Below are 60948 nucleotides of genomic sequence, written 5' to 3'. Positions count from 1 at the left end.
ATGTAGGGTTCATAGTATCAATCTTCACTTTACAAATGAAGTAACAGGCACAGAGAAGTGAAGTCACTTGCCCAAGGTCACACAGCAGACAAGTGGTGGAGTAAGGATTAGAACCCATTACCTTCTCACTCCCAGGCCTGTGCTTTATCCACTATGCCATGCTGCTGCCTTTCTACTTCTTGCATTGAGTCCCATAGAGACAGAGACTTTGACCTTTCTGAATATTTTTAAGTCAGACAGTGCAAGCCCTTGATATCTTACTTCAATAAGATAACTCAAGGAATCATTAGATACACTTTTTATTTATTTATTTTTTTAAACAAGGCAAATTGGAGGATGACCAAGTATTTCAGGCAGGGTAAGGGAAAGTATCTGATTTAAACAAGGTGTCCACACCAGTAAAATTAGGGTTCAAATACAGCAGCAGATCTTCAGAGATCTGAAACAAGACATGGTTTTAATAAGTGACATCATTCCCAAATGCAATCTTCACCACCCATGCATAATACTGAATACATACATAGATTTAAATGACAATCTACCTATGCTACTTTGCCTAGTTCATTATTCCACATACTCCTTCTTTCTCCCACTACTAGTAAATGGTTTGACTGCCTGTCTCAGTCTTATTTGAGCACTTACTGTATATAGAGCACTGTACTAATAACTTGAGAGAACAACAGTTGGTAGACAATCTCCATGCCCACAAGGAGCTTTCAGTCTAGAGAGGGAGAGACCAACATTAAAATAAATTATAGATATGTACATAAGTGCTTTGGGGTGAGGATGGGGCAAGGTAAATAAAGAGTACATAGCTAAGTTCAGAGTGACAGAAGGAAGAGGGAGTAGCAGAAATGAGGGCTTAGTTGGGGAAAAGCCTCTTGGAGATGTGATTTTAATTAATAATAATAATAATGATGATGGCATTTATTAAGAGCTTACTGTGTGCAAAGCACTGTTCTAAGCACTGGGGAGGTTACAAGGTAATCAGGTTGTCCCACGGGGGGCTCACAGTCTTCATCCCCATTTTACAGATGAGGTCACTGAGGCACAGAGAAGTTAAGTGACTTGCCCAAAGTCACACAGGTGACAACTGGTGGAGCTGGGATTTGAACCCATGACCTCTGACTCCAAAGCCCACGCTCTTTCCACTGAGCCACGCTGCTTCTTCATTTAGGTTTTAAAGGTGGTGAGTATGAAGGGTGGGTGGGAGGGAGGGACTTCCAGGCCAGAGGTCCACAGTGAGGTAGACAAGATCAAAACAAAGTGAGTAAGTTGGTGTTAGAAAAGCAAAGTGAGAGTGTGCTGGGTACTAGTTGGAATTTAGTGAGGTTAAAATAATAATAATAATAATAATAATAATAATAATAATAATAATAATAATAATAATAATAATAATAATAAAAGATGCAGAGAGGTGGGAAGGGTGATTGAGGGCTGTAAGGTCATCCTCTATACTGTAAGCTTACTGTGGACAGGGAATGTGTCTGTTATATTGTGTTCTGCACACAGTAAGCATTCAATACAGTTAAAGCCATTTCTGTCTCATGTGGAGGTGAGTGGGCAGCTGCTGGAGGGTCTTGAAGAGTGAGAAAACTAGGTAGATGTGTTTGAGGTACAGTGAGTAGGTTGGCATTAGAGGAGTGAAGTATGCAGGCTGGATTGTAGTAGGAAGTCAGGCAGAGGTAAGGTGATTGAGTGCTTTAGAGCCTATGGGAAGGGCACAAAGGTGGATGGACAATCACTGGAGGTTCTTGAGAGGTGGGAAAATGGACGGAGTTTTTTGGTTTTTTTTTTTTTTTTTCTTAGAAAAAATGATCTGGGTAACCAGAGTGAAGTACAGACTGGAGAAGGGAGAGACAGGAGAAAGGGCAGTCAGCAAGGAGGCTGATCCAGTAATCCAGGTGGGAATAGGATAGGTGTTTGCACCACCATGGGGAGAGTTTGGATGGAGAGGAAAGGGCAGATTTTAGTGAAGTCATGAAGGTCAGTCAATCATTTGAGCACTACTGGATGCAGAGCTCTGTACTAAGAATGTGGGAGAGTACAATATAACAGACACATTCGCTGCCCACAACAGTCTAGAGGGCCTGACAAGATTTGATGACAGATGGAATTTGTGCATTGAATGAGAGAGTTCAGTTGAGGATAATGCCAAGATTATGACCGTGAGAGACATGAAGGATAGTGGTGTTGTCCACCGTGACAGAAAAGTCAGGAGAGGACAGGGTTTGGAAGGGGAGATTAATTCTGTCTCCCCTATTACATTTTAATGTCTTATGATTTACAATCTTCAGGAATTAAGTACAGGACTCTGCATAGAAACACCACTGAATGGTTTGGGAAATTTTTCTTAACAAGAAATTAACACTTACTTTTAGATGTAGTCAGAATAATCATCCCAGAAGAGATATGACTTTGCATAAGGAATGAGTCAATGCTGCGAACTGCATACAAGGAGACAAAGTTTCTTTGGAGGGGTGTGTATAGGGAAATGAGCGGAAAGGTCAACAGAAGTCAAACACATTGCAATGTGGCATCCACTGTTAAGTTTTAAAGCATTTAAAGTAAGAATTTCAGGGTGAGCAATGCAACATGGAGGTGTTGTGCTAGTTCATTCACTGATTCAGTCGTATTTATTGAGCGCTTGCTGTGTGCAGATCACTGTACTAAGCGCTTGGGAAGTACAGGTTGACAACATATAGAGACGGTCCCTACCCAATAATGGGCTTACAGTCTAGAGGGGGAGACAGGCAACAAAACAAAACAAAACATGTGGGCAGGTTAACTTTAGAGTTGATGGTGAAATAGTTTGAGATAAAATATGGTAGTGGTAGGGTGGAGGGGGGTTCATTTCTGGGAGGATAATGAAGTTATATCACATTTTTTTCTCATTACTTATGTCCACTTGCATTTAGGAGAACATTCATTTGTAAATTACAGCTGTTCAACCCCGATATTTGTACTGCTTTTAGCTAGATCTTTATTCTAGCTTATCCTACTTCCACAATTTGTAAGTTTTTGTCTGCCCTGCCCCCCACCCCCACCCCAATTAGATTGTAAGTTAGCACACACTCATTGAATAGATTGATTCATTTTGGGATGTATGATCCAGATATATTTTATCACTCTGCTCAGAGACAATAAGAGTCATCTTTAAATGAGTAAGTGAAGAATTTAAAGCATAGTAAAGTAGTATTAACACTCTAAGAAGCATGGAAATGTGAGGGTAAGCCAGTAAACAAATGGCAAAACAAACAAAAACAAAAACCCACCACATCAGTGGGTGATATTCTGGTCTAGGCACTTTTTAGGCTGATCCAAGTCCTAATTTTCAAGTTGGTAAAGATTAACATGCTCAGAACTTCTATTTTTGACATCTAGAGTATTTAACCCAAGGACTTGGGTCAATCAGTGATATTTGAGCACTTTACAGAGCAGTATACTGAGTACTTGGGAGAGTATCAAAAAGTTGGTAGACATGTTCCCTTCCCAAAGCAAGCTTACAGCCTAGAGGGGACTTAGGACATTGAAGGAGATTATGGTAAAAAAAACAAAAACAAAAACAAAAAAAAACACTTACCAGATCGTTGTTTTCCAGGAATACATCTCCTTGCACAGAGAAAGTCTGAACTGGGGTGCTTAGTTTCACATATTATCACACTGCAGTGAAAATACATCTGCAAAAAAGTTGAAAGTATTTCAATTAGCCAACAGAAGCAGGATATACAGTCCAAATGGTAATTACAGCTTCAATCCACTATGGTCCCCTATCTTAATATTTCAGTCTGCAATTTGAGCAGTGAGTAAATGCAGAACTAGAGCCATTATTCACCAAGGACAAGGCAAAAGCAGGACTGCCATCTACTCACGTTTTGTAACAGTGCATTTCCCTCCTTCATGAATGTGAACATTTTCACCTCAAATCTCTTCAAATGAGAAGGAAACATTACTCTTGAGTCCTCAGCCACCGAGTGGAAAATAGTCTGATGAGAGTCTTCATTATTTGGACAGCTTTGAAAAGAAGTGTGCGTTAGGTCTTAGAATAGTAGCCTGAGAGGACAAGTTCTTGCATGATTGACTAAGCAAGTCAGAGGATGCTCAAGTGTATCAGAGGAAGGGAAAACATCTGCTTAAGCAAGTTAGACACCTCCCATAATCCAGAAAGCCATCATTTTGGGTCTTTTCAGCTGTGATTAGAAACTCAGGTCTCAATGACAATGTAAATGAGGTAGGAATTAGGGTAAATTTGTCAAGCCAGAGAGATTTCTAAGTTAGAAATATAGCATTAAATAACAGTTAGCCAGCATAAACACCCACGTAACTACCTGTTAGTAATTACATCCCACTGTGGGCTGCTGTCTTTATTTGGAAAGATGGTACACCAGCAGTCTTCTAGGAAGAGTTCAAGTTGTGGATCTGCGTTGTAAAGTAGCTCAGTTTCAAAGTAGAGGGCTTCTTTTAAATATTTCACCACGGGATATTCTGTATCCTCATATAATTCAGAGTAAGATTTGTCTAAGGGTATAAATAATCTTAATTTTAATAAGGTGATAGAGGTGCTCATCGCATATGCATTTTTCTCCCACTATGATGTGATGTTAAGCCAACACATATAAGCCAATTAATGTAGAACTATGTGAGTTCTATTACCTTTCATTAGTCTTGGGACACTTCCACAGATCACGTGACCAAGAAGACTTACTAAGCTGAGGGGGCAGGAAACATGTCTACCAGATCTGTTATATTGTATGCTCAAGGGTTTAGTAGAGTGCTCTGCACAGAGTAAGCACTCAAATACGGTGGATCAGTTGGAAAAAAAATAGAAAAGTATACCTTTGGACAGCCTCATGATCAGAGCAAGATTCCCCTTTCCGGCCTTTACAATGGGGGCTGGGTTCTCCTTTGGATGGTAGTGAGACGTAACCATCTCATCGATCAAATACTGGCAGGCACACTTCAGTCTGAGGAAGAAAGAGAGGTATTTTGAAATGAATGACTGGTCTTTAGAGACATTTATCACTTTTAATACTTATGATTGTTTTCAGCTCTTACCGATATACTGGATCAACCCGCCCAGGCTTGAAGTAAAGGACATCATTTTCATAGGTCAGAGTGTTGTTTCCAAACTAAAATAGAAAGAGTCATTCTGTTAGCCGCAGAAACAAGAGCTAATACGGTCTGGAACATCACTTTGTCAACTCAAAATGGCTTTTGTAAAGGAATCATTCCATTAAGAGATTCCTTACCTTTCTACTTGTCCCGCAAGTGCTCGCTTTAAATATAAATTTTGCACTTGTTTTCGTTACAACTGCGGGTTTACAACGTCGGTCTCGTAGCACCAGTTCTGAGGGATCCAGGTCCGGAATTCCTGCCAGCTTCATTGCAGTCACCACCATAGAGCCATTTGATTGGCAATCTAGCAGATAATTTAGGACTTTAGCTTAAAAGTCTATCATATTGAGTGCTGTGTGCAGACCATTGAACTTGGGAAGAGTACAATATAACAGAGTTGGTAGACATATTCCCAGCTCACGAGTTCAAAGTCTAGAGGCAGCATGGCTCAGTGGAAAGAGCAGGGTCGTGGGTTCAAATCCCGGCTCTGCCAATTGTCAGGTGTGTGACTTTGGGCAAGTCACTTAACTTCTCTGTGCCTCAGTTACCTCATCTGTAAAATGGGGATGAAGACTGAGCCCCCGTTGGACAACCTGATCACCTTGTAACTTCCCCAGTGCTTAGAACAGTGCTTTGCACATAGTAAGCACTTAATAAATGCTATTATTATTATTATTATTATTATCATCATTATTAGAGGGGGAAGGCAGACATTCAAATAGGTTACAGATATGTACAGAAGTGCTGAGGGCAGGGGGAATAACGGGTACAAATCCAAATGCAAGGGCAACAGTAGGGTAAGTGAAGCCTTAATCGGGGATGGCCACTTGGTTAATAATAATAATAATAATAATAATAATAATAATAATAATAATGGAATTTGTTAAGCACTTACTATGTGCAAAGCACTGTTCTAAGCACTGGGAAAGATAGAAGGTGATCAGATTGTTCCACATGGGGCTCACAGTCTTCACCCCCCCAATTTTATAGATGAGGTAACTGAGGCCCAGAGAAGTGACTTGCCCAAAGTCACACAGCTGACAATTGGCAGAGCCAGCATTTGAACCCATGACCTCTGACTCCCAAGCCCTTGCTCTTTCTATTGAGCCATACTGCTTCTCTGTTTTTGCTTCTCTGCTTCTATAGTTCTTGAAGGAGGGGATAGTGATCTTTCACCATGCATGAATGGGGGAAGGAATTCCAGATTAGAGGCCAGACATGAGAGAGGAGTTGGGGTGAGATTGAGGTACAGTGAATAGATTGGTGTTAGATGAGGGAAGTATGTTGGGTTATAGTAGGAAGTCAGCAAAGTAAGGTAGGAGAGGATAAGGTGATTAGGCCAAGGATAAGGAGATCTGGTTTGTGCAGGAGGTGAATGGGCAACCACTGGAGGTTCTTGAGGAATGAGGAACCATGGACTAAATGTCTTTTGTTTTGTTTTTTTAAGAAGAGCAATCTGGGCAGCAGAGTGAAGTATGAACTGGAGTGGGGAGAGACAGGAGGCAGGGAGGTCATTAAGGAAGCTGCTGCCTTCAAGACAACACAGGATAAGTCCTTGAATCAGTGTGGTAGCAGTGTGGCTGGAGAGGAAAGAGCAGATTCTAGCGATGTTGTGAAGATAGGACTTCAGTTAGGATGGTAGATTGATCACGTGGGCTCAATGAGAGAGAGGATTCAAGGAAAATGCCAAGATTATAGGCTTGAGAGGCAAGGAGAATGATCAAGCTGTCTCTCTGATGGAGAAGTCAGGGGAAGGACAGGGCTTGGGTGGTACAAAGAGGAATTCTGTTTTGGGCATGTTAAGTTTTAGGTGTTAGCAGAAAATCCAAGTAGAAATGGGCTGAAGGCAATAGGAAATGTGAAACTGCAGAGAAGTAGAGAGATCAGAGTTGGAGATGTAGATTAGGGAATCAACCACCTAGAAGTGGTAGTTGAAGCCATGGGAGTGAAAGTGGGTGTAGATGGAGAATAGAAGGGGACCCAAAACCAAGCCTTGAGGCTCTCATGGTTAGGAAGATGGAAGGCAGAGGAGGAGCCTGTAAAACAGACTGATAGTGTGCAGCCAGAGAGGTAAACCAGGAGAGGACAGTGTCAGTGAAGCCGAGGTTGGATAATGTTTCCAGGAGAAACATTGTCCACAGTGACAAAGTCAAGGAAGATTAGGATAGGATAGAAGCCTTTGAATTTGGCAAGAAGGAAATTACTGGTGACCTCTGAGAAGGCAGTTTCCATGGAGTGAAGGAGATAGAAGCCAGAACAGAGAAAGCCAAGATGAAAATTGGAGGAGAGGAAGTAGAGGCAGCAGGTATAGACATACAATTTCTTCCCCACAAAAGCACTGACTCACATGATGGCTATTGACAATTTCCTCTTTGGAATATGCTACAAAAGTGATCGATGATTCAGGAGACAAAAAAAGTTACCTATTAGATCTTTAGAAGGAAATATGCAAGTAATCGAGTAGTCTCGCATAACTTTAAGAGTGCTGTTGTCTTTCATCGTCAACTGAAGCTTCACTGTAATTCCAGAAGAACGTATATCCTAGGAGACAGATTATATTTAACAAAATGCGTCTACTTTAGCCACAAACTTCACTCTAGGTTTAAATTATTCTTGCATTTAGGAGTTAGTGGGTGATGCTGGGTGCCTGAGAATAAGATCTGGTATTAAGGGTTTTTGACAACAACATGCCCTTTGGGTTAACCATCATGTATTTAAAGCCTTGAGGAGAGAGAGAGAGACACAAATCAATTCAGGGATAATTTGGTCTCAAATGTTATATTTTAATCTTCAATAAGGGAATGCAACAAGCTTTTCTATTACTAGATATAACCATCCAAATTTAGCTACAAAGTAAAATACTGAGTATCACTAAAGACAGACTGGTGTTGCTGTATTTGTCTGAATTAAAAAAACCCTGAATATTAAAGTAGCTTAGTCTGAACTGTAAGCAACTCAAAATGGCTCCCAAAACTTTATGTAAGTTTCTTGTGGTTAGGAAATGTATCTTCCAACTCTGTTCTAGACTGTAAACCCAGATTGGGCAGGGATTGTCTCTCTTTATTACTGAATTGTACTTTCCAAATGCTTATTACAAATCAATCGTATTTATTGAGCACTTACTGGGTGCAGAGCACTGTACTAAGTACAGTGTTCTGCACACAGTAAATACTCAATAAATACTATTGAATGAATGTTTTGTTCTCTCCCAGTCACTTAGTACAGTGCTCTGCACACAGTAAATGCTCAATACAATTGATTGATGTTCCACATACTAATGGACTGGAGGATAAAGTTGCATGATGCTAAAGTTAACCAACATCAGTGTGAAATTGCTATGGTTGCAGCTCTTCTCCAAACAAGCATTGCACATTTCCAGCCACCCTAAACCACATATGCTGTATTCAGAGACTTTCCTGTGCATAGAGGGATAGGGGGTATGTACTCTTTGAAGGGTACAGAAAAACATATTGAGCAACAGCCAACAAAACTCAGGCAATGCCATCTTGTACAATAATGTTAAGAATAAAGGATATTGATTTAAGTTTGATGTTGGTAGACAGGGCTCAAAATTCAAGTGACCTTTTTGCTAAAAATTCAATTTTCGTTTGGATAGCCAGAAAAATATCTACCACTGTTGTGGAAGCAGGTTATTTAATAGAAGTGGCATGACCTAGTGGAGAGAGCATGGATTGGAAGTCGGAAGGACCTGATTTCTAATCATTGCTCCATCACTTGTCTGTTGTGTGACTTTAGGCAAGTCACTTAATTTCTCTGTGCCTCAGTTACCTCCTCTATAAAATGGAGATTAAGACTGAACACCATTTGGGTGTGTGTCCAACCTGATTATATCTACCCCAGCACTTAGTACAGTACCTGGTATGTAGTAAGCACTTAAATACTGCAGTGATTATCATCACTCCCCTCTGTAGTAAATGTAAATTTAGTTCTGCTTCCACTTGGGTATTCTGCTGTTCTTTCTATTCCCCTCTTATTTGCAGCACAGCTAGGGAAAGGCATAGGTGAGCAGCAGCGTGGCTCAGTAGAAAGAGGTCATGGGTTCTAATCCCAGCTCCACCACTTGTCAGCTGTGTGACTATAGCAAATCACTCAACTTCTCTGTGTCTGTTACCTCATCTGTAAAATGGGAATTAAAACTGTGAGCCCCACGTGGGACAACCTGATTACCTCGTATCCCCCCCGCCCCCACGTGCTTAGAGCAGTGCTTGGCAAACAGTAAGTGCTTAAATGCTATTATTATTATTATTATGCAGGCTTTAACCTCATTTGCAATGCACACAGCTTTGATGAATACTTGCCTAATGATGCAATGCACTCTAACAAGCCAGCTTTCAAATGCCATGTAACATCGGTGGCTTATACTTTCTCCAGGAATTTCAGAGATACCACTATAATCTCCAGCATCAGAAGTACAGCAACTTCTGCTATTTCAGAGATACCACTATAATCTCCAGCATCAGAAGTACAGCAACTTCTGCTACTTCATGGCTGGCAGAGTCCTAGCCAGGGTTCTCTGGACCCTGAACAACAGGATCACTGACACTAGCTAGAATGAAGTGTTGCTTTTGATCAGAATAGAGCACAGCGATTGTGACCTTTCCAACTTCAAGAAGGGTTGATAGAGCAATATCAAGTCTTCCACACCCCATCTACAGACAGGAGCATGAGACCATCAATAAGTCTGGGCTCTCACAACATAAGACTGCTTGCTTCAAAAATCAACAAGAGCTGTAGGGCTCTCCCATGGCAGATGACTGACTGGTTGAACAAAAGTTGAAGATGCTCTCTCCTTCCTTCCATGATCAGTAGTAGGATTTAACGATCACACACTTGGTGAGGAGGGTGCCCCCCTATAGACATTTGGGAAGTGTCTTATCACGAGTGAAGCAGTTCTGGGAGGTAAATCCAGAACTGTCCCCATCTATTGTATACTGCCATGATCGAGGATGACAATAGATATGGCCCGGGTTGTTGATCGTGAGGCCAAACTCACTTCACAACAGAATATGAGCATCAGCATGAGGTTCAGAAAACTGATTGGATAACTGCTGTACGGCAATTGTTACTTGAAGCACATACACAAGACCGCATGCTGTTGATTACGATTCACTTTTCATCATCATCATCATCAATCGTATTTGAGCGCTTACTGTGTGCAGAGCACTGTACTAAGCGCTTGGGAAGTACAAATTGGCAACATATAGAGACAGTCCCTACCCAACAGTGGGCTCACAGTCTTTTCCAATCAGGACAGTGAAATACCTGGACAGTTTTTCCTGCAGAAATGCTGAGGTTGTTTACCAGTCTAACTGAAGAAGTCCCTCCACTCTGCCAAAGATTTTCATCACCATACAGAGTTAAATGCCATCACTGATTTTAGCTACCTCATCACTGCATAGGCAAAGAGATAGAAAACAGAATGAAGGTATCCAGAATTTCATTTGGGAAATTTCCAGGAGGGGTTCAGTGACAAAGAGGAGCATCAGGTGCTATATCACAATGAAAGTCTGTAAAGATATAGAGGTGTTTGACTTTCTAGAATGAGATATGATCTTATTTTTAAAGAAATCCAGCTGTAGATGGAATAGGCAGATCATTTTCACACAATGATCTTTCACACAATGATTTTTTCAGTCACAGATAGGATTTCTCTTTCATTAGTGTCATCTTAGCCAAAGTGAGAGAAGTCTACTTCCAAACTAACTTGTGACACGGGAAAAAAAAAAGTGTGAACAGATGGTTGAGCAAAAGGGCATTAGTGGATTAAGAAAGGAGGAGGTAGAAAGATTTGGGAAACTATGCAAGTTAGCAAGTGAAAGAAGGTGACTAAAGAGTAGGTAGGTACAGTCAAAGATGGGGTGGGAATAAACGGGTTGAGTTTAGAAAATTGTTAGATATTGTTCCACCCTGGAGAGTGACTTAATAAATAAATAATAGTGGTATTTAAGCCCTTAGTATGTGCCAGGCTCTGTTCAAAGAGCTGGAGTAGATACAGGATAATCAGGTTGGACACAGTTCCTGTCCCACATGGGGCTCACAGTCAATCACTGACACCTTAGAGCATCTGAATTCTTTCCCTTCCATAGTTCAGTAGAAAGCCAGTTTTGAGTTCCTTCCAAGCAACAAGCCATTTGGCTCTCTATTGGAAGACTGCTTTTTAGAAGCAAGATTTTTTTGAATGGAGTTGGAACAATTCATGAGCTGAGCCACCACCATTCAGTGCTCACCTCATAGATCACATGAGCGGCAAAGCAGGGAACTCGGAGAGCAAGATGTGTGGCGTTGTCATGGAAGCCATATTTATGACTTTGGGCAGCCTTAGGTGTCAGCTGCAGGTTGGAGAGGAAGGGGATCCAGTCCTGGTCTACATTGCCACGGGTGATGGTCAGGTAGAGATTTTCGGCATCACAGAATCCTTCGGCTTGGGGCATCACTAGTCAAAATCATATTGATACTCGTTACATGAAGGCTGAACTGTCGGTGCCTCACCGAGGAGGGATTTTCCGAGGACTGTGTTCAGGTTTTCTGAAGGTCTCACTTACCCACATCTCGAACAGGAGATTCGATTGATACAGGAATAACAAAGGCGTCACGCGTTGGATCGACGATAAAGCCAAGTGTGATATTCAGAGTGTATGTTCTAGTATCATCATCTGTGAGCTAAAAAGAGGATGACATGAGAATTCGAGAGTTCCGGAACTTATGTTTTTTGGAAGTTTGGAGATACATACCACTACAGTAACTCCTGGTGCGTCAAAACCAGCTTCAATTACATAGCCTTTGGTTCCATTAGGGTACATGGTTTCGAAGACTTGAAAGCCATACTGATTAGCTTCAGACATGGTTATAAGCTTGCCATCTATAGTCAAGTGCACTAGTTTCACATCGGGGAGAAATGGTCCTATGGATACATTGAAGTACCTAGTGCTGGTGTTGGTATCTAGGGAAAGAAACAAAAGCGACTTAACACTACAAGTACGTTAAATTATCAGTTAAAGCCCAAGTGGCATTGTCTTACTGTTGGTTATAATAGGTTCTTGAAGCTTCAAAGGGGTTGTTATGGCCTTTATTATGGTATGTTTGGTTACACCCCATTTGTCATCTTCCCACTGATGCTCTAAGAACAAGTTAATGCTGTAGGTTCTCCCATAGCGTCCGTGCCTCACATGGGTCTGAAAGGGAGAGGAATATGAGCAGGACAGATAAGTTAAGGATTTCAGTCCCCCTTTTCCTCTGCTCCTCCTCCCCATCTCCCTCCTCCTGCTCTACCCCCCTCCCCACCCCGCAGCACTTGGGTGTATATGTACATATTATTCTACTCATGTTATTAATGTGTATATAATAATAATAATAATAATAATGGCATTTATTAAGTGCTTACTATGTGCAAAGCACTGTTCTAAGCACCGGGGAGGTTACAAGGTGATCAGGTTGTCCCTCTTGGGGCTCACAGATTTAATCCCCATTTTCCAGATGAGGTAACTGAGGCACAGAGAAGTGAAGTGACTTTCCCAAAGGCACACAGCTGACAATTGGCGGAGCTGGGATTTGAACCCATGACCTCTGACTCCAAAGCCCGGGCTTTTTCCTACTGAGCCACGCTGCTTCTCCAATATCCAATATCCATAATTCTATTTATTGATGCTATTGATGCCTACTTGTTTTGTTTTCTATTTCCCTCCTTCTAGACTTTGAGCGCATTGTTGGGTAGGGATTGTCTATCTGTTGCCCAGTTGTACTTTCCAAGGGCTTAGTACAGTGCTCTGCACACAGTAAGTGCTCAATAAATATGACTGAATTAATGAGTGCATTAAAAAGACAAAGACAACAGGTCTGGAGATATTCAAGGACTCTGAGCAAGACTCTATTAGGGAGAGAGGCTTTCTTCTTTAGAGTCTCACTAACTCCATTCATTCAATCATATTGAGTGCTTACTGTGTGCAGAGCACTGTACTAAGTGCTTGGGAAGTACAAGTTGGCAACATATAGAGACAGTCCCTACCCATCAGTAGGCTCACAGTCTAGAAGGGGGATTTGCATTTACTCCAGATTTACAAGCTGGGTAAAAAAAAAAGACAGATTTTACTATGTGCAGAGCAATACATTAGAATGGAGTGCAATACAGAGTTTGTTGATATGATCTTTCCTCAAGGAACTTAAAGATATTAGGAAGAACTAGTGTATTAAATGGTACTTCCAGAAGGACAACTGCTAGAATAAGCAACTACCCCACTCCTTCTCCAAGTATCTTTTGATTCACCCTTGAAGACAGATTACAACCCAAATGGACAATTGGCCTTATTCTGGCTCTGCCACTTGCTTGCTGTATGACCTTAGGCAAGTCATTTCAACTTCTCTGTGCCTCAGTTACCTCATCTGTAAAATGGAGACTAAGACTGTGAGCCCCATGTGGGACAGGTACTGTCTCCCACCTGATTTGCTTGTATCCACACCAGTGCTTAGAACAGTGCCTCACACAGAGTAAGCACTTAAATACCATAATTATTATTAGTAGTTATAGTAATAATAGTATCCAGGAGCAATATTCTGTACTGACCCTGGATATACTTTTTGTGGACATACATATATCTGCAGCAGAAATGTGCTTGGCCTATATCCCAGATGTCAATGGATAAAAACCCTCCTCTGTTAATTAAATTTTTTCTCCAGACTGTCAACTCATTGTGGGCAGGGAATGTGTTTGCTAATTCTGTTGTACTCTCCCAAGCTCTTAGTACAGTGCTCTCTCCATAGTAAGTGCTCAATAAATGTCACCGAGTCATAAAAATAATTTGTGACTAGTGGTGGTTCTACTTTAGAAGTTTTTTTTTTTAAGATGGTATTTGTTAATCACTTAAGTTATGGGGTAGATACCATTTTATTCATTCAATCATATTTATTGAGCGCTTACTGTGTGCAGAGCACTGTACTAAGTGCTTGGGAAGTACAAGGAAGGACAGTCCCAGTCCTGCATTGGGCTCACAGTCCAAGGGAGGATAATTTAATCCCCATTTTACAGATGAGGTAACAGGCAGAGAACTTAAGTGAGTTGCCCGACATCATCCAGCAAGCAATTGGTAGAGCAGGGATTGGGACCCAGGTGAAAGCTCTTTCTACTCGGCCAACAGTGGAGGATTTTGCATTCTTTTTCTATTTTTATTATCTGAACAGAGTTAAAAAGACTTCTATCCTTCAACAAGCCAATTGTCAGCATGGATGGAAATAAAATCTGAACCAATAGCCAGTTTGCAAAGATCTTTAGGGAGTCCTCTTGAAGTTGTATTGTTCCTGGTTTAACTTGATAGGTGATATGCTCCCATCTTCTGAGCAGTTAATTTCATGCCAGAGACAGCATGGTCTAGTGGATAGAGCACAGGCCTAGGAGTCAGAATGTCACGGGTGCTAAGTCTAGCTCCACCACTTATCTGCTGTGTGACCTTGGACAAGTCACTTCACTGGGCCTCAGTTATCTCATCTGTAAAATGGGGATTGAAACTGTGAGCCCCACGTGGGACAGGGACTGTGTCCAACCTGATTTGTTTGTACCCATCCCAGCACTTAGTACAGTGGCTGGCACATAGTAAGTGCTTAAAACCAAAATAATAATTATCATTACCTAGGTTCTAATCCCAGATCCACCACTTGTCTGCTGTGTTACCTTGGGCAAGTCACTTAAATTCCCTGGGCCTGTTACCTCAAATGAGGATTAGGATGGAGCCCCATGTGGGACAGGGACTGTGTCTAACTGGATTAGCTTGTATCTATTCCAGTGCACAGAACAGGACTTAACGCATAACAAGTGCATAACAAATATGCACTTATTTGCCAACTTATACTTCCCAAGGGCTTAGTACAGTGCTCTGCACACAGTAAGCGCTCAATACGATTGATGATGAAATATTATAATTATTAGCTGGGGGCTGATTTCCTCCCCAACCCCACTTTGCAGAGGAGATCCAGAAACCAAAATCTATAGAGTCAGAAAAGGTTCTGTCCACTAAAAGTTATTTTCTTTTGATTAGTTTGTCCATTAAATTACTTGGTAGGTTTAGAGGATTACTCCCAACCTATGTGTTTCAGTGGAAGACTGGGTTTGCCACAAAGCTATTATGACAAGTGCCAATGGGTGAACAAACCTTGTAGTAGCCTCCTTCCGCTCCAATAGGGACCTTGATGGTAACTGCACTCATGTCACTCTTCATTGTGATTTTTCTAGAAGTAAGATCAGCTGGTAACAGCTTATGGAGATTTATACCAAATTCCACAGTGATATCTTTGAAATTTCTGGCTCCAGCCAGGAGTGGGCTGATGTTCTTAGGAATGGTCCAAGTGATGGAGTCTTCGTCATACTCCATGTCACCTAAGAGACAAGACCAAAAATTATCGTCATGCTATATCCCTCAGCAGGAAGACAACCTCAGACTTTTGGTCAAAGATAGTTTAATAACGGAAGTGTAGCCGCTCTTATTCACAACAGGACAGAGAAGTAATGCTGCCTAGCAGAAAGAGCACAAGCCTGGAAGTCAAAGGACCTGGGTTCTAATTCCAGTTACACCACTTGTCTGCTGTGTGACCTTGGACAAGTCATTTCTCTGGGCCCCGTTCCCTCATCTGCAAAACGGATTCAATCCCTGTTCTCCTTTGTTCTTAAGACTGTAAGCTCCATGAAGCACCTAATTATCTTTTATCTATACCAGTGCTTAGCACATAGTAAGTTCTTAAACGCCACATTCTTTATTATTCTAAGAGTACAACTTCAGGAAGGATATTTCAATGGGATAATTTTTAACACACCTACCTAGAGGGCAAGCCACGGCAGTGTCTACCATCAAGATCATCCAACGCTGCTTATAGAAGGTACTAGATCTCACAGCAGAAAAGGTGATGCCTTGAATCTGGTGGAAGTTTTAGAAGACATTATCAAAAATGTAGACTTTGATTGCCAGGACTTGAACTCTAAGGACTCAACAAACCTCTACTTGCTGAGCTTCTGTGGTATTGAATGCAGCTCTCAGCAAGATCCTGGTGTCTGTAGTATTGATTCCATATCCTGCTCTGTGGGCATCGCTTACCAGCATCACTCTTCTCCCAGTCAGAGTGTGAAAAACAATCTGCCAGATAGAGGCTACTCCAGAGGTTGCCTAAAAATCGAGGCAGCATTAAGTTTTGAGACATGAAAGCATGCTAATTTATTCTCCAATCTACCATATCCATTCATTCAAACATTTATTGAGCACTTACTGTGTGCAGAACACTGTACTAAGTGCTTGGGAAGTACAAGTTGGCAACATATAGAGACGGTCCCTACCCAACAACGGGCTCACAGTCTAGAAGGGGGAGACAGACAATGAAACAAAACATGTGGACAGGTGTCAAGTCATCAGAATAAATAGAAATAAAGCTAGATGCACATCATTAACAAAATAGAATAGTAAATATGTACAAGTAAAGGAGTAATAAAACTGAACATATATACAGGTGCTTTGGGGAGGGGAAGGAGGTAGGGCGGGGTGGGGGGGGTGTCTATTGAGCATTTACTGTATGCAGAGTACTATACTAAGCACTTGGGAAAGGATACTCTAACAATATAAACACATTTCCTGCCCCAAATGAGCTTACAACTCTAGAGTGGGGAGACAGGCACTAATGTTACAGATAAGTATATAAGTGCTGTGGGGCTGAATAAAGGGAGTGAGTCAGGGTGATGCAGAAGGGAGTGAAAGAAAGGAAATGAGGGCTTAGTCAGGGAAGGCCATGTGCCTTCAATAACACTTTGAAAGTCAGGGAGAGTAGTTGTCTCCAAATACAAGCTTCCTCTCTCCAAGCTCCCCTTTGAGTTTTTTGTTGTTGTGATATAAGGGAGGGAGGTTAAGTTATCACAGCAGAAGAACAATAGTTACCTCTGGGAATGCTACAGCCCAATCTTCAGGCTCATCTTGGAGTAAGTCAGCTGGAATCAATGGAACTTCCCGCCGAACAGAGACCTTAGGAGATGGAAAGGAAGGGAAAAGTTTTTTTTTTTTTTTTTGCAGACACAAAAAGTACTCTCTATCCCTTTACAAAGAACTAGTTCCCCAGAGGCTGACAGTCCCCAAAAAGTGTAAATCCAGCCTAAAAGTGATAGCAGCAACGAAGCCCAAATTTTAATAGCATTTATGAAACAGTCATTCAGGTGATCAGTGGTATTTTAGCACTATGTGCAGAGCACTGTACTGTTTGGGAGAATATCACAGAATTAAACATATTCCCTGCTCATAAAGAGCTTATAGTCTAGAGGGGGAGGCAGACCTTTATATGAATAATTTATAATATAATTTAAAGATATAGGTTTTATAAAGATGACAACTGATGTAGAATGGGACCTGAGAAAGTAAAGGTGGTTAAAATAAGGAACTGAGGATCATAGGTTGCACTAGTAATGAGGCAGATTGAGAAAACATGAAATGCTGAGGGAAATCTTTGGGGAGTCACTGCAGAATGAGAAGATACCAAATATAATCTGGCTAATCAATGTATTAGCTTACCTCCATGTAGTTATTTTCACATATTATTTCTCTCGAACACCATGGTGTGTAAGAACAACTCACACTTCTTTGGTAAATGGCAACATCTGTCTTCTCAGGATTGGTAGCTATGTTAATTTGGACATTTACTGTGAAGTTGATGTCACTCTGAGGGAGAAAACACTTCAAAATGGAGGTGTAGCTCTCTTGCCAAATAAACTACAACTTACTCAAACCATTGTTCAAAGTCTTAGAGGAAGGGGATCTGAAAGCTGTTAAATTATCTGGTCCCCATATGCCAGTGAAGTGTCCCAAAAGTTACACCCAGCCAATTTTACAAGTTCATGTGATACCTTTGAGGACTTGAAAGACTTATGGCCATCTAAGCCAGGTGATAAGAACTTAAGAGTCTGAGTGACCTTAGTCAAATGCTAGCAAGTTGAAAGTTAAAACTTGACAGCCACGGTGAAGATTCATTTACATTGTATATAGTGAGGGTAGTTGACCAACTTTCCATTTTGAGGGCAGGGACTGGTAGAGCCCAAGAGAGACAGAGAGAGAAAGAGAAGAGGCTAGAAAGCCATCTTTAGAGCTCTTCAGTCCTACCTGAAAAGACTCAAGCATTGTCAGCTCAAAAAGGGGGCATCTATGTGATCAGTGATCCTAGAAATACTTTATATAGCATGATTACTATAATATTTAATCCCTTATTTACCTTAAAGATTCTTCCCCAAACCATTGATGGTTCAGTCTTCAGGCAGCACATTAAAAATAGACAGCCTACAATACATTATATGCTTAAAGTGAAACTTGGACTTACTTCAATATAAGCATAGCAGCTAAGAAGAGAGGCCCGGAATTCAATGTTGCCCCAGTGGTCATAAGATATTGTGTAACCACACTGTATAGCCAAATCGTGGTCTATTTTCCTTACTGTTCCAAAATGATCTGGAAAAAAAAAAAAGTAGCGACAGGAGATCTGCGAAGCACTAGCTGTTATTACATCACTAAACTGCATGAGGGAGAAAGTTTGCCAAGTAATAAATACACCTATCATATTTAGGACAGGAAGGAGTATGACACCTCAAATTTTGTTTGTACAATGTTTACCAGGTTGGGGTTGGGACAGTCCAAATGACCATCTCCAGAAGTGGTCAATGGTTTCTGTAGAGTATTTACTGTGTGGAGAGTACAACCAAAAAAAAAAAAAAAAAGAGCTTACAGCCTAGAAATGAAAATAGTTTTTCATTTTAAAGTGTTCCTTAATGGTTATGCCATTTGTTAAGCACTTACTATGTGCCAAGTATTGTACTACGTGCCGGGGCAGACAAGCAAATCAAGTTGGCCACAGTCCCTGTCCCACGTGGGGCTCACAGTCTCCAGACATATCTATTAATTCTTTATTTTGTACTCTCCCAAGCACTCAATACAGTGTTCTGCACACAGTAAGCCCTCAGATCCTAAAAAGCACTTAATATCCAGTCCTTATGAAATGGGTCAGAGAAAGTAGAGTAGGGCATGTATGCATTATATGCTAAATGACAATGCTTTTATTTCTCTTAGAGGCAAGGCACCTGAAATTACTAATGTTCAGCTGATTTTCATGGAGTATTTTCTTTTATTTATAAAGAGACTGGTGATTTAGTTGAACAAATTCATACAATATTTGATATGGTGCTGCAACTGCTCTGTGACTTTCTGTTTTAGGGCCCTTGGGAAAATTTAAGGAACGTTTGAGAATGCGGAGCTTGTTTCTCATGTTTTTAAACGTGGTCCAGAGTATACAAGATTCTGGCTGACTGCCACACTTAACAAGGCATCTATTACACCAGGAAGAGAGAGCCAAAATGGTGGACTTGCAATCTTGCCCCCGCCCCCACCCAATCTGGAAAACTATGAAGCCACAGTGGTTTACCTGGTCACCTGTTAAAAACCAACCCGTTGTTGGGTAGGGACGGTCTCTATATGTTGCTGACTTGTACTTCCCAAGCTGTTAATACAGTGCTCTGCACACAGTAAGTGCTCAATAAATACGAGTGAATGAATGAACCACATCTCATAATACCAGCTCCAGTATTTCAGCCATTGCAATTTAAGCCCTTAAGCAGAATCCTACAATCCGATCACAACTGAACAAGACAGCCTCTTTGTAATAGAACTATTGGTGGTAAAGAAAGTCAAGTAGAGAAGCAGTGTAGCTCAGTGGAAAGAGCATGGGCTTTGGGGTCAGGGGTTCAAATCCAGTCTTCATCAATTGTCAGCTGTGTGTCTTTGGGCAAGTCACTTAACTTCTCTGTGCCTCAGTTCCCTCATCTGTAAAATGGGGATTAAGACTGTGAGCCCCCCGTGGGACAACCTGATCTCCTTGTAACCTCCCCAGTGCTTAAAACATTGCTTTGCACAAAGTAAGTGCTTAATAAATGCCCTCATTGTTATTATTAAGTTACTGGGAGACTCACCACTGAGAAAATAAGAGGTTGGAGAAGGAAGTTGTAGGCTCTAGCCATATACATCACTGTAAGATGCTGGTGTTGGAAATATAATAAGAGTTTTGGTAGTATTTGTCCTTAAACCCATACTACTTTTCTCATACAAAGATAGCCAGAAGAAATACTCAGTTACTTTCTCTCTCCCTACCCCACCCCCATACACACACATTGGCTACTTTTTTTTACAGGGTGCTTACTGTATGTCAGGCACTGTACGAAGTGCTGGGGTAAATGCTGAACACGGTCCACATCCCACATGGGATTTGTAGTATTAATCCCCATTTCACAGATGAATTAACTGAGGCACAGAGAAGTTAAGGTCCAAGGTCACACATTAGAGTCAGAATTAGAACCTAGTTCTGACTCAAGTTCTATCCAGTAGGCCAAACTGCTTCTTACCAATGGCGTAGAAATCAACAAACTTGTGTCTTATATAGGTTGCATTCAGGGTCATCCTGGAGAGACTTCCAAGGCACTCCACAGCTATGAAATCTAGATAATTAAAAAGAGAACAAGGTGAAATTTAACAAGTTAAGTTTTACCAACCCTTCCTCCCAACCAACACATTTTGGGAGGGATAAGTAGCTTTATTACCTGTGGCTGGTTTATCTTTCATCTGTATTTCAGAAGCTAGGGCTCCTATAAAGAGCAATCTGTGTGGAAATAAAAGTTAAGTCAGGTTGGTAAGTCTCAGCCATCAGATGCACTTTAAGTATTCCTGAAGAGATTGGGTACTATATAGTTTGTTAAAACTTTTGGTTCAGCCCCACATAGAAGATCAAGGATTGAGCTGATTTATACATGTAAAGTAATAATAATCTAGCACTCTCACCTTGCCACAAAGACCCAAATCATCATTTGATCCACCATCTACTGCATCAAAGTCCCTGGTGGTGTTCTCAAAAGCACTATTGCTCTTTACTGGCAAAGCCAAAGTAGTAACACCTTCATTAAACTCTTCAAGGCTTGAACTGATAGAAGAAAAAACAGCCATCTCTTCCCTCTTATAATAACGAAAGGAGCTACATACAGGTGTTATTTCCTAGCCTCTTCTTGCTACCCAATCCCCTCATCTCTTCACTTTACCAATTAAGCCTACTCCTCTCCACAAATTACCCTCAGAATGTGATTAGTAACAATTGCCAAAGGGCATCATTTGTTTTGCTCAGAAGTAAAGGAAAACTGGGGGAAGGCAGAGTTATCTTGGGTTCTTTGCAGGTGGATGTTTTTCTAGTTATGATTTCCAATCTTCATTTATCTAATTTATTTTCCAGTTCTAATTGCTCTTGTCATTTTCACCTAGACTCAATCAGCCATGCAAATGAGCATGGACCCACAGGCCAAGACAAAGGGAAATTAGACTACACCTAGGAAGGTAATCTGCAACCTAAAACATAATCTTTAATGCAACTATTTTTTATTGCTTTGAGATGCAGATGGGGTAAGTTTGTCAATGATGAAGATTTTAATGGTCGGTTGAGTTAATGAAAAAGTTGGGTTAAACGTTATAGGCTCAAAATATGTCCTAAAAGCAGTTTAAAGAAGAAGATTTTTAGCAAGAATGATTTTAAATTAGGAATGGAAAAAAAACCTTCATTTTTCCTGGAACTAGATTCTCCTTCCCTGGAGACTTTCATTTTATAAGCTTTCATAAAGTTGTTCCTTTTCTGTCTCTATTACTAATGGATTGTTGCATATAGCTTAAAGTGATTTGCAGGAAGGATTCTCCAGCTAACTGTGATTTTTCAATCAGGGAATGCTTTTGTCCATTACAAAATGCTGTTCTAAGTTTAATGCCAGAGTATTGTGAAGTGAATTTAAATATATCCAGTGACTTTAGAATAATTGTAGTAGTGCCCTGGACAACATATTTATCTACATTTATGTCCACTGAAGAATTTTGACTTCTATCCAATACTGACACAGCAGAATGTTGGTTTTCCTTGCATTCTCTTGTCAATTATTCTCTATTACTTATTGGAGGAACTCTGGATGTGAGCTATGCTCTGAATAGAAGAGGCAAGTGACTTGGGGACTGACAAGTTTTTTTTTTTTATGCTGCCTGTTTAGTGCTTACTATGCCCAAGGCACTTTACTAAGTTCGTTCATTCATTCAATCATATTTATTGAGCACTTACTGTGGGCAGAGCACTGTACTAAGCGCTTGGGAAGTACAAGTTGGCAACATATAGAGGCGGTCCCTACCCAACAGCAGGCTCACAATCTAGAAGGAATAATGTTGGTATTTGTTAAACGCTTACTAAGTGCCACGGCACTGTTCTAAGCACTGGGGTGGATACAAGGTAATTAGGTTGTCCCACGTGGGGCTCACAGTCTTCATCCCCATTTTACAGATGAGGGAACTGAGGCCCAGAGAAGTTAAGTGACTTGCCCAAAGTCACACGGCTGACAAGTGGCAGAGTAGGAATTTGAACCCATGACCTCTGACTCCAAAGCCTGGGCTCTTTATGTCCGGGCTAGTCAATCAATCAATCAATCAATCAATCAATCGTATTTATTGAGCGCTTACTGTGTGCAGAGCACTGTACTAAGCGCTTGGGAAGTACAAGTTGGCAACATATAGAAACGGTCCCTACCCAACAGCAGGCTCACAATCTAGAAGGAATAATGTTGGTATTTGTTAAGCGCTTACTAAGTGCCACGGCACTGTTCTAAGCGCTGGGGTGGATACAAGGTAATCAGGCTGTCCCACGTGGGGCTCACAGTCTTCATCCCCATTTTACAGATGAGGGAACTGAGGCCCAGAGAAGTTAAGTGACTTGCCCAAAGTCACACAGCTGACAAGTGGCAGAGTCGGGATTTGAACCCATGACCTCTGACTCCAAAGCCTGGGCTCTTTATGTCCGGGCTAGTCAGGTGGACATAGTCCACGTCCCACATGGGGTTCACAGTCTTAATCCCCCTTTTACAGATGAGGTACCTGAGTCCCAGAGAAGTGAATAATTTGTCCAAGATCACACAGTAGACAAGTGGCAGAGCTGGGATTAGAACCCAGGACCTTCTGACTGCCAGGTTCATGCTCTACCCACTAGGCCACACTACTTCAAGGTAGTGTAATCTGAGAGAAGGAACTCAGGTAAATTCAACATTGTAGGCAGAAATGAGAAGCAGCATGGCCAAGTGAATAGAGCATGGGCTTGGGATTCAGAAGGTCATGGGTTCTAATTCCAGTTCCGCCACTTGAAGGCTGTGTGACCTTGGACAAATCACTTTTACTACTCTGTGCCTTGGTCACCTCCTCTGTAAAATGGTGATTAAGACTGTGAGCCCTTTGTGGGACAGGGGCTGGGTCCAACCTGATTTGCTTGTATCCATTCCAGTGGTAGTACAGTGCCTAGTACATAGTAAGCACTAACAACTATTATTATTATTATTATCATTATTAATTTTGTTATTATTAAATGATGGCCAAGACACTGCCCATGCTTCAGTAGATTCTGATAAAGGACAAACAGTTGATTCTTGCCCAATATCCCCTTTTCCCAACAAAAAGATCTAATTTTTTAGATACTGTGAATTCCTGCTGAGGTAACAGTGGTTCCATCATTTCCCTGTACAAGTTCTTATATTACTTTATAAAGTAGATTGGGATCTCTTCAGTATGAAAAACCCTGTTTTAACTATATTCTATTTTATTTGATTGCACTTGTAAGCATAAGATTTTGATATATAGATATGCTGTCAAACTGTGAGAGTTTCTTATTAAAAAAATCTATATGCAAGGGTTTATAACAGCCATAAAGCTACATATCAAGATAAAATCTAGTATAACTTTGAATTACACTTGAAGAAAATCCTCAAGACTCCGTGAAAAAAGTCCAGTGCCGAAACATTTAGGGTCAAGATTTGACATAATATTATAAAAAGTGAAGTATATAATAATTATAAAGTGAAGGTTAACATATCGATTCAAAACACTTATACTGTGAAAAATTCCACCCCGTGCCAGCCTGATGAAGCATAAAATGCATTTTCCAACTATCTCAGAAGCCTAGGGCACTTCATGAACAGTGCAGGAAGCATCGTGGCCTAGTTGAAAGAGCACAGGCCTGCGAATCGGAGGACCTGGGTTTGAATTTTGTTCCACTACTTGTCTTTTTTGTGACTTTGGGCCAATCTCTTCCTTATGTTTTGCTTTCCTCATCTGTAAAATAGGTATTAAATCCTACTCCCTCCTACTTAGATTGTTAGCCCCATGTGGGACGGTGACTGCGTCCAACCTGATTAACTTGTATCCACCCCGGTTCTTAGAAGAGTGCTTGACTGATATTAAGTGCTTAACTTAACAAGTACCACAGTAATAAGTTTATTTAGTTATTTATTATTTAATAATTTATTATTATTGTCTATCTTATTATTATTATAAACAAGTAGGCAAGGTGAGATTGGATTCATTTCAGATGCAATAGAGAAGGGAAAAATCAGTGTTGGCCAGCGTGAAAAAAACTAGAAAATTTGGAAAGTTCTGTCTTTTGTAACCAGCAAGAGTAAAAATAAGGGCCCAGAGGCTTTTAGGTAATAATACAAATGGTATTTTTTAAGCCATTACTATGTGCCAAGCCCTGTACTAAGCATTTGGGTAGATACCACCCAATCAGATAGACTCAGTTCCTAACCCCCATGGGGCATCGCAGACTAAGAGAAGCAGCGTGGCTCAGTGGAAAGAGCCCGGGCTGTGGAGTCAGAGGTCATGGGTTCGAATCCCTGCTCTGCCACATGTCTGCTGTGTGACCTTGGGCAAGTCATTTAACTTCTCTGAGCCTCAGTTACCTCATCTGTAAAATGGGGATTGACTAAGAGCCCCCCGTGGGACAAACTGATCACGTTGTAACCTCCCCAGCGCTTAGAACAGTGCTTTGGCTCATAGTAAGTGCTTAACAAATGCCATTATTATTATTATTATTAAGAGAGAGGGAGTACAGGAATATTCATCCCCATTTTACAGATGAGAAACTGATGCACAAAGAAATTCAGTGACTTGCCCAAAGTCACACATCAGGCAAGTGGCAGAGCTGGAATTAGAATTGAGGCCCTCTGACTCCAGGTCCATTCTCTTTACATTAGATCGTGTTGTTTTACGTACTAAAAACAAGAGTCCCTTATTTGTCTCCTTCTTACATGGGGATGTCAGTGGCTGAATCATGCTCCACTGCAGCTCCCTTGGGCTCAACAACAAAGAAGTGGGCACAGGAAAAAGTATACATAGATTTGGTTCAGCAAATAGATTCTGTGAGGCTAATTTTTAATGGTATTTATTAATAATAATAATAATAATAATGATGGCATTTATTAAGCGCTTACTATGTGCAAAGCACTGTTCTAAGCGCTGGGGAGGTTACAAGGTGATCAGGTTGTCCCACGGGGGGCTCACAGTTTTAATCCCCATTTTTACATATGAGGTAACTGAGGCCCAGAGAAGTTAAGTGACTTACCCAAAGTCACACAGCTGACAAGTGGAGGAGCTGGGATTTGAACCCATGACCTTTGACTCCAAAGCCCGGGCTCTATCCACAGAGCCACCCTGCTTCTCTTAAGGGCTTACTGTGTGTCAGGCACTGTTCTAAGTGCTGGGGTAGACACAAGATAATCAGGTCAGACACAGTCCCTAATCCACATAGAGCTCACAGTCTTAAGTTGGTGGTCAGAGAATTGAATCCCCACTTTACAGATAAGGTAAGTGAGGCACAGAGAAGCTAAGTGACTTGCTCCAGGTTAAACAGCAAAGAACATTATGGATAGAAATCCTTGTGTTTGGCCTTTCATTGTCAGGGAGTACTAGATTAGGTAGACTGCACCCTTCTATTGTACCCATATATACTTGCACACATATGGAAAAATACAATTTCTTAGGCATTTTCTCGGTGTCTATTCAATAACACTGTCTTAAAGAGGGAAGGAAGTGTCCAAGGACGTGTTCTTAGCCTGCTATTTCAAAGGATTTTCTTGCTCATGGATGTAGGTTGAATATGGAGAATCTAAGGAACTTGGCAAAGACGAATGGACCTAACTTGATCACCTTGTAACCTCCCCAGCACTTAGAACAATGCTTTGCACATAGCAAGTGCTTAATAAATGCCATAAAAAAGTCTGAGAAGAAATAATTGAAAGAAAAAGAAACATTTGCATTTTAGAGTTCTGACTGTGGCATTATTGCGTTGGCATTTTTTTGCTTAAAAATAACCCGTAATTAAAGAAAATCAACTTATCTGAATGACGACTGTGAACGTCATTCCTCTCATAATTGGATCTCTTCTCCTATAAGACCGTTGGATACAGTACTCACAAGTCTAATTAGTAAAAAAAAGGCATTTGAGGCATCAGAGAAGCAGCGTGACTCAGTGGAAAAAGCACAGGCTTTGGAGTCAGAGGTTGTGGGTTCAAATCCCGGCTCCACCAAGTGACAGCTGTGTGACTTTAGGCAAGTCACTTAACTTCTCTGGGCCTCAGTTCCCTCATCTGTAAAATGGGGATTAAGACTGTGAGCCCCCCGTGGGACAATCTGATCACCTTGTAAACCTCCCCGGCGCTTAGAACAGTGCTTTACACATAGTAAGCGCTTGATAAATGCCATTATTATTATTATTATTATTATTATTTGAGGATATATTGTATGTAGTGATTAGATTCGTCCTCAAGAGGGAGCCTATTGCATTCTGATCAATGTCGTATATAATGTAACAGCACCGTCCGCTGAAAAACAGTCTGAAAGACTTTATTTAAATTGTTATTAGTGCCATTTGTAATGTTCCTATCTAGCATTTTCCCAATGAATAGATCCACTTTCAGGTAAAGAAAAGGGCAACATTTTCTCATTTGCTGAAAAGTAAAAGTGCCCAATTAATGTTTTGGAGAATGATCTCAGAAACCACCCTAAAACCTCTCTTTTGCAGGCAAAGCATATAATAATAATAATGGCATTTATTAAGCTCTGGGAAGGTTACAAGTCGATCAGGTTGTCCCACGGGGGGCTCACAGTCTTAATCCCCATTTTACAGAAGAGGGAACTGAGGCACAGTGACTTGCCCAAAGTCACACAACTGACAGCTGGCAGAGCAGGGATTTGAACCCATGACCTCTGACTCCAAAGCCCGTGCTCTTTTCCACTGAGCCACGCTGCTTCTCACAATGAAAATCATGTTCCATTGACAATTACGTTACACTTAATTAAATTGTAATTCAGGTTAAATTAACTCCTTATGGACTCTCTTGCTTATTGCCCTTACCAGTTGTTTTAGATGTTTAACTCTTTCCTCAAACCCTCATGCTGCCTGCAAGCTCCTTCTCGTGCCCCTAATGACCTGGCCATGCATTTCACTGAGAAAATTGAAACCATCTGGTGTGATCTCCCTAAAATTTCCCCTGCTCCTCTCCAGTCCCTCTTTCTTCCTACCCCTTCTTCAACTCACCCATCTTTCCTAGCAGTACCTCATAAGAAGATGCCCAGCTGCCTCTCAAAATCTACCCCTTCCACCTGCACTTCCAACTCCATTCCTTCACACCCTCTCCCTTTTCCCCTCCCTGACCACCATCTTCAATTATTCACTCTTCAGTGGCTTCTTCTCCACTGCCTAAAAACATGCTCGCCTGTTCCCCCGTCGACCCCCGGCCCACATTCTTCCCCTGGCCTGGAATGCCCACCCTCCACACATCCACCAAACTAGCTCTCTTCCTCCCTTCAAAGCCCTACTGAGAGCTCACCTCCTCCAGTAGGCCTTCCCAGACTGAGCCCCATTTTTCCTCTCTTCCCTTCCCCCCCCACCTCCTTCCCCTCCTTACAGCACCTGTATATATGTTTGTACAGATTTATTACTCTATTTTACTTGTACATATTTACTATTCTATTTATTTTGTCAATGATGTACATCAAGCTTTAATTCTATTTATTCTGATGACTTGACACCTGACCACAAGTTTTGTTTTGTTGTCTGTCTCCCTCTTCTAGACTGTGAGCCCATTGTTGGGTAGGGACCGTCTCTATATGTTGCCAACTTGTACTTCCCAAGCGCTTAGTACAGTGTTCTGCACACAGTAAGCACTCAGTAAATACAACTGAATGAATGAATGAATGAATGCTCAGGTAGCCATTATCCTAAAAAAAAACAAAAACACTTCCATGACTCCATGACTCCTCCTGTTATTGCCCCATGTCCCTCTTATCATTCAAGTGCTTAGTACAGTGGTTTGCACACAGTAAGCACTCAATGAATACGATTGAATGAATGAATGAATTCCTTTCCAAACTCCTTGAGCAGGTTGTCTGTACCTGCTGCCTCCAATTCCTCTCCTCCAGTTCTCTCCTTGACCTTCTTCAATCTGGCTTCCGCACCCCTTGCTCCACAGAAACAGCCCTCTCAAAGGTCACAAATGATTCCCTTCTTTCTAAATCTAATAGCCTCTCCTCCATCCCAATCCTCCTAGATCTCTCAGCTGCCTTCGGTTCTGTCAACCACCTCATTATCCTGGAGATAATATCCAACATAATCTTCACTGACACTGTCCTCTCCGTGTTCTCCTCCTATCCCTCTGGCCACTCATTCTCAGTTTCTTTCTCAGGCTCCCCTTATGCCTCCCATCCCCTAATTCATTCCTTCAATCATATTTATTGAGCGCTTACTGTGTGCAGAGCACTGCACTAAGCACTTGGGAACTACAAATCGGCAACATATAGAGATGGTCCCTACCCAACAAAGGGCTCACAGTCTAGAAGGGGGAGATTATAGGAGATTCCCAACGCTGACTTCTGTGTCCCTTTCTATTCTCCATCTATACCCAATCAGAGGTCATGGGTTCAAATCCTGGATCCCGGATCCACCAATTGTCAGCTGTGTGATTTTGGGCAAGTCACTTAACTTCTCTGTGCCTCAGTTACCTCATCTGTAAAATGGGGATTAAAGACTGGGAGCCCCCTGTGGGACAACCTGATCACCTTATAACCTCCCTAGTGCTTAGAACAGTGCTTTGCACATAGTAAGCGCTTACTAAATTCCATCATTATTATTATTCTTTCCTGTAGCTTCAAATACTATCTCTATGCAGATGATTCCCAAATCTGTATCTCCAGCCCTGATCTTTCTCCTTCTCTGCAGTCTTCTATTTCCTCCTGTCTTCAGTATGTCTACTTGGACGCCCTGCATAACCTCAAACTTAACTCTCCAAAACTGAACTCCTCGTCTTCCTACCCCTGACTTTCCCATCACTGTAGACAGTACCACCAGCCCCCCTGTCTCACAAGCTTGTAACTATAGCATTTCCTCGACTCATCCCTCCCATTCGGAGAAGCGGCGTGGCTCAGTGGAAAGAGCTTGGGCTTTGGAGTCAGAGGTCATGGGTTCAAATCCCAGCTCCGCCAATTGTCAGCTGTGTGACTTTGGGCAAGTCACTTCACTTCCCTGTGCCTCAGTTACCTCCTCTGTAAAATGTGGATGAAGACTGTGAACCCCCCGTGGGACAACCTGATCACCTTGTAACCTCCCCAGCGCTTAGAACAGTGCTTTGCACATAGTAAGCACTTAATAAACGCAATTATTATTATTATTATTCAAACCACATATTCAATCCTTCAACAAATCCTGTCAGCTCAATCTTCAAAACAGTGCTAAGATACACACTTTCCTTTCCATTCGAACTGCTATTTGTACTTCCCAAGCGCTTAGTACAGTGCTCTGCACACAGTAAGCGCTCAATAAATACGATTGATTGATTGATTGATCCAAGCACTTATCCTGTCCTGCATGATTACTGCACCAGCCTTCTTGCTGACCTCCCTACTTCCTATCTCTCCCCACTCCAGCCCATACTTCATTCTGCTGCCCAGATCATTTCTCTACAAAACCATTTAGTCCAATTTTCCCCACTCCCAAGAGCCTCCAGTGGTTGCCCATCCACCTCTGCATCAAAAAGGAATTCTTTATCATTGATTTTAAAGCACTCACAATCACCTTGTCCCCTCTTTCCTTAGTTTTCAGATTTCCTACTTCAACACAGCTCCTCTAACACTAGCATATGCACTGTACCTCAGTCTTACCTTTCACCCCACTGACCCCCCACCCAAATCCTGCCTCTAGCTTGGAGCTCCCTCTCCATTAATATTCAATAGACCATTATTTTCCTACCTTCAAAGCCTTATGGAAACCTCACCTCCTTCAAGAGGTCTTTCCCAACTGAGCCCTCATTTTCTCTTCTCCCACTCTCTTCTATGATTTGCACCCTTTTTTATCTCACCCTCAGCCCCCCAGCACTTTTGTACCTATCCCTTCACAAGCAGCAGCATGGCCTGATGATTAAAGCATGGACTTGGGAGACAGAGGACCTCGGTTCTAATCCCAACTCTGCCTCATACCTGCTGTGTGACCTTGGACAAGTCACTTAACTTTAGAGAAGCAGTGTGGCTTAGTGGAAAGAGCACAGGCTTGGGAGTCAGAGGATGTGGGTTCTAATCCTAGCTCCTCCTCTTGTCTGCTGTGTGACCTTAGGCAAGTCACTTAACTCTGTGCCTCAGTTCCCTCATCTATAAAATGGGGATTTAAAGTGTGAGCCACACTTGGGACAACCCGATTACCCTGTATCCACCCCAGTGCTTAGAACAGTGCTTGGCACATAGTAACTGCTTAACAAATACCATTATTGCTATTATTATTATTATGATTCTCCATGCCTCAGTCCCCTCATCTGGAAAATGGGAATTCAATACCTGTTCTCCCTCCTACCTGGACTGCAATCCCCATGTGGGACCTGATTATCTTTTAACTACCTCAGCATTCAGTATGGTGCTTGACACACAGTAAGCACTTAACAAATACCACATAATAATTATTATTTTGAACCCATAAAATCTATTTGTATTAATATCTTTCTCCCCCTTTAGACTGTAAAGTCTTGGAGGTAGGGAACGTGTCTACCAATTGTGTTATATTGGACTCTCCCAAGCGCTTAGTCCAGTGCTCTGCACACAGTAAACATTCAAGAAATACTACTGATTAACTAATTAAATTAGAACAGCCTCAAGCCTTCATTGTCAAGATGAATCCATAGTGGATATAATCAGTGGACCTCTGCCTATCTTGACTCCATTATGGGACAGAGCCCTGAAATATTAAGAACGTGACTGTTCCAGTTTTCCCAGATCAGGTTAAGACAGAAAGCCTTTGAGGTTGAACAGACAAACTCAGGTTAAATCTTTGGAGGCAGAATGAAATGAAGATTGAAGAGGAGCAACTGCCTGTAATAACCTGGGTAATTTGGGTGAAATGTCATTTTTTCTTCCAACAAAGAGTTTTATACTTTGGTAGGGAGGAGGGAAAGTCAAATTATCTTAATTGCCTCATCTCTCTACTTTGCTTATTTAAGTACCCAAAATGTAACCTGCCCCCTTACTCTCGCAGTCTCAATAAATAAGATATTGGAGGTGATTTTCTAGATCAGAGCCTAACATTTTGGATAATGTGATGATAATAATACTTGAATTTGGTTGTCCTTTTTGTTTTCCCGAAGCACTTTCCTATCAATTTCCATCTATTTTCCTATCGATTTTTGTGCCCTGAATATCCCTTTGAGGCAGGTAATCGAATCATTTTGTCCTTCAATGTTTTAATATTATAAATATTTTCTTATGATGATGATTCCGCTGACCCTGCTAGAATAGTGCAAAGGACAAGCTGTGATATTCATCAAGCACTTAGTACAGTGCTCTGCACGCAGTAAGCACTCAATAAATATGTTTGAATGAATGAATTAAGCACTTACTCTATGCCAAGGACTGGAGTAGATACAAGAGAATTTGAGCAGATGCAGTTCCTGCCCTCCACTGGGATCACAATCTAAGAATGAGGGAAAATGGACATACTACTCCCACTTTAAAGATGTGAAAACAACCACAGAGTTGTTAAGAAGGAAACTGAGGCACAAGGGCTTCCCCAAGTTTACAGGGCAAGCCCATAGCGGAGTGGGACTAAAATCCAAGTCACATGCTCTTTATACTTGTCTATGAGCAATCAATCAATCAATGATATTAATTGTGTTCAGGACACTGTACTAAGTGCTTGGAAGAGTACTATACTTCCCCCACTTCCAAGCTTTATTGAAGGTACATCTCCTCCAAGGGGCCTTCCCAGACTAAGCCCCACCTTTCCTCATCTCCTACCCCCTTCTGCATCACCCTGACTTGTTCCCTTTGCTCTTCCCCACTCCCAGCCCCACAGCATTTATGGACATAAACTGTAATTTATTTATTTGTGTTCACATCTGCTTCCCCCCTCTCTAGACTGTAAGCTCCTTGTGGGCAGGGAATGTGTCTGTTGATTCCAGTATTGTAATAATAATAATAATAGTAATAATAGCATTTGTTAAGTGCTTACTATGTGCAAAGCACTGTTCTAAGTGCTGGGGAGGTTACAAGGTGATCAGGTTGTCCTACAGGAGGCTCACAGTCTTAATCCCCATTTTACAGATGAGGTAACAGGCACAGAGAAGTTAAGTGACTTGCCCAAAGGCACACAGCTGACAATTGGTGAAGATGGGATTAGAACCCATGACCTCTGACTCTAAAGCCCATGCTCTTTCCACTGAGCCATGCTGCTTCTCTACTCTTTGTACTCTCCCAAGAGCTCAATACAGTGCTCTACACACAGTAAGCACTCAATAAATATGATTAAATGAATGAATACAATCGAATTAATAGAGCAATATGGCTTAGTGGAAAGAGCACAGACTTGGGAGTCAGAGGTCATGGGTTCTAATCCCAGCTACGCCATTTATCAGCTGTGTGAATTTGGGTAAGTCACTTAACTTCTTTGTGACTCAGTTACCTCGTCTGTAAAATGGGGATTAAGACTGTGAGCCCACATGGGGCAACCTGATTACCTTGTATCTACCTCTTTGCTTAGAACAGTGCTTTGCACATAGTAAGCACTTAATAAATGCCATCATTATTATTATTATTAACAGTGCATGGCACATAGTAAGTTCTTAACAAATACCATTATTATTATTATCATTATTATTATTATTATCCCTGCCCTTAAGGAGATTACAATCTAGATGGGGAGACAGAAAGAAAAATAAATTACAGGTTGGGGGAAGCGAAAGAATTGGAAGATAAGGGTGGAGGTTGGAGGGCATGGAGAGGGGCTGAATATCTAAGAGATTAAACACTTGCTGCCTTTCTCCCCCATTTTATAGAGGTTAAGCCAATTGTCCCAAATCCCATAGCAGGCCAACCAATTGGATATCCAGGGCTAGAATCTGGATTTGTGGATTTTAAGTCCTTGCTATATGTCAAGCACTGTATTATGATGTACTAAGGAGTAGATACAATATAATCAGGTCTCACATGGGGCATGAGAAGCAGCGTGGCTAAGTGGAAAGAGCCCGGGCTTTGGAGTCAGAGGTCATGGGTTCAAATCCCAGCTCTGCCAATTGTCAGCTGTGTTACTTTGGGCAAGTCGCGTAACTTCTCTGGGCCTCAGTTCTCTCATCTGTAAAATGGGGATGAAGACTGTGAGCCCCCCATGGGACAACCTGATCACCTTGTAACCTCCCCAGTGCTTAGAACAGTGCTTTGCACATAGTAAGTGCTTAATAAATGTCGTTATTATTATTATTAAGTAGAGGGGCGAATAGATATTCATTCATTCATTCAATCGTATTTATTGAGCACTTACTGTGTGCAAAGCACTATACTAGGCGCTTGGGAGAGTACAATACAACAACAAACAGACACATTCCTTGCCCACAATGAGCTCACAATCCAGAGTGGGAGACATAAATAAATAAACAAGTAAATAAATGACAGATATAGAGTTATGTGATGTGGGGATGGGAGGGAGAATGAATGAAGGGAGCAAGTCAGAACAACACAGAAAGGAGTGGGAGAAGAGGAGAGGAGGGTTTAGGCAGGGAAGGCTTCTTGGAAGAGATGTGCCTTCATTAAGACTCCTACTGTTGGGTAGGGACTGTCTCTATATGTTGCCAACTTGTACTTCCCAAGCGCTTAGTACAGTGCTCTGCACACAGTAAGCGCTCAATAAATACGATTGATGATGAAGTGGGAGAGCAATTATCTGTCAATGAGGAGGAAGGGTGTTACAGGCCAGAGGTAGGATGTGGACAAGAGGTCATTGGTGAGATAGATGAGATTGAGTCATAGTGAGAAGGTTAATATTAGAGGAATGAAGTGTGCAGGCTGAATTGTAGTAGGAGGATAATGAGGTGAGGTAGGAGGAGTCAAGATGATTGAGTGCTTTAAAGCCAATGGTGAGGAGTTTTTGTTTGATGTGGAGGTGGATGGGCAACCACTGGAGTTTCCTAGGGAGTGGGGTAACATGGTCTGAACGTTTGTGAAGGAAAATTATTAGGGCAGCGGAGTGGAGTATGGACCAGAGTGGGGAGAGATAGAAGGTAGAGTGGTCAGCAAGGAGGCTGATACAATAATCAAGGCGGGATAGGATAAGTGCTTGTATTAATGTGGTAGCAGTTTGGTTGGAGAGGAAGGGGCAGATTTTAGCAATGCTGTGAAGGCTGAACCTACAGGATTCAGTGATGGCTTGAATATGTGGGTTGAATGAGAGGGAAGAGTCAAGGATAATGCCAAGGTTATGGGCTTGTGAGACAGGAAGGATGGTGGTGCTGTCAACAGTGAGGGGAAAGTGTCTTCTGCCTCCCAGAGTCCTTCTCTTTCCTCTGGACCTCACTGGCCTGAGTTCCCACAAAAAGAAAAATAAATTATTTGTCCCTCTTGACAGTGGATAGTTCTCAATCCTTGGAGAACTGTTAAATAAGAATAGACTGTTACATATGTTGCATGATTGAGGCACTTTCTTTTAACAAAGCAACGGTTTGGGTCAGATGGCCTTGAGTATTTTCCAGTACTGCAAATCTACAATCTCTGATAGGAACTCAGAGCATTTTCTATGAATTGGGCCAGTGCACTGTGCCAGAATACATGGCAAGTCAGCTAGTCATTAACAGTCACATGCCTCATTAAATACACAACCAAGAGGTTGGACAGAGGAATTAATCTATTACTCTTCAGAGATGCTTTGAAAAAATAGATTCACAATTTTCCTAATTGAGTTAATGTTTTAGCCAGTCCATTGTATTTATTGAGAATGTACTTTGTGCGGAGCACTGTAATAAATGCTTGGGAGAGTACAATAAAACAGTAAAACAGTATCCTTTATTCATCCCACCTTTAGTCCCACAACACATATACACGTCTGTAATTTATTTATTTATATTTTGTTTGTCTCGTCCTGTAGGGAAGTGAGCTCATTCACTCAATCATACTTATTGAGTGCTTACTGTGTGCAGAGCACTGTACTAAGCACTTGGGAAATACAAATCGGCAGCATATAGAGATGGTCCCTACCCTACAACGGGCTCACAGTCTAGATGTGTCTACCAACTCTGCTATATTGTACTCTTCCAAGCACTCAGTACAGTTCTCTGACCACAGCAAGTGCTTAATAAATATGATTTATAGATTGTTTGGTTACCCAAATAAAGCATTTATTCTTCATCCATGACTAGCCTGCTTCTTGAATTGCAACTTTTATCTGGCTTTATCTGTCCCTTTCTTCCATGGATAGGACAAGGGTATTTAAAAGGTAAAATTTCTATTCCCATTTAATGGTTCAGTGACTTTCCTAAGAAACATATTTCTATAGCATTTTGACTTTTATTAACATGTAGAGGGAATTCTTAAGAAATGGTAGCACCGATTTACTAACATCTATTTTCAAAAATATCAAACCTGGTTTAAAAGGGCCAGGGAACATATATGTGTACGTGTGTGTGTGTGTGTGTGTGTGTGTGTGTGTGTGTGTGCACACAAACATATATACATCTATACCTATATCTATTTAGCCGTATATATATAATACATATATGTGTACTATATGCCATATATCATACATACATATTCATAAATATCCATCCATACGTGTGTGCATGCTTGCATGTGTGCATATGCGCACACACACACATATACAGCTATACCTATATCTATATAGATGTGTATATTCATTCAATCATATTTACTGAGCGCTTACTGTGTGCAGAGCACTGTACTAAGTGCTTGGGAAGTACAAGCTGGCAAAATATAGAGACGGCCCCTACCCAACAATGGGCTCACAGTCTAGAAGGGGGAGACAGATAACAAAACAAAACATGTGGAGAGGTGTCATCAGAATAAATAGAAGTAAAGCTAGATGCACATCATTAACAAAATAAATAGAATAGTAAATATGTACAAGTAAAATATATAGAGTAATAAATCTGTACAAATGTATATACAGGTGCAGTGCGGGGGAAGGAGGTAGGGTGGGGGGATGGGGAGGAGGAGAGGAAAAAGGGATGTGTGTGTGTGTGTGTGTGTGTGTGTGTTTGTGTATATGGCTTAGTGGAAAGAGCACGGGCTTGGGAGTCAGAGGCTGTGGGTTCTAAATCCGGCTCCACCACTTTTCAGCTGTGTGACTTTGGCCAAGTCACTTAACTTCTCTGGGCTTCAGTTACCTCATCTGTAAAATGGGGATTAAGACTGTAAGCTCTGCGTGGGACAACCTGATAACTTGTATCTATCCCAGCGCTTAGAATGGTACTTTGCACATAGTAAGTGCTTAACAAATACCATCATTATTATATGCATATAATATAAATATAATATATATATATGTATATATTAGCTCAATGTCTTGTTGAGTCATCATTGCAGGAAGTGTCAAGAAAAATATCCAGCTCCTGGGTCTGATGGCATAGTTTCAAAATATGGAGGTGAGCCGCACATTAAACATCTGCACTTTCTTAATGTGCAGACTATTGCAGTTCATTGTACACAAAGGAAGTAAACCAAAGGATTAAAGCAATTAGCTGGGTAATTCAGACAGAAAAAGATGCGTTCTTGTGGATAAAGAGGAGGCTTTTGGCCTAAATCTGATTGGTGGTCTATATGGATAGAATTGCCTAGTAAATAGGTAACTCAGCTATTTATCCTGCCCATTTAGTCTTAGCCTCCACAAACACAGCTTTCCTTGAAAAACAAACAGAGTGGATAGAAAACAAAAGCAGAGTTATTACTTTCCTCATTAGACTCACTCCCCTTCTTAAAATGAGTTGATTTTCTATGAGGTTTTATGTTAAACATTTGCCTGCCAATTACATTTCCTTCTTAATAAAATGGCAGTGCGATTTCAACAATTGGTACTTAACCTTATGTCCTGTACTCTCCCAAGGATCCATTTAAATTTTATCTGTCACATTCACCTGAATTAGTCTTTGGGTCACTGTTGGTCTTGGACTTTCCAGAAACTTCTAAATAGAAAAAGCTCCTCTGCATTTATTCACTATTGTAGGTTGCCAGCTTATCTCTTAGGAGGCCTTTAGGAGGCCTTCCCAGACTGAGCCCCTTCCTTCCTCTCCCCCTCGCCCCCTCTTCATCCCCCTCATTTTACCTCCTTCCCTTCCCCACAGCACCTGTTTATATGTAATATGTTTGTACATATTTATTACTCTAGTTATTTATTTATTTATTTTACTTGTACATATCTATTCTATTTATTTTATTTTGTTAGTATGTTTGGTTTTGTTCTCCGTCTCCCCCTTTTAGACTGTGAGCCCACTGTTGGGTAGGGACTGTCTCTATATGTTGCCAACTTGTACTTCCCAAGTGCTTAGTACAGTGCTCTGCACATAGTAAGCGCTCAATAAATACAATTGATTGATTGATTGATTGATTGATTGATCTCTTATGTGGCCAGTTAAGTAATCAATGGCATTTACTGTGCATTCACTTTGAACAGATCACTGTAATAAGTGCTTGGGAGAGTATGATACAGTTGGTAGTCATGATCCCTGCCCTCAAAGATCTTACAGTCAGCCCTTAGGGACAGGAGATGCCAGTGTGGTACAGCACTGTGTGGACTTGGGAAGCTGAGCAAATAGTAATAATACTGAAAAGTTTTTATACAATGCAGTATTACTGTTAGGGTCAACATTAAAGGTTACATTTTAAAGAAAACTCAGACACAATTGCCATTAGTCCACAGTCTATTTTCAAGCCAATTCCTTGAAAAGACGGTTTGGATGCCCCCATGTCTCTTGCACAGTTTCAAACTTTCTTAAAAATACATAATGAAGTGTTCTGTTGTTTTATTTAATTTAGAAGTGATGCAGATTTTGTGGGGGGTTTTTGTATTTTTTTTGAAGGAGAAAGAAGGCTATACCACACAGTGCTACAGTAAGAGTGGGTTTCCCATTTTTTTCTTAGTGTGAAAATTACATGAGTCTTGTGGGCTACACCTTGGGCCCATGACTTTGAAAATTCCAAATAAAATTTATTCAAGGGCAGGATAATTATTTAAATAAATGATACATTGGGAGATTGGTTCTGTTCTCTAATTCCTAGTTACTGCTAACCATTTTTCATTGGGATGGTTTATTTCTTATTTATTTATTTTTTTATTTGTGTATATCAGTGTCTGTCTCCCCCTCTAGACTGTGAGCTCATTATTGGCAGGGATTGTGTCCATTCGTTGTCATATTGTACTCTCCCAAGTGTTTAGTACAGTGCTTTGCACACGGTAAGTGCTCAATAAATAGGATTGAATGAATGCATGAATATTGGCCTAGTGGATAGACCCCAGGCCTGGGAGTCAGAAGGCCTTGGGTTCTAATACCAGCTCTGCCACATGTCTGCTGTGTGACCTTGGATAAGTCACTTCACTTCTCTGGGCCCCTCTTACCTCATCTTTAAAATGAGGATTGAGACTGTGACGGTGAGCCCCACGAGGTGGGGCTGGGACTCTGTCCACCCTGATTAGCTTGTATCTGCCCCAGTACTTAGTACAGTGTCTGGCACATAGTAAGTGCTTAACAAATACCATAATTATTATTATCATTATATTATTTGAGAGATTAATTTGATTTCTTTCGAACACTTGCCAAATACCGTTTACATATTTTTCTGTAGGAACACATGTGAATGGAATTCCAGTTGTTCCACTAATGGGCGAGGTAATACTTACTCAGGGATGATGAAAGTTTCCTACTAAGAATAATCGGCAAGTTTCAATACCAAGACTTCAGGACCAAAAACCTGCATTAAGGAATTGATTGCTGTCAAAGTGGTTTGTATGGTGACATTTGCATTCTTTTGTTTCTGCCAGGTGGGTTCACACTGGGACCAAAGGTGCAATGAGTGAGAAAGAGTTCAGGGATGAAGTGCATACCAAGTGTCTTAACGTTCTGATTATAGTCAAGTAATTGCAGCAAAAGGCCATATAATAAATCAATAGATCAGTCGATCAGTGGTGTTTATCGAGTACATAACGTGTGCACAGCACTGCATTAAGCACTTGGGAAAGTGCAATAAACCGGGGAGAAAGATATTAAAATAGATTACAGATAAGAGAAATAAAAATATTTTACATAAATACGGAAAGGCCAGGATGAGTATCAAAGTGCTCAAAGGAATACACATCGAATACCATAATCGAAACAGAGGGAATTGGGGATAGGGAAAATAAAGGGCCTATTCTGGGGAGGACTCAGAGTAAATGTGATTTTAGGAGGGTCTTAAACATGGGAGAATGGTGGATTGTTAAATATGAAGGAAAGGAGTTACAGGCCCAGTGGAGAAAGTAGGCAAGGGGTGGGTAGAAGGATAAATGAGACTGAGGTACAGAAAGTAGGTTTGCATTAGAAGAACAGAGTATGTGCTTTGGTTTGTAGGAAACCAATGAAGTTTAAGTAGGAGGGAGAGAACTGACTGAGTGCTTTAAAGCCAACGGTAGGAAGTTTCTGTTTGGCACAGAGGTGGATGGGCAAGCTTCGGAGGTCCTTGAGGAGTGGGGCGATAGGGACTAAACTGTTTTTATTTTTTTTTAATGATCCAGGCAGCAGAATGAAGTGTGGACTGGAGGAAAAAGCAGAGTGTAGGGAGGTTAGCAGTAGTTAAAGTGGGATAGGATAAGTGCTTAGATTATTTTGGTAGCAGTTTGGATGGAGAGGAAAGGGCAGATTCTACAGAAATGAAGCAATAAGTCCTAGTGGAAAAAGCATGGGAGTAGAAGTCAGAGGACTTGGGTACTAAACCTGACCCTGCCATTTGCCTGCCGTGTGGGATCCTGACCAGGTTGCTAGACTCCTTTGTGCCTCAGTTTCCTCATCTGTAAAATGGGGGCTAAATCCTACTTCCTCTTACTTAGATGATAAGCCCCATGTGGGATAGGGACAGTGTCCAACCTGATTATTTGTATTTATCCCAGTGCTTAGTACAGTGCTTGGTATTTAATATCTTATTATTATTATTGTTGTTGTGGAGGTAGAACCAACAGTATTTTGTGACACATTGAATGTGTGGGTTGAATAAGAGAGATGAGTTGAGGATTGCAGGCTTGTGAGACAGGGACGATGGTGGTACTGCCTACAGCGATAAGAAAATCAGGCGGAGGACAGGGTTTGGGGGAGGACGGGGTTTAGATGAGAAGATGATAAGTTCAGTTTTGGCCATGTTTAGGTTGAGGTGTCGGTGAGATATTCAGGTAGATATGTCCTGAAGACATATCATAAGATATCTTTGTGGGCAAGGGTTGTGTCTGCTTTTATTGTTATTACTCTATTTTACTTGTACATATTTAATATTCTATTTATTTGGTTAATGATGTGCATCTAGCTTTAATTCTATTTGTTCTTTCGACTTGACACCTGTCCACATGTTTTGTTTTCTTGTCTGTCTCTCCTTTCTAGACTGTGAGCCTGTTGTTGGGTAGGGACCATCTCTATATGTTGCCAACTTGTACTTCCCAAGCCCTTAGTACAGTGCTCTGCACACAGTAAGAGCTCAATAAATATGATTGAATGAATGCTTAGTACGGTGCTTTGCGCACAGTAAGCACTCAATGAATGTGATTGAATGAATGGATGAATACAGCAGAAGGAGAGTGGTCAGGCCGGAGAAGTTGAGTTTGGAAACCTCTGTGTACAGACGGTAGTGGAATCCATGAGAGCGAATGAGTTCTCCAAGAGAACAGGTGTAGATGGAGAATAGAAAGGGACCTGGTAGGAGGTTGCTTGTTTACAACCTTTCCTTTTTCTGTGCATGTCCTCTCTCCCGCTTAGATTAAGCTCTTGGTTGGACAGGTACTGTTTCATTTGAATTCTTAGCACACAGGCATTTTATAAATTCCATAGTCAATCAATCAACCATGGTACTAAGTGCTAGGGAGAGTACAATAAATGCACAAAATATGGTCCTTATTCTCAAGGGGTTTTATGCTCTAATAGGGGAGACAGACACAAAATACTTTTCAGTTAGGAGGAAAACAAGGCCGGAAAAAGGAATATGTGGATGAGTAAGTGCTTAAATAGTAGGGTATGCAAATCAATTCATTTATTAATTTGTATTTATTGAGCGCTTACTGTGTGCAGAGCACTGTACTAAGTGCTTGGGAAGTACAAATTGGCAACATATAGAGACGGTCCCTACCCAACAACGGACTCACAGTCTATGTGTGAAGCAGTGCGGTCTAGTGGAAAGAGCAAGGGCCTAGCAGTCAGAGGACCTGGGTTCTCATTCTGGCTCCACCACTTACCTGCTGTGTGACCTTGGGCAAGTCACTTAACTCTCTGTGCCTGTTTCCTCATGTGCAAAATGGAGATTCAATACCTCTTCTCCCTCTTTCTTAGACTATGGGACCTGAGCATCACTAATAATGATAGTAATAATACTGATGGTATTTTTTAAGCACTTACTATGTGTGAAGCCCTGTTCTAAGCACTGGGGTAGATACAAGGTAATCAGGTTGTCCCACATGGGGTTCACAGTCTTAATCCCCATTTTACCTATGAGGTAACTCAGACACAGAGAAGGTAAGTGATTTGCCCAAAGTTACACAGCTAATGAGTGGTGGAGCCGGGATTAGAACCCATGACCTCTGATTCCCAAGCCCGTTCTTCTTCCACTAAGCCATGCTGTTTCGCATTAGGAAATAATATAGCAGAAACAAAGCCCCGGATCTCCATTAGATGGAATCAGTCGAATGGAAAACATAATGATATGCTCAAACCTTATAAATAGCCTCCAGCTGCAAGCATAGCATACAGTAAAAAAATCCTCTGCTGCCTGATATCTAAGATTTGGGATGGGAGAATAATTACTGCTTTTCAGAAATGCATTAAAAAGGCACTTGTCACTGCCTCTAAGTCAGTTAGCTGTATTTATTGAGTTTTTACTGTGCACAGAACACTGTACTAAATGCTGGTAAGAGTACAATACAACAATAAACAGACATCTTCCCCAGTGCTTAGTACAGTGCTTGGCTCATAGCAAGTACTTAACAAATCAATCGATCAATTAATCATATTTATTGATCACTTACTTTGTGCAGAACACTGTACTAAGTGCTTGGGAGAGTATAATACAAAAGAACTGAGAGACACCTTCCCCACCCAAAGTGAGCTTACATTCTAGAGGGGGAATCAGACATTAATATAAATACCTAAATTATGGATATGTGTGCATATAATTATTATTATTGTTAATATGTGAGGAAGTGTTATGGGAGGTTGGTTCTGCATAATTGCTGAGGCAGTCCAAAAGTGTTCATTTGGTAGTTGGGGGGATATGATGTGGGGAGAAAAAAAATTAATTGGGAAAAGCTTCCTGGAAGGGTTTGGATTTCAGAAGGGTTTTAGAGATGGTGAGTACTGCCACGTGCCAGATTTTAGTGGGGCTGGGAAGGGGAAGGGAAAGTTCCCCATAGGAAGATAGCTGTGAGCAAGGGGTCAGAGACAGGGCTGTAGATAATAACACCCAGTGAGAAGCTGAGGTAAGGAGGAATGAAGAGTGCTCTGAGTTGTAGTTGGAGAAAAAAAGTGATTAAGTTAAAAGAAGAAAGATAATAGAATGCCTGAAAACCAATGGTTAGGAGTTTCTGCTTTAAGCGGAAGAGAATGTATAAAGATTGAAAGGGGACCTGTTCACTCGAGTTTCCTGATTCTCAGAGCCTGATTCCCTCTTTCTCTGGGACCAACATCAGCTCAATTGGAAAGAGCTTGGGCCTGAGAATCAGAGGATCTGGGTTCTACTCCTGCCTCTGCCAATTGCTTGCTGTGTGACCTTGGACAAGTCACTTAACCTCCCTGTGCCTCAGTTTCCTCAACTGTAAAATGGGGATTCGATACCTAGACTCCCTCCTACTTAAACTGTGAGCCCCATGGGGGACGGGGTCCAACCTGATAAACCTGTATCTACACCAGCACTTAGAACAGTGCTTGACACATAGGAAGGACTTAAAAAATACAATACTACTACTACTGCTATTAATACTACTGCTACTGCTACTACCTCTAAGTACCATCAAAAAAAGCTGCTGAAAAAATGTCACTGGTCAAAAGAGGAGATCAAAGCTGAGGATGTCTGACAGAATCTCCCCAAATCGTGTTCCTAAGAATCAGCATTAGTGAGGAAGTTTATGAGCTCATATGAGAGTCAGTCAGTCAGTCAGTCAATTGTGTTTACTGAGCACATACTTTGTAATAATAATGATGGCATTTATTAAGCACTTACTATGTGCAAAGCACTATTCTAAGAGCTGGGGAGGTTACAGGGTGATCAGGTTGTCCCACGTGGGGCTCACAGTCTTAATCCCCATTTTACAGATGAGGTAACTGAGGCACAGGGAAGTTAAGTCACACAGCTGACAATTGGCAGAGTTGGGATTTGAACCCATGAACTCTGACTCCAAAGCCTGTGCTCTTTCCACTGAGCCATGCTGCTTCTCTAACAGAGCACTGTACTAAGCACTTGGGAGAGTACAATGTAATGGTAAACAGACACATTCCGTCTCCACAATGAGCTTACAGTCTAGACGCCCAAGCTGGGCCCAGTTCCAGGTAGTCAGTGTTGTAAGCCATTGCTTCGGGGTGCCACGAAGCTGAAACAGCTCTGTGAGACCTCCTCGTGAGGCTCCTCTCAAAGATAATGATGCTGCTGCTGCTCTTCTCATAGATGGAGACTATGTGACTTCTGTTTCTGGGACTCCCAGAGATGGCCTCTACTCTAGAATCTCCCAGAGCTGGGTCACTGCTCTGGGACCAAAGGCAAATGTGGGTGTCAGCTGGGATCAAAGAACCAAGCCATTCAGGGCGATTGGATGAAGAGTAGTATTTGGGCCAACGGAAGAGGTGAGCGGCTGGTTTCCCCCACCTTAGATTGGCTGAGAATCTGAAGCAAGCCCCATTCTGAAGTTCACAGTCTTGGACTCTAGTTTTGTAGAATAAAAGCACTAAAACTGAAAGGTTCATCATTCCCCCCAAATCCTCTTCTCACTTTCCCATCCCAACTGACAAAACCACCCTCCTCCCCATCTCTCAAGTCCTCATCTTTAGCTTTATCCTCGATTCCTCCCTTTATTTCGACAAGCACATTCCGTGGGTCACCAAATCCTGCCGGTTCTTGCTCTACAACATTTCCAGAATCTGTTCCTTCTCCTCCATCCAGCCAGACACAACACTGGTCCATGCATTTCAGCCTCCCCAATGATTTCCCTGTCTTTAGTCTCTTCCCCTCTCCAGGCCATGCTTCACTCTGCTTCTCAGATCATTTTTCTAAAACGTCACACTGAACACAATTTCTCACTCCTCAGAAACTACTAGTGTGTGCCTATCCCTCTCAGCTTCAAGCAGAAACTCCTGATCATTGACTTCGAACTCAGCTCTTTCCCTAATACCTATCCATTCTCTTCTTCAACTATACCCTAGCTTTCACTTTTCACTCCCCTCCAGCTGACCTACATACTGTGCCTCATTTTTACTGGAACTCCCTTCATCTCACATCCAAAAGACCACATCTTTCTCCACCTTTGAAGCCATCATCAGCATCATCAACAATGATATTTATTGAGTGCTTATTGTGTGCAGAGAACGATACTAAGTGCTTGGGAAAGTACAACAGAGTTGGTAAACATGTTCCTTGTCCACAAGGAGTTTACAGCCTTGAGAGGCACTGAGATCATGGTCACATCTCCTCCAGGAGGTCTTCTCTAACTTACCCTTCATTTCTCTGTCTTATTTGCCTTCTCTTCAATGTCACCTATGGTAATACCAGCTCCACTGACCTCCACGTTTAGGAGGGAGATGAAGAAGCCAGAAGAATCACACCTTGATGTCCATCCTGGAGGGAAGTGTAAATACCTAGTTGAGCCAATCAGAGGGAAGGAGTGGGGAAGAAGGAGTGGAGCAGGTGGGGGAGAGGAAGGTCCTCAGCCATCTTGAGGTGAGAATTATCAAGCTGTGGGTCTGGGAGAGCAGGACATGAGGAAAGCTTGTGCTATAGGCTCTGAATGGACACCGGGCACAGGGAGGGATCAGAGAGGATAATAATAATAATAATAATAATAATAATTTTGGTATTTGTTAAGGACTTACTATGTGCAAAGTACTGTTCTAAGCGCTGGGGAGGATACAAGGTGATCAGGTTGTCCCATGTGGGACTCACAATCTTAAACCCCATTTTACAGATGAGGTTACTGAAGCACAGAGAAATTAAGTGACTTGCCCAGAGTCACACAGCTGACAAACAGCAGAGCTGGGATTTGAACCCACGACCTCTGACTCCCAAGCCCGTGCTCTTTCCACTGAGCCATGCTGCTTCTCTAAGAGGATGCTGGATTAGGGTTTGGATCCACTGGAGTTTCAGGGTGCTGCAGCTGGGACTCTGGAGGACTGAAGCTCCTACCCTTATAAGGAGGAAGGATGCTAACAGTCCCTGCTTCCTAATGACTTAGAGAAGGTGGGGCTGGAACCTAGGATGTGTTGAGGGAAGAGGGAGAAGGACCAGAGGATATGCACCCTGGAATGTCTCCAGGGAACTACAGAGGGTTCTGGTTGGGTGGAAACTATTAGACCCAGAGAAAGGTAGTTGGAAACAAATTTGTCTTTGCTGTTAGCTTGTTAAAAAAACTACTAACACTGCTGCCTGGAGCATTTTTCTACAAAACCACTTAGTCCAATTTCCCCCACTCCTCAAGAACCCCAAGTGGTTGCCCATCCACCTCTGTATCGAACAGAAACTCCCTTCCTTCCTCTCCCCCTCTCCATCCCCCCCAACTTACCTCCTTCCCTTCCCCACAGCACCTGTATATATATGTATATATGTTTGTACATATTTATTGCTCTATTTATTTATTTATTTATTTTACTTGTTCATATCTATTCCGTTTATTTTATTTTGTTAGTATGTTTGGTTTTGTTCTCTGTCTCCCCCTTTTAGACTGTGAGCCCACTGTTGGGTAGGGACTGTCTCTGTATGTTGCCAACTTGTACTTCCCAAGCACTTAGTACAGTGCTCTGCACACAGTAAGCGCTCAATAAATATGATTGATTGATTGATTACCATTGGCTTTAAAGGACTCAGTCACCTTGCCCTGTCCTTTACCACTCTGATTTCCTACTACAAACCAGTTCAAATACCTTGCTCCTGTAATGCCAACCTACTCACTGTACCTCAGTCTCCTCTATCTTGCAACCAACCCCTCACCCATGTCCTGCCTTTGGCCTTGAACTCCCTCCTCCTTTATATATGGCAGACAATCACTCTCCCCTACTCAAATCCTTATTAAAAGCACATTTTCTCCAATAGTCTTTCCTGTACTTAGCCATCATTTTCTCTTCTCCCACTCCCTTCTGTGTCACCCTTGCATTTTCACCTTTTATTCACCACACCCTCAGCCACACAGCAGTTTTGTATGTAACTTATTCATATTCCTGTCTGTCTCCCTCTTTAAATTGTGTGCTCTCTATGGGCAGGGAAGGTGTCTTCCAACCCTTTTATATTGTACTCTCCTAAGCACTTCATTCAGTGCTTTGCAGACAGTAAGTGCTCAATAAATTTGGTTAACTGATGGAACAATTGTAAGAAAAAGAGCTGTAGATTACAATCATTTCCCTAATGAAGCTGAATTAGAATTACACTTTTGGAAAGACAGAAAATTCCAGAGGAAAAATTATCAAGGTTTGTATTGGATTGGGTATTAAGTTTGGAAAGAGGTGTTCCTAAAAGTGATAGATTAAGGGGTGACATTTGGGAGAAGAATTAAACTACTGAGAGTAATGGGGAATCTGAGAGTTAGGGAAGGATTGCGAGGAACCTTTCATAAGAGCTGCTTTTAACATGTTTAATTTATGTGGTGACACAACATCCAAGTAGAAATGCCCAAATGGACAGTGGCACTTTGACTAGAGTCGAAGTGGTAATGGAAACCTTAGGATTGGAGAATGCCTTAAGAGAAATGAGTGTAAAAGGAGAACTGTCTGGGGACCTGTACCAAGTTCATATTCCAATGATGGCATCCCAAGATGTGATGAATCCTTTTTCTCTCTTGTAGTTTATCAATGTCAGTACAAAACTTCAAGGCTGGCATTAAAAATGGCTGATAATACAAATCTTTGTTCTGTTAATGGTCTTATAAAGTGAGGCTTGACTGATATCTCCCTGGCCCTGGGATTCGCCAGTTAAGATGCTTGTTCCTAGGCAGGAGTAAAGTCTTCCCCAAAGAAATGATTTTCCTTTCTCCATCCATTTGTCTCCACCACAGAAGGGTGAATATAAAATGTCACCATAAGGCCTGGCTGACCAGCTGTCATTCTTTCCCCTTGACATCAGGCCCCATCCAGGCCAAGCCACATTGACTGGGTGAGGACTAGCAGCAGCAGGGGGCCATACGAACCATTAGAATTCAGTTGGGTTAGAATAGGTTAATAATAATAATAAAATAATGATGGCATTTATTAAGTGCTTACTATGTGCAAAGCACTGTTCTAAGCTCTGGGGGAGTTACAAGGTGATCAGGTTGTCCCACGGGGGGCTTACAGTCTTAATCCCCATTTTACAGATGAGGGAACTGAGGCACAGAGAAGTTAAGTGATTTGCCCAGAGTCACACAGCTGACAATTGGCAGAGCCGGAATTTGAACCCACAGTCTCTGACACCAAAGCCCGTGCCCCTTCCACTGACCCATGCTGCTTCTCATAGAATAGAATGGGTTGGGTTGGAATAGGGTTGAGGTGGTTGTGGTAGTGGTTCTTCCAGACTCTGCACAGTCTGGAAGCGGAGGAACCTGAAGCTGCTCCTTTAGCTACAACATTCTCGAGCTCCTACCATATTGCTTTTTTTGTTTGTTTTGTTGTATCATATTGTTTTTATTGCTTCATCTTTCCTCATATGTCAGCAGTAGCCAATCCTCCCTCACCTTCGAGCACTGACTGCTTGAAAAGCACTGTACTAAAGGTTTGGGAGAGTACAGTTGAACGAAGTTGATAGACAGGTTCCCTTCCCACAAGGAGAATACACTCTAGATGGGGAGACATTGCTACTATTATTAGTTGTACAAGATTAGAGATGCAAGGTAACATTAGACTGAATGGTTCATTTTTTTGTATGTATATAAATCCAGCAATAGAGGTTCCATACATAAATAATTATCCTTTGTTTAAGAAGGTAAATACTACTAGGTACCCCTAGTCACAAAATGTTTCATGAATCATAAGATTTGAACCTGAAAAAAATGACTTTCTTTAAGCTAATTGAACTGCTGATCATAAGCTCAAAACTTATATTTTGGGGAGCTCAAAAGGTCCATTTTAAGGTGTTCTGTCTAACATTTATTTCAGGGAAATACTTGAATGCTAGGCATAAAGACTTATTAAGATCACTTGTTTACTCTCAGCTGTAGTAAGTAGCCTCTTGATTTGTTTTGAGGTTTTCCAGGAGAAAGCAGTTACATTATTACTTCAACATCTTTCAGTACAACTGAAATAGTGTCAGATCACTCAATAGATAATAGCAAGCAAGATTGAGCGACCACAATTTCAATTCATTTTCCACTTACAAAAGTTTTTATTAGAAGATGAAGGAGAATAAAGGTATCTTTATTTTCTATTATTTGTAATCTTCTAGTCCTCCTGCCCCACAACAGAATTGCAGAAAACCCAGATAATCGTTGGCTTGAGAGTAATTTTCCCCAGTGAATTATACTGTAATCCATCAACCAATTAATCAATGACATTTACTGACTGTTTGTTGATTATGACCTCGGGATGGGACTCCAGCAGCAAGACACATGTTTCCCCTGGTCTCAAGCTTACATTCTAATGGGGAAGACAGACCAAAATTGTTTACTGATAGCGAGTCCGTGCTGGCACTTTGATCTAATTACCTAATTGATAGAAACCAGTACAAATGCATCAGGATGAAAAAGCTGAAAAAATAATGGACTTCATATACATGTATTATTACTTTTGAGTGCTGAGGATACAATTAAAGTACAGCTGTGTTGGTCTGGCACTTATAATAATGATGGTATTTGTTAAGCGCTTACTGTGTGCCAAGCACTGTTCTAAGCGCTGGATGTAGTTAGGCCAATGCTGGAGTGAGAAATGTCCCACTTACTCCAAGACTCTGATAACAATAATAATAATGATGGTATTTGTTAAACGCTTACTATGTACAAAGCACTGTTCTAAGCGCTGATAAGATTTGGGTCCAGACTGAAATAAACCCAAGAGATTTGAACTAACGTAATAAAGCCTTAGTACGATGGGTTAGTACAGCAATAATAATGATGCTATCTGTTAAGCACTTGCTATGCGTGATGCGCAGTTCTAAAGGGGGTGGTAGATTACAGGTTTATCAGGTCAGACACAGTCTCCACATGGGGCTCACAGTCTAAGTAGGAGGGAGATCAGGTATTGAACTCCATTTTATAGTTGAGAAGTCTGAGGTGCAGAGAAGTTATATGATTTGACCAAGGTCACACAACAGACAAGTGTCAGAGCTGAGATTAGAACCTAGGTCCTCTGACTCTCCAGGCCCTTGCTTTTTCCATTAGGCCACGCTGTTTCTCTTAAGTGTACCAGAGAACCGCGGAGTGGCGGCAAGCAGGGTGATTGTGTGGGGAGGGACAGCTTGCTTCTTGGGCTGGAGGTGGCAGAAAGTGGGGTGATATATGGGGGGACTTGGAGCAATTTTAGGTTCCTGCCAAAAAGCACCTTCTGCCTCCTAAGAACCCCGAGACTGGCGCTGAGGCTCAGGCGTGTATGAACCTGTCTGCCACCCTGTCTGGGCTGGGCTGTTGAAGTCCTAGGGGCTCCCAAGATGGAACCTTGAGGCCAGAGGCACCTAGGTTCCCAGCCCCTCCCTGGCCTCGACACAGAGGTGCAGATGACTGAAGAGATGGGACGACAGGATGGGGGGGCATCTGCATCAAACAGAAATCACCTTGCCCCCTCCTACCTCACCTCACTACTCTCCTACTACAACCCAGCCCACACACTTCAGTCTTCTAATGCCAGCCTTCTCACTGTACCTCAATCTTGTCTATCTTGCCACTGATCCCTTGCCCAAGTCCTGCCTCTGGAAGGGAATGCCCTCCCTCCTCATACCCAAAAGACCCGATTCACCTCTAATAGCCGACTCATCTCCTCTTCAAAGCCTATATTGAGGGCACATCTCCTCCAAGGGGCCTTCCCGGACTAAACCCTCCTTTCCTCTTCTCCCACTCCCTTATGCATTGCCCTGACTTGCTCCCTTTATTCATCCCCCCTCCCAGCTTAGCACTTATGTACATATCTGTCATTTATTTATATTAATGTCTGTCTCCCACTCTAGACTATAAGCTTGTTGTGGGCACGGAATGTGTCTGTTTATTGTTATATTGCCGTCTCCCAAATGCTTCGTACACTGCTGTGCATACAGTAAGTGCTCAATAAATATGGTTGACTGACTGACTGACTAAATGGGGGCTCAGGTCACGGTGAACAACCCCTCACTGTGGCTGGAGGTAGCGGGATGAGGGGCGCAGCGGCAGCAGGAGCAGCAGGGGATCCAGAAGCTCTGAGTTGAAACACAGAGCATAAGTGACTCCATCGGTCAGAGCAGGTGGGTGTCGCGGAGATGAAGCAGAAGTCCCAACTCTCCATCGCCCACCCACAGACTCAAGGTGGGGGGCGGGTAGCCCTGATCTCCCTGTTGATACCAGTCTCCCTGGTGCAATGAAGCATCATGGCTTAGTGGAAAGAGCCCATGCTTGGGAGTCAGAGGATCTGGGTTCTAATCCCAGCTCTGCCATTTGTCTGCTCTGTGACCTTTGGCAAGCCACTTAACTTCTCTGTGCCTCAGTTACCTCATTATAGATTAAGACTGTGAGCCCCACGTGGGACAACCTGATTACCTTGTAACTTCCCCAGCCCTTAGAACAGTGCTTGCCACATAGTAAGCACTTTATGATTACTATTATTATCGAATTAATCCAGTTTAGCTGCCGGGGGCTGGGTCTCTGTGCAGAGCGGACGCGGGTTGTGGGTGAGTGACTTCTCCTAGGGCCATGGTAATTCTTGTCAAGGCTGCCCAGCCCTTCCAGCCTGGCACCAATGAGTGATGCCTCACCCGGTAAGGGGCACCGGCAGCCCTGAAATCTCCTGGCCCCCAGGTGAACAGGTTAGGACCCAGCAATGGATGTGCCATTCCTGCAATCCTTTTTCTTTTTATAAACTTGACTTGCTGTTGATTATGCTTGAAACAGTTTTCTCTCTCTCTGGGCTGGGCTCTGAGCTCTCCTCTGCACAACTCCCTGAATTGGGCTGCTTTCAAACACATTCCAGTGACATTAATTTGTGCTGGCAGGTTCCTTTTGCCTTGACAGGATACATCCGTCAAGGTTCTTAGGGGGAAAGACACTCTAGGCGGATGATTCCCAAATCTACATCTCCAGCTCCCCTGCAGTCTTACAGTTCCTCTTGCCTTCAGGACACCTCTACTGGGGTGCCCTACAGACACCTCTAACTTACCATGTCTAAAACACAACTTCCCACCCAGACCCTGTCCTCCCACTGACTCTCCTATCACTGGAGACAACACCACCATCCTCCTGGTTTCACAAGCCTTTAACCCTGTCATTATCCACGATTGATCTTTCTCATTCAACTCACATATTTGATGTCAGTTATACTTTCACAGCAATGCTAAAAATCCACCCTTTCCTTTCCATCCAAAGTGTTACTACGTTGATCTAAGCACTTATCTTATCCTGACTTGACAACTGCACCTGACTCCTTGCTGATCTCCATGCCTTGCCTTGCTGACCAAAACCTGCCAGTCTCACCTCCACAACATCACCAAGATCCACCCTTTCCTCTCCACCCAAACTGCTACTTAGTTGGTTCAATCTCTCATCCTATCCCGACTGGATTACTGCATCAGCCTCCTCTCTGATCTCCCATCCTCCTGTCTCTCCCCACTTCAGTCTATACTTCACACTGCTGCCTGGATTATCTTTGTACAGAAGTGCTCTGGGCATGTCACTCACCTTCTCAAAAATCTCCAGTGGTTGCCCGTCAACCTACGAATCAAACAAAAACTTCTCACTCTCGGCTGCAAAGCTCTCCATCACCTCACCCCTTCTTAATGATGAAGATGATGATGATGATGACGTTTGTTAAGCACTTACTATGTGCAAAGCACTGTTCTAAGCCCCGGGGTGGGGGGGATACAAGGTGATCAGGTTGTCCCTCATGGAGCTCACCTCACTTCTCTCTTTCTAAAGCCCAGGACGCACCCTCCGCTCCTCTGCCAGTAACCTCCTCACTGTGCCTCATTTTCACCTGTCCCACCATCGACCCACGTCAGGAAGGCCCACATCTTTCCCTTGGCCTGGAATGCCCTCCCTCCACACACCCGCCAAACTAGCTCTCTTCCTCCCTTCAAAGCCCTACTGAGAGCTCACCTTCTCCAGGAGGCCTTCCCAGACTAAGCCCCCTTTTTCCTCTCCTCCTCCCCTCCCCATCACCCCTCTGCCCTACCTCCTTCCCCTCCCCATAGCACTTGTATATATTTGTACATACTTATTACCCTATTTTTTTTACTTGTACATATTTACTACTCTATTAATGATGTGCATATAGCTATAATTCCATTTATGCTGATGGTTTTAACACCTGTCTACGTGTTTTGTTTTGTTGTCTGTCTCCCTCTTCCTGACTGTGAGCCCATTGTTGGGTAGGGACTGTCTCTATATGTTGCCTTCTCGTACTTCCCAAGCATTTAGTACAGTGCTCTGCACAAAGTAAGCGCTCAATAAATATGATTGAATGAATGAATGAATGCCTCCTATCTCTCCTCAACCCGGTCCATACTTTACTCTGCTGCATGGGTCATTTTTCTTCAAAAAGTTCAGTCCATATCTCCCCACACATCAAGAACCTCCTGTGGTTGCCCACCCATCTCCACATCAAACAGAAAGTCCTTACCATAGGCTTTAAAGCACTCAGCATGCCCCCTCCTTCCTCATCTCACTGATGTCCTACTCAAGGTCCAGCCTGCAAACTTGGCTCTTCTAGCACCAACTTACTCACTGTGCTCCAATATCATCTATCACACCACCAATCCTTTTCCCACAACCTCTCTCTAGTCTGGAACTCCCTCCCCCTTTACAGATGACAGACCACCACTTTCCCCACCTTTAAGCCTTCTTAAGATCACATTTCCTCTAAGAAGAGGCCTTCCCTGATTGTCTCCCTTCCCCAGCTCCCTCAACCTTCTGCATCTATGAATTTGAATCAGTTGGATCTGTGACCTCTGGGCATTTGATATTTGCCAACCACCACAGCATCCTCCTTCCCCCAGCATTTATGAACATATCTGTAAGTTATATATTATAAACTTATTATATATATATATATTATTATATATATACAGTATTGAGAGGCAGTGTGGCTCAGTGGAAAGAGGATGGGCTTTGGAGTCAGAGGTCATGGGTTCAAATCCCGGCTCCACCAATTGTCAGCTGTGAGACTTTGGGCAAGTCACTTAACTTCTCTGTGCCTCAGTTACCTAATCTGTAAAATGGGAATGAAGATTATGAGCCCCCTCATGGGACAACCTAATCACCTTGTAACCTCCCCAGCGCTTAGAACAGTACTTTGCACATAGTAAGCACTTAATAAATGTCATTATTATTATTAATATTTATTTACATTATGTTTCCCCCTCTGTAAACTCATTGTGGGCAGGTACAGTATCTAGCCACTCTGTTTTATTGAACTCTTCCAAGAACGTAGGCCAATGCTCTGCATCCCGTAAGAACTCAATAAATGCCTTTGGTGATAATGATGATCATGATGATGATGATGAAAGACTGCTCAGAAGTCAGTCAGTCAATCATATTTTTTGAGCACTTACTGTGTGCAGAGCACTATAGTAAGCACTTGGGAGCGTACAATACAACGATAGACTCATTCCCTGCCCACAATGAGTTTACAGTCTAGAAGTCATGTTCTGCGGTTTCATTTGGGACAATAGCTTGCCCCTTTCTCAAGTGTCCACTGTCCAAGAGCTAGCTAATCTCCTGTGAGCTCCTTGTGGGTGAATGAGAAGAGCTGCAGGAGGTGATCCATCCCAGAGACACTAACTTTGGCAATGGAGGGAAAGCTCTGGACTAGAAGCCCTCTTGGTGGGCAGAAAATGTGTCTACCAACTCTGTTCTATTTACTCTCCCAATCAGTCAATCAATCGATTGTATTTATTGACTGCTTACTATGTGCAGAGCATTGTACTAAGCGCTTGGGAGAGTGGCTCGGTGGAAAGAGCACGGAGTCAGAGGCCATGGGTTCAAATCCCGGCTCCGCCACTTGTCAGCTGGGTGACTTTGGGCTAGTCACTTCACTTCTCTGGCCTCAGTTCCCTCATCTGTAAAATGGGGATGAAGACTGTGAGCCACTCGTGGGACAACCTGATTACCTTGTATCTACCCCAGTGCTTAGAACAGTGCTTTGCACATAGTAAGTGCTTAACAAATACCAACATCATTATTATTATTATCATTATACGACAGAGTTGGCAGAAGCATTCCCTGCCCACAACGAGCTTACAGTCTAGAGGAATGTTTAGTATAGTGATCTGCAAACAGTAAACACTCAGTAAATATGATTGATTGATTGACCCTCGGCTGCGGAATATGGGAGAATGGAGTTTTCTTAAAAGTGAGAAACAGCTATGAGCACATGTTTGGGAGCAGGGAGAGCCATCCTACTGTGGAGAGTGCTGTGATCCAGTCACAGTTGCCTTGGTTACTCACCGTGCAGACGTGGGGTGGACTGTACTGACTCCCTCCTGTTGTCTGCAACTTCCCCATCTCTTACCCATTTGTTTCCAGCCTTGAGGTGAGAGTTGGTGGCAAATCCCCCAAGCCACAGATCCTCTGCAATTCCAAACTGAAATCCAGCTGCTCTCTAGAGGAGGTGATTAGAATTTAACTATTTTATAGAGGATACCGAGTCGTGTTTGGGACTGATTCTGCTGTAGGATGTAAACCCATATAATAATAATAATAATGATAATAATGATAATAATAATAATAATGATAATAATAATAATAATAATAATGGAATTTGTTAAGTGCTTAACTATGTGCCTGGCACTGTACTAAGTACTAGGGTGGATACAAGCAGTTCAGGTTGGACCTAGTCGCTGTCCCATGTGGGGCTTACTGTTTCAATCCCCATTGTACAGATGAGGTAACTGAGGCCCAGAGAAGTGAAGTGACTTGCCCAAGGTCACACAGCAGACAAGTGTAGAGAAGCAGCGTGGCTCAGTGGAAAAAGCCCGGGCTTTGGAGTCAGAGGTCATGGGTTCGAATTCCGACTCTGCCACATGTCTGCTGTGTGATCTTGGGCAAGTCACTTAACTTCTCTGGGCCTCAGTTCCCTCATCTGTAAAATGGGGATTAAGACTGTGAGCCCCCCGTGGGACAACCTGATCACCCTGTATCCTCCCCAGAGCTTAGAACAGTGCTTTGCACATAGTAAGCGCTTAACAAATGCCTATTATTATTGTTATTGTTATTAAGTGGTGGACCTGGGATTAGAACCCATGACCTTCTGTATCCCAGGCCCGTGCTCTATCCACTATGCCATGCTGCTTCTATATGCCATGATCTGAGGACAGGCTTGGCCTTAAAGGAGTATTGGGATCAAGTCATTTTTTCCCTTCAACTCACTCCATTAGAGCATTTAAAAATCTTGCATGGCCTGGCTAGATGTTGAAAATCAAGCCCACAGCTTTTGAGGACAACTGCATCGACTTCAACCCCAATCCTCGTCTCCCCACTCCTCAAGAACCTCCAGTGGTTGCCCATCCACCTCTGCATCAAACGGAAGCAGCGTGGCTTAGTGGAAGGAGCACGGGCTTGGGAGGTAGAGGTCGTGGGTTCTAATCCCGGGTTCGTTACTTGTCAGTTTTGTGACTCTGGGCAAGTCACTTTGCTTCTCTGTGCCTCAGTTACCTCACTTGGAAAATGGGGATTTAGACTGTGAGCCCCACATGGGACAATCTGAATACCTTGTATCTACCCAGTACTTAAAAAAGTGCTTGGCACATAGTAGGCGCTTAACAAATACCATTATTATTATTATCGTTATTTAAGCACTCAATCAGCTCATCCTTTCCTACCTTACCTCCCTGATTTCCTACTATAGTCTGGCCTGCACATTTCATTCCTAATGCCAACTTACTCCCTGTACCTCTATTTCATCTGTCTTGCCTCTGACCCCTTGCCTACATCCCTCCCTCTGGCCTGGAGCTCCCACCCCCTTCAGTTATCACAACCCACCACTCTCTTTACCTCATATCTCTTCCAAGAGGCCTTTCCCGATTTAAACCATCCTTTCCTTTAGTCCCACTCTTCTGAATCACCTATGCACTTGATATTCACCCCACTCTCAGTCTGGAAGCACTTTTGTACATATTTGTAATTCATCTATTTATAATTAATGCCTGAATCACCCTCCAGATCATAGGTTCCTTGTGGGCAGGGAGCATATCTCCGAACTCGGTTGTATTCTCCTAAGCACTTAGTACTGTTGCAGTTATTTGGTATGCTCTTACTATGTACCAGGCACTGGATTAGAAACAAAGTAATCAGGTTGGACCTAGTCCATGATCCACCTGGGATTCACAGTCGTAATCCCCATTTTACGGATGAAGTAACTGAGGGCCAGAGAAGTGAAGTGACTTGCCCAAGGTCACACTGCAGGCAAATGGCAGAGTCAGAATTAGAACCCAAGTCCTTCTGAGTCCCAGGCCTGTGTTCTCTCCACTAGGTCAACTGTTTCTCAGTTCTGGGTTCTGCTTGATTGAGGATTGATTGATAGCCACCCTGTTGCCTGTACTACAGATGGCATAAAGCGCTTCTTGAATCAACCAATCGATATTACTTTTTGAGCTCTTACTCTGTGCAGAACACTGTACTAAGTGTTTGGAGGAGCTGAGAATTTTCTACTGGCATTCTCCAGGAGGGTTTTTCTCAAGGCTGCATGGTGTGTAATGATATATGGCCATATTTTGTTTGTGACTGATTATTGCCTGTGGGAATGGAGAAGAATAGAGGGGGGCTGGGCAACTACTACGAGATGGACTCAGGGCCAGGGATTTGTGAGCCAAAAAGGGCTGGCTTGGAAGGACGGTTGGACTGGGGGGACCTGCTCTAGGCTATGCCTAGAATAAATGCCTAGAATAAATGCCTTCACATTTATTCTGAAGAGCTGCAGTAGCTGCTCTAGTGTCACAACTGCCAATCAGTGCAGTTTTAAGAGCTGCAGTCTACGGTGGCAGAGTGGCTCCCTTGCAGTTATTCTACAAGCCAGGGAGAGGGTCACCTTACAAAACACATGCTGTAGTCCTATCCTTTGCTCATACTCCCCGTCTGTCTGTGTTTCCGCATCTATGCGCATCATGTGTATTTTCTGGGTGTTTGCTTCCTTTAGACACTGGGGCAATTTGGGGACTTCAAGACCCTCTGTTATATTTTATGTGTAATATTTGGAAAACTACAATTCCATTCTTAACTTAGAGTTTCACATATATAGTATCAGACTATGGGGGGGCCAGATGAATGCAAACAATCCCCAAATTCCCTTTAGAACCAAGAACCCTGGTGCATTCTAAAAACTCCCCAGGTCTGCTCATACTGTTGTCCTGTACTCTCTCAAGCACTTAGTACAGCGCTTCACGTACTAAGCGCTCAATCAATGGGACCGACTGACAGATCGATTGATTAATCACAGCCTTGTCTTACTGGTGCTACCCAGATCCAGGCACCAAAAACAAGGCAAGGAAATTTTTCAATAAATGTCCATCTAGCCCCTGAGTTAGAATGGCTAAAAAGTTTATTGGGAAGAAAATTAAGAACTACCAGGGACAGGGGTCTTGCATCTGTTCCGTCTTCACTCACACTTCCTGGAGGGATGTGGTCTGGTAGGGAGATTTTTTTAAATAACAATAACAACATTAATAATAATGATGCCATTTGTTAAGCACTTACTATGTGCCAAGCACTGTTCTAAGCGCTGGGGTAGATACCAGGTATTCAGGTTGTCCCATGTGGGGCTCACGGTCTTAATTCCCATTTTCCAGATGAGGTAACAGGCACAGAGAAGTGAAGTGAATTGCCCAGAGTCACACAGCTGACAAGTGGTGGAGCAGGGATTAGAACCCACGACCTCTGACTCTCAAGCCCGGGCTCTTTCCACCAAGCCACGCTGACGATGGTATTTGTTAAATACTTACTATGTGCTCGGCACTGTTGTAAGGAAAGCCTTCAAGTTTCATTCCAGCAACAACTCTCCGGAATTCCCTCCATTCTCCTCCCCTCTTTTTCTCTCCCAGATCTCTTTTGGCGGTCCCAGCCCCAAACGGGAGTAATACTAATAATAATGGTATTTGTTAAGCACTTACTATGTGCAAAGCACTGTTCTAAGCACTGGGGGGATACAAAGTGATCAGGTTGTCCCACATGGGGCCCACAGTCTTCGTCCCCATTTTACAGATGAGGTAACTGAGGCGCAGAGAAGTTAAGTGACTTGCCCAAAGTCACACAGCAGACATGTGGCGGAGCTGGGATTAGAACCCATAACCTCTGACTCCCAAGCCCGGGCTCTTTCCACTGAGCCACACTGCCTCGGAGATATCTGCAGCTCTGCGTGGGGAGACATTTCGGGGTCTCTGTCCCCGGGGCGAGGGCTGGGGTGGGTTTCTTGGAGAAGCAGAGTGGTTTAATGGACAGAGCATGGATCTGGGAGTAAGAAGGTAATGGATTCTAATCCCGGCTCCTCTCCTTGACTGCTGTGTGACCTTGGGTGAGTCACTTCACTTCTCTGGGCCTCAGTTCCCTCATCTGTAAAATGGGGACTAATAATAATAATGATAATAATTGTGATATTTGTTAAGCACTTACTATGTACAAAGCACTGTTCTAAGCTCTGGGGTAGATACAGGGTAATTAGGTTGTCCCACATGGGGCTCACACTTTTAATCCCCATTTTACAGATGAAGGTAACTGAAGCACAGAGAAGTGAAACGACTTGCCCAAGTTTCCACAGCTCTCCATCCCCTTCATCTTACCTCCTTCCCTTCTCCACAGCACCTGTATATATGTATATATGTTTGTACATATTTATTACTCTATTTATTTATTTTACTTGTACATATCTATTCTATTTATTTTATTTTGTTAGTATGTTTGGTTTTGTTCTCTGTCTCCCCCTTTTAGACTGTGAGCCCACTGTTGGGTAGGGACTGTTGCTATATGTTGCCAATTTGTGCTTCCCAAGCGCTTAGTACAGTGCTCTGCACATAGTAAGCACTCAATAAATACGATTGATGATGATGATGATGATGATTAGAACCCATGACCTTCTGACTCCCGAGTCCAGGCTTTTCCCAATGAGCCACGCTGCTTGTCTAAGAAGCTGTGATGAAGACCGTGAGCCCCACGTGGGACAACCCCACTACACTGTATCTCCCCCAGCGCTTAGAATAATGCTTGGCACATAGTAAGTGCTTAACGAATACCATCACGGTTGTTATGGGGAAGTTCTTATGTTGTTATGGGGGAGCAGCGTGGCTCAGTGGAAAGAGCCCGAGCTTGGGAGTCAGAGGTCATGGGTTCTAATCCCGGCTCCGCCACTTGTTGGCTGTGTGACTTTGGGAAAGTCACTTCACTTCTCTGTGCCTCAGTCACCTCATCTGGAAAATGGAGATTAAGACTGTGAGCCCCACATGGGACAACCTGATTAACTTGTATCCCCCCAGCACTTAGAACAGGGCTGGGCACCTAGTAAGCGCTTAACAAATGCCATCATTATTACCATATCCCTCCCAGCACTTAGAACAGGGCTTGGCACAGAGTAAGCGCTTAACATATGCCATCATTATTACTGTAACCCTCCCAGCGCTTAGAACGGAGTTTGGCACATAGTAAGAATTTAACAAATACCATTGTTATTACTGTAGCCTCCCCAGCGCTTAGAACAGGGCTTGGCACATAGTAAGAGCGTAACAAATGCTATCATGATTACTATATTCCGCCCCCCCCCCGCCCCCAACGCTTAGAACAGGGCTTGGCACATAGTAAGCGCTTCACAAATGCCATCATTATTACTGTATCTTCCCAGTGCTTAGAACAGTGCTTGGCACATAGTAAGTGCTTCACAAATGCCATCATTATTACTGTATCTTCCCAGTGCTTAGAACAGTGCTTGGCACATAGTAAGTGCTTCACAAATACCATCATTATTACTGTATCTTCCCAGTGCTTAGAACAGTGCTTGGCACATAGTAAGCGCTTAACAAATACCATCATTATCACTATATCCCCCCAGCGCTTAGAACAGGGCTTGGCACAGAGTAAGCGCTTAACAAATACCATCATTATTACTGTATCTCTCCCAGTGGTTAGAACAGGGCTTGGCACAGAGTA

At 42.4% G+C, this 60948-nt stretch overlaps 1 protein-coding gene across 1 annotated transcript; it reads right to left on the bottom strand.

Moving 5' to 3' along the window:
* Window positions 1-339: 339 nt before the first annotated feature.
* Window positions 340-21042, bottom strand: LOC119931127. Its single transcript, XM_038749850.1, has 22 exons — window positions 20961-21042; window positions 20723-20781; window positions 20528-20620; window positions 18460-18587; window positions 17661-17807; window positions 17037-17120; window positions 16110-16277; window positions 15935-16031; window positions 15273-15496; window positions 12155-12308; window positions 11868-12076; window positions 11679-11796; window positions 11364-11569; window positions 7539-7656; window positions 5250-5419; window positions 5056-5129; window positions 4837-4964; window positions 4329-4518; window positions 3873-4014; window positions 3584-3680; window positions 2376-2447; window positions 340-439 (listed from the first exon to the last, which is right to left on the bottom strand). The coding sequence occupies exons 1-22, from the start codon at window positions 20996-20998 to the stop codon at window positions 432-434; spliced, it is 2724 nt and encodes a 907-aa protein (XP_038605778.1). The 5' UTR covers window positions 20999-21042; the 3' UTR covers window positions 340-431.
* Window positions 21043-60948: the final 39906 nt, after the last annotated feature.

The sequence above is a fragment of the Tachyglossus aculeatus genome, chromosome 1 (genome assembly GCF_015852505.1).
Source record: "Tachyglossus aculeatus isolate mTacAcu1 chromosome 1, mTacAcu1.pri, whole genome shotgun sequence".
Classification (NCBI taxonomy): Eukaryota; Metazoa; Chordata; class Mammalia; order Monotremata; family Tachyglossidae; genus Tachyglossus; species Tachyglossus aculeatus.
The sequence above is the reverse complement of the archived record's forward strand: the minus strand, read 5'-3'. Positions and strand labels throughout refer to the sequence as shown.

What these genes read in the sequence shown, in the direction of transcription:
- LOC119931127 (XM_038749850.1), bottom strand. Translation starts at nt 20,998, where the DNA reads ATGGTGGATCAAATGATGATTTGGGTCTTTGTGGCAAG. An exon ending in CGGAAGGAGGCTACTACAAG is followed by an intron (nt 12,309 to 15,272) that starts GTTTGTTCACCC and finishes TCTCCCTTTCAG; the next exon opens with ACCCATGTGAGGCACGGACG. An exon ending in ATCTCCTGTTCGAGATGTGG is followed by an intron (nt 11,570 to 11,678) that starts GTAAGTGAGACC and finishes GATTTTGACTAG; the next exon opens with TGATGCCCCAAGCCGAAGGA.